Here is a 72,089-nt window from a genome sequence, read left to right as displayed (position 1 = left end):
TGCAACCTTAAAATTTAGAATCGCAGATGCACCTCAAAAATCTATTGAAAATGTTGTTTTAATGTTGAAAAAAACCTGCTAATTGATCATCTCGACATTGAAATGTATGAATATAAAAAAAAAAAAATTTGAGTCCCGAAAATGGTGCATCTTGCAACACATTATCTAGACCGTCCATTTTCAAGATTTTCATATATTTATAGATCTACTTAATTTTAACTATTTTTGAAATTTAAAAATTTCTAATTAGGTATGAAAATAGATTTTAAGATAATACTAAGTATTTTTTACATCATGAATAATTTGGGAAACATACAACAGAGTTACTTACTACAAAATGCTAATAATGGAGCTTCTAATATATAGTAAAAATATAGAAAAGAAGCACCATGTAGCAATTGTCCTGTTTTCGAAATACCAAGATATAAGTGGAATCAACAAATAAATTTTAAAAATTGTAATGAAACACACCGCCTTTGGAATTAAATATAGCACAATTCCAATGAAAAGTGTTACATCTACGTAAAAAAATCATAGATCTAAGGAAAGGAAATTAAGAACATTAATAAAACTTAATACCAAAGGGAGCAAAGAGAATAAGAGAGTGGATAGTGTACAATACAGGCCTCAAATTGCATAGAGCATGAGAGGGCGGTGAGTACCCATTTATTGTCTAACGTAAATCCAGGCCGACAATTACATGTTTGTAAATTGAAGAGGTCATCATAAAACAAACACTAAAGAAATACGACAACAACAATAACTAGTGTAGGATTACGTCTAATGACCATATACCCAACTAGTACCGGTATACCTAGGAGCGAAGCTCCTCAAGGCCATCTTCAACCACTTCAAAGTCATGAACAATATGCTGGATAGTATCTTCAATTTTCGTAAGTCTGGCATTTACAACTTCAAGAGTGGAGCAGACTAGGTCAAGACGAACCTTAAGGCGCTCATAATCAAACCAAACTCTATATTTCATAAGACGATCAAACCTTAGACAGAAGACCCCCGTCTTCGACAAAACTTCATCAGCCTTGGAAACAAAGGGCACTTCCCCATAGGGAGTTGGAATGGGGATAATAGGGATATAGGTTGAGCCATTAGATGTGAAGCCATCTTCTATGTCATATGAGATAAGCGTTATAAGTCAAGCCATATGTCGGAACTTGGAATATACATGGTACTTTTCAATTTTAATTTTTAACCTGACACTTTAATTAATGAATTTGTGAATGATGCAAAAAATTAGTACAAGTTCCAATATAACAATTCTTAGATTGAGAGGGAGGAGTTCAAATCCAAAGACTCCAAACTCCAAAGGATGCAATGCATGCAATTTTGAATTGGAAATGAACGAAGTCTAGAATTATCTGTAATATCTTGTAATCTCCTCCAAGCATAAAAGTGAATAACATTGTATTTTCATCCAAAGTCGAAACATATATGGCGTATGTTATGAGAGGGAAAACCTCACTAGAATGGTGTAGAAAGAGTCTAGATTCTAGAAAGCTCCCAAGTAGTTACTAACTTTATATATACGTGTACTATGTTTTAGTACAACTACAAGTAGGGTAATGAAATTGAGTTCATATGGTCTTTTTGTGTGAATAGTACAAATTCTATAAGTAAGCCTTCTTGATCCTTATTATCTAGCAGCTTGAGCTTCTTTGGGTTTATTAGAGAGAGAAAATGAAAACACTCTATTTTTTCAAATAGAGAGAGAGAGTACATATGGAGTTTCTAAGCTTTGGTTTTTTTAATGAAAATAGATGGGGCTAGAGCTTCTTCGGTTGGGACTTGGGAACAATAGGGATATTGGTTGAGCCAATAGAGTATATACTTTGAAGTCATCCTCTAGGGAATACTAAATAGGACTTAAAAGTCAACCTATATGTAGGAACTTGGACTATACATGGGGCTCTTTTTCTTTGGATTATGATTCCTCACACAGTATGGTAGTAAAATTAAGAGCACAACTATGCAATGGTATAGTACAAGTGTGTTCGCAAGATAACCCTAATGATTAATCGGACATGGGTCCAAAATCGGTTTAATTCAAGAATAGATGCATATAGAAGAAGGAATCTATGAAATTTCACAAAGAACATGCAAATGAATAACCAATTAAAACATAAAAAGAAATGAAGGACTACACTGCTATTACTGTTTGACAACACATAATAAGGGATCGTATTACTAAGGAGTGAGGACAAATTTGCACCTAGATATATGCTTTTAGAGAGAGATACTTATCCCACACTGACCATGGATATCGCATTCTTAGATAATTGATAACCAGTTAGAGAAGTAATAGTAGACTTCTGACTTTCTAGCATGCATAGCAAATAAAAACTCATTCTTTATCAGTAGCATTTGAATGGTTACACATAAGCCATAACCCACTTCATGTATCAACTATCAAACAACAAGCGAAGTGACTAGTGCAACAAGCGAAGTGACTAGTGGAAGGAAGGAAGAAGACAATTTCTATGCACATAAATGTAATAATGGAGCAAAAATATTATGCCACAACATATAATATGTAACATGCTAATATGTAGATGGTAATATTAATGATTGTGTTTCTTCTTCTAGATGGGTCAATGATTTGTAGGGATGATAAGTATGATTTAGAGTACTTTTAGGGCTTAGCCCATTGCGAAAACAAGAACACAAGTAATACTCAATTTTAGATTGTGATAAGAACTTGGAACTCACACTTTCATAGCAAAAAATCGACACCAAAGTTTCAATAATATCACTGAAATGAAAGGTTAAGCTGCCGTACCAAAAATCTAGTTATGCTTTAAATTCTGGGTACACAAATTCAGGTATTTAGTGGCTTCTGAAAGAGAGAGAGAGAGAGAGAGAGAGAGAGAGAGAAAGATAGAGACAGAGAGAGAGAAAGATAGAAAGATTGAAAAGGATAGATAACAAAACACACAAACCCCTATGACAAATCCCTATTATCTCACTAACCCCTGAAAGAATACACGGTTTTAGAAGATATCTTTAAGGAAATGCACGAACCTAGAAAGAAAAAGAGTACCAAAAGGTTGGTTAGTCTTACTGTTTGACAACACAATGTAGGAACGTATTATTGAAGACACATTTGCACATAGGTATAAGTTTTTAGAGAGAGATACTTATCCCACACTAACCAAGGATATCACATTATTAGATAATTAATAACCAATTAGAAAAGTAACAGTAGACTTCTGACTTTCCAGCATGCATAGCAAATAAAAACTCATTCCTATAAGTAGCATTTGAATGGTTACACATAAGCCATAACACACTTCACATATCAATTATCAAACAGCAAGCGAAGTGACTAGTGGAAGGAAGAAGACAATCTCAATGCACATAAATATAATAATGGAGCAAGAAAAATTAGAAGACATTGTTATGAAATAGAGAGAGAGAGAGAGAGAGAGAGAGATAGAAAAAGAAAGAGTACGAAATACACAAACCCCTGTAACAAATACCTAATATCTCACTAATCCCTGAAATAACACATGATTTTAGAAGACATTTTTCATGAAATGCACAAACCTATAGAGAAAAATAGTAGAAAAAGTATATATGAATTGAGGAAACTGCTAAAAAAGGGGAAAAAAAGATTTGGAAGGAATTGAAGTGAACAACAGTAATATGATTGCAAAATAATATATTGTTAAACTTAAACTGCTAAGTTTACAACTTTACATTACAAAAAGGAGTTTGAACAACAAGATATTGGAATAGGGCTTGCTTTGAGATCACAAGAACAAGATCGTGGAATAATGCCTATTGAGTCTACTCCTCCTACAAGAAATTGCAAAAAGTTTATAAAACCATGTTTTGCAAAAGATTAAACTGTTGAAGTCTTTGAGCTCACCAAGAAAGGAACACTATAAAGTCTAACTACAAAGTACAAGGTATAACTATAAACCCTAAAGCTAAGGGCTTATACTCCACAGATGAAAATCGAAAGCTTAGGTCTCCATTAGAGGACTGAAAGAGGAAGAAGTGATTGTGAATTGGAGCAGTAATACCGTATAGAAAAAATACAAAAAAAAGAAACGAAAAATAGCGAAGGAAAATACCTTGCGGTTGTGGTGGTGAATGAGGTCGTGAGGGTCGTGCTGGTGTGCTGGACCTAGACTCCTGGTTTGTCTTTGTCTCAGTCGGTTCACTGTTGAGAGAGAGAGGTGAAATGAGATTATGAGAATATGAGAGAGATGTGAGGGAACAATAAAGATCGGATATTTTGATTCGGTGGGGTCCTCCTTGTGCAAAGCATTGAGAGATGAGGTGTTAGAGATTTCAAAATGGAGGATGTGAGAGATGATGATATTATATAACATTTTGGGTCAATATTAGCCCACCATACATATTGGACGGTAAGTTAAGTGAAAGTATATATGTGGTATGGAAAGCATTAATATAATATTTTACTATTCTAGACATAAATATAATATTTTAATAATAGATGAGCATTTATATGCATGAAATACTCATGAGTAAAAAAATCTATTTGGTACTCTCCTTCCAAAACTACATGCCACCTTTAAGAAAAATCGTGGAACCGCACGACTATATTATATAGCATTGTCTTCAATATAACATATCTTATTAATCTCTTTTCACTTCATATCTTGTTAAATAAAAGCTTAATTTTTATATTTTTCAATATAAAAATGATATATGGGTTTTCCCTTGTGCATGCGAAAAAGCATCGAACTCCTTCGAGATCACAAAATTATCTCGTTTCTTACCACTATGCAAGACATGAATATAATATTTTAAAATTAGAGGTGCATTAATATGCATGAAATACTCATGAGTGAAAATCTATTTGGTCTAAAAAAAAATCTATTTGTCCTCTAAAAATACGCATTAGGTTCTCTCTCTCCCAGCATGCCCCCCTCTCTCTCTCTATCTATTGGTATGGTTTTATACATATTATTTGCCATCTATAAGCATCGGAAGCCATTGTGGTGGAACGGCGGTTTTAAATTTGAATTGGAAACTGTATTACATGTGGTGCTTACAGGTTGTAAGTACATATGCAAGAAAAGTTTGAAAACACAATTCAGAAAGTATTTTTTTAGCCCAATTAACATAGGCCATTCATTTTGTTGAGATGATCAGATCTAGGCAAAAATTACAAAAAAAAACAAATGATTTTGGAGTTTATAAAGGCTAGATCTTTAAATTCACAAAATGAAAGGTCTAGATTCGTTTTTGGAGCGGACTCATTTTGACCATATCTAGGGTTATTATTTTCTTTATTTTGGGAGAGGGATTGATTATTGAGGTGAAGAGAGTGTGTGTGTAATATTTAGGGTCATAGTAATACAAATATCACAAACATAATTTTCTAGAAGTGTCGTTACATTATACTATAATACAACCGTTGCATTAGATCATTGCTATATTAAAACTTTTAGGGATTAAAGGGAAAGCTCTCTATGAAATAATTTTGGGTCTCTGAAGTACACCAAACATGGTTTTTTAGAAGTGTAGTTGCATTATACTAGGATAGAATCGTTGCATTAGATCAATGCCCGTGATTAATTATCATAGTTATGATAAACTGGGAAAATTAAACACATGTGGTCACCACTTGTGCTGACCATAACTAGAAACCCTAAAACAATATATGCCCTAAAGACCACATCTTCTAAGGGAAATGATTTCATGCAACGGTTGCCCTAAAACAATATATGCCTTAAAACAAGATATGCCCTAAAAAGTATTGTTTTTATCCCAGTTAACACATGCCGTCCATTTTGATATTAATCTCAAGATAAATGACACTATGAGACCTCCTACACCTATGTGAGTAGGACCACAAATGATGACTATCAAATTTGGCATAAAACTCTAGAAACATTATCACATGGGTGTGGGATTTGACTTTTCTAGAGATCTGTGCCAAGTTTGATGGAGATCATTTGGAGTCCTACTCAAATGAGTGTGGGAGGGTCTCATAGGATCATTAGTATAATCATCTCAAAAATCAATCTCAAAAGAATAAGATTTTCAATTGGAACCACCCTAGATATGGTAAAAAATTATTGAGATTAAGAGAGTATGTATGCAGAATTTTGGGTCGCTTAAGTACACCAAACATGGTTTTTTAGAAGTGTGGTTGCATTAGACTATGATACAACCGTTGCATTAGATCAATGGTCGTGATTAATTATCACAGTTATGGTAAATTGGGAAAATTAAACACATGTACTCACCACTTGTGTTGATCATAACTAGAAACCCTAAAACAAGATATGCCCTAAAGACCACATCTTCTCAAAGAAATGATTTCATGCAACGGTTGCTCTGAAACAATATATGCCCTAAAACAAGATATGCCCTAGAAAGTATTGCTTTTAGCCCAATTAACACATGCTCTCCATTTTGATATTAATCTCAAGATAAATGACAGAATGAGACCCTCCCACACCCATGTGAGTAAGACCCCAAAGGATCACCATCAAATTTAGCATAGAACTCTAGAAACATTATCCCATGGGTGTGGGACTTGACTGGTCTAGGTATATGTGCCAAATTTGATGTGATCATTTGAGGTCCTGCTCACATGGGTGTGGGAGGCTCTCATAGGATCATTACTCAGTAGATGATTATAGTAATGATACTATGAGACCCTCCCACACTCATGTGAATAGGACCCCTACTGATCACCATCAAACTTGTCACATATCTCTAGAAAAGTCAAGTCTACACCCATGTGATAACGTTTCTAGAGTTATATGCTAAATTTGACGGAGATCCTTTGGGGTCCTACTCACATGGGTATGGGAGGGTCTCATGGTGTCATTTCTTATGAGATTAATATCAAAATGGATGGCATGTGTTAATTCGGCTAAACACAATTCTTTCTAGGGCATCTCTTGTTTTAGGGCATATATTGTTTTAGGGCAACCATTGCATGAAATCATTTCCCTGAGAAGACTTGGTCTTTAGGCGTATCTTGTTTTAGGGTTTCTATTGATGGTCAGCACAAGTGGTGACCACATGTGTTTAATTTTCCCAGTTAATCATAATTGTGATAATTAATCATGGGTATTGATCTAATGCAACAGTTGTATCATAGTATAATGCAAACACACTTCTAAAATACCATGTTTAGTGTACTATAGGCTGTTTATTTTAATAAGATGCTTAGATCTAGGCTTTAGGGGTAATTTTTCTAGGGTTCCAATTGAAATATTTCTTTCTCCCCACATTGCTTCCCTCCCTTTATTTTACTATCTTGATCCTCATACCCGTTATAGTACACATCACTTTAATTTTTTCTCTCTCCTACATTTTCCTTCACAGTAAACACGTACACATTGATCTATTGAATTTCATGTGACCACATCTCCTGTATACTCTTAACTAATTTTATATCTATTTTTAAGAGTAACGTATGCACCGTTCATCTAATTCCAATGATTGACATTTATGTACTTTTACTCACTCTATCATGTCAGCACCATTTGTTACTTTCAGTTTACAATTGCATACGATGCCAAAAGAGAGAGAGAGAGAGAGAGAGAGGGAAGGGGGGGTGGGGGGGGGAAATGCTGAGAGAGAGAGAACCCCAAAATTGAGATTACTCTTTTTGGGGTATTTTAAGACCGAAAATATTTTTCACTCAATAAATATTTTATGCATATTAATGCACATCTATTATTAAAATAGGATATTCATGTCTTGAATAGTGGTAAGATAAGAATGAAATACTATTGCAAAAACCTCTAATTGATCATCTCACATTTAGATGTATGAGTACGAAAAAAAAGAAAAATTGAGTCATAAAAATAGTGTACATTGCAATACATTATCTAGACCGTTCATTTTTCAAGATTTTCATGTATTTATAGATGTACTTGATTTTAGCCATTTTTGGAGATCATACTTTTATAATTAAATTTGATACTAGATTTTGAGATAATCCTAATAATTTTTTGACATAAATTACATGGTATGATAAATTTGGAGGTGCGCCTTAGTTGGATTGTTTAAGGTCACAACGTTATAGAAACCACAACCCTTTTTCAATCGGGCTTCAAAGGCTATGAATGGTAGGCCTAATTCTGAAGAATACAATTCAAAAAATTTCGAATGTTAAAAAAACAAAAACAAAAAAAAACAACAATCTGATCCTGTCGGTGTATGTACGTTCATTAAGTACAATGATTGACATTTGTGTACTTACATCCTATCTTGTCAACTCCACCTGAAATACATTTTTGTAATTTTCCCTTAAGATTTAAGATATTCAAAGTTTCAAACTAATGTTCCAGTGATACAATTTCAATATAAAACTAATTTATATAACCTGAAGGGCAAAAAAATTTTATAACCAAATGAATTGTAATCAAGTGATATCATTTCGATGAATATTTCATTCACCTGGAATTTCATGCACAATTTATTGGTAAAGGGAGTATAGTATAGATTTTTTATAGATCAAAGGTCACATTATAATCACTGCACCACCTTGGCCCATCTCTCACATACAAATATTGCCATTTTTAAAATACTATGTCATGCGCTACCTAGTATGCATTACAATTGAGGATAAATTTGTTTCTTAACTTGCATTCTGTCATCGTGGCGCCACCATGCAAAGCCATAAGTTACAAATAAGGGATAATTTATTTTCCTTAAAATTTCGAAAGTAGTGTAAATTTTATCACAAAGATATGTAATCATTATTTTCTATATATATAAAAAAAGAGATATGTAATAATTATCACGAAAAAACATTTATATAATATTGTCATGCTGTCAATTTCAAACATCTAATGTAACTATAGAGCAAGTAATCTCATATATCATCTATCACGCATGTAATGTAAAGGTGAATACAGGTCATCGCATTTAATGCACAATAGTTAATATATATTGTAAAATTTTATTTATATAATATTGTCATGTTACTTTTTATTATTAAAATATTATATTTCTTTCTGAATTTATATAGCATGGGGGGGGGAGTCATAATCATGCCGGCTATTTGTATTTTTGGGGAACACGATATATTTTTTGGGAAATATATTAATAGAAATCAGGATATGCATGATTTTGAAATCCCGATGGAAAAACAAGTTTATGTGCATGAAGGAAAACAGTGCATTAAAAAAATTACTAGGGAAAACAATATTTATTTGTCGATATATAAAAAGAACAGTAATATAAAAATGCATTTTTCTTTAATTATTTACAAAAAAAAAAAAAAGTAGTACTAAGAATTGGATTGAAGATATTGTTATATAATAGGGTATTGCAGTTACATGCTTTTTATTATCTTTAGCAGCATCTTATGGTGGCGTGTATTTGCATTAAAAGTAGTTTGAGAAATTTAAACTCATGAACATTTAAATCTACAGGCGCCGACGTGCATAAAATTTTTGAAAGATTTTTTTCAGAAATATGATCATTATGTCCTTTCATATTTTTTTGGGAAAGAGATATAATTTTGGAAAGATCCATATGCATGGTTTTTTAATGACTCACATGGTTTTTTAATGACTCATGTGTTAAGGAAAAACATATTTGTGCTCCCGAATTAGTACAGTGCTCTTTAAAATTCTCAAATGAAAATCAATTTTTTCCTCAATATATAAAAATAATAATAATAATTTGTTGAAGTATTAGATATGAAGCGAAATATAAACTTAAGAGTTAGTTTTTGAAGGTTTTACTGAACATTTTTTTATATAATATAGTCTTGCAGATCTTTAACAAAATTTTTTTTGAACCTATTTGATATTTGGCCTTAGCCGCATTTAATGCTGGCTGGCATGTATTAGTTATCTAATGATTTTATTTTTTGAAAATTTCAAATTTTATTAAAATATTGTCTTATGTGATTTGATATGTTTGCATTTAACAAACGGTCCTAATTCATTTTGAGATATGATTATTGAGATATGTTTTTTGACTTCATTTTTCAGAAGATGTATTCTCCATCATGGAGACCATGAATATGAAACAATAAGTAAATTTTAAATAATAAAATTAATAATTTTAGTAGGAAAACATTTGGACCCTTAATATAATTTGTTTTTAGATAGAAGTAACATCTACTTGCATCCATCTTTGAGATGGATGATTTACACTTTTTTGGATCGTATAGCTATGCAGTCCAGGCTCCAGCTCGTATTAGTTAATTTTCCTTCATGGAACATAGGTGTAGCTTTTCTTATTTTTAGGATAAAATATTAATGGGTTTCTATAAAGTTGCAACTTTAAACAATCCAATTAAGGCGCACCTCTAAACTTTATCTAATTTTGATGTAAAAAATTGAGGATTATCTTAAAATATCTTTTAAGATCTACTTATAAAAGTTTAAACTCCAAAAATGGTTATAATCAAGTATATCTATAACCATATGAAAGATTTTGAAAATGGACAGTCTAGATAATGTATTGCAATATACACGGTTTCGGGTATTGAAAATATTTTTTTTCTCATAGTTATACCTATAGTTGTAGAGATCATCAATTAAAGTGTTTTTGAAAATTTAAAAATTATTTTCCCATGGATTTTTGTGGTGCATATGTAATTATACATTTTAAGGTTGCAACATTATATAAACTTCTTCCAATATTAATTAAATTGTGAAATCTACATGGGTTACTTTTATTATACTCCCAATATTTATTTCCTTAATAGGTAAATGTCGTGACTATTTTTGCTAAATAAAAAATATAGTCATCATTGCCATTGTATCAAAATTACATTTATGATAAACTCAGTGGTTTGCCTTAATTGAATTGTTTAAAGTTGCAACCTTATGAAAACCACACCCTAACTAATTATATATCTATTTTTTAGGAGCAAAGTATGTACGTTTATCTAGTTCCAATGATTGATATTTGTGTACTGGAATCCTATCCTGTCCACCTAGAATACATTAAGATTTCAAACATTCAAATTGTTGTTCCAAGAGAGTCTAGATTTGTTGAATATTTAATTCAGTCGGTTTTAATGTACAATTTTTTTGCCAATGAGAGTATAGATTTTATGTAGACGAAATGTCAAAGTACATATGTACTGGCATCCAGAATGTGCCACGTGGATTTATTTTAGAAATTCAAACTGTTGTTCGGGTATAATGGCTTACTATGCCTTTTTGGGAGGGCAAAATAGAAGGAAAATAAGGAATACGTTTATATAAGGTATCGACCATGCTATTTCCATCTATGAATTATATCATCATCAAAGGTACCATGCTACTATATCTAATCTTCTGGGAAAGGTAACCGGCATGTATTAAATTTGGGAAATATGTTTTTGCGTTTTTTGGGAAGAGTCACGATTATGCTGTCCTTTGGAGAAAGCGAAATATTTTTTGGGAAGAGAATATATGCATGATTTCGGAATTTCTAATGTGTTATGGAAAAACAAGTTTGTGCTCCCGAAGGAGCACATTGGTCTTTAAGATTTTCAAAGGACAACCGAAGGCCTTTCTGAATATATAAAACTAATAATATTATTTTTTGTGAATAACTTATATGAAGTGAAATATAAATTTTAAAAAGAAGGTTCTATTGCATATATTTTTATATAATGTGGTCTTCCGGTTCTTCAGACCTATTTGATACTAGGTCTTAGTTCTTAGCCGCCTATAGTGTTGGCTACATATGTAATCATTTCTCTTTTGGAAATTAGAATTTATTCATTAAATGTGATTTGATTATGGTAAGTTTCAAACTTGTGATTTACCCGGTTACTAGGTAAAGGCTCACATGTGTAGAAATGCAAGCCTTTAAATAAAATTTATTGGGCTAATCTGTGAGGTTTGTATAAGGTGACAACCTTATACAATTGAAGTAAAGTGCAGCCCAATAATGTAGTTTGGGTGCTTCAAAGCCTTGCGCTTGGTATGAAAATCTAATTTGCAAATTTCGAAGTTCTATAAATGTAGTTTGGCAGCTTTGGCTGCTTCAATGACTTGATTTTTTAGATTCTCTCTCTACCGACCCAACCTAGCTTTCACTCGGTAGTCTCGTTTTTTTTTTGGAAAAGATTTTTTTAGTCCTATCCAGTATTCCCAAGTTCACAACCGGTAGAGAGAATTTCGGAGAGATTTTTTTTGTTTTTTGGGAAGACTCATTTGGAAAAAAAAAGGTTTGTGCACCCGAATGAGCACATTTGGAAAAAAAACATTTGTGCTCTAGAGAGAGAATTAGTCACTTAAGCAGATGGGCATTATGTCTAGTCACTAATGCGAAAAATAAGGGTTAATGAGAGAGAGAGACGTGGGTTTCTCAGTTCAGAGTGGGAGAGGAGGGGTTGGATATTTAGTTAGTGTGTGTGGAGATTGGAGAGAGAAAGAGAGAGTAGAGAGAAACTGTAGAGAGAGAAAGGGGTATATCATTTTAAAAAATGCGTTGAAATTCAATAAAATCAATGTAATTAGTGTAGAAATGTGGGCCTATAAATAAAGAGTGACGATTGTATAAAGTTGCCTTTTTATACTGTAGAAGTAAGGCGTACCTATAAAATTTATTTCGAGATGTTGTTATGGTGTCGAGAACTTTAGGATGGCTTCAAAATCTCTTTTTATCCTCAGTTATAAAATTTATATATAAAATGGTACAGATCAAGCTCATCAAGAAATACTTGAAAATTTTTTAAATTTTTTAAAAATATGAAAAAATATAAAAGTGAGTATCAATGACTAAATAAATATCTAATCTTTACCGTAAAAAGCATTAAAATAGTAAAAATAATGAAGATAAAATTAAGTTATATATAATATAATAGTAAATAGCATATCGGTTAAAATTAAGTTATATATAATATAATAGTAAATAGCATATCGGTTAGTGGGTCTAGCCGTCACCTAGGTAGTAAATAAATAGCATGTTTAGGAAAAAAAGCATAAATGGTAAATAAATGGCATGTTTAAGAAAAAACGCATAAATTTGGAAATAAATGGCAAGTTCCCTTATGTATTTGGCATCATCAAATTCAAAGCATGCGTGTGTTATGGCAGTTGCACAAGAATTATGATCCATTAATACATGACGGTGTGTATTAAAATGGACTATAATTGGTCTCGTACTCTTATTGCCCTGACACAGGTTTTCTAACTATCCCTTTCGTTTTCCATCTCTCTTTCGTATTCTGGTTTATTAATTATTTCTTCTCCCATTACTGTATCTGTCCCCTTCTCTCGCCTCCACCACACACTCTTTCCCCTTGTCTGGCCTCGACTACGCACTCTCTCTTTCACCATGCACTGTCTCCCTTTATCTCGCCTCTACCGCAAACTCTCTCCCCTTCTCTCGCCTCAACCACACACTCTCTCTTTCACGCACTGTCGCCTTCCTCCTTCAAAGTTCGAAGTTCAATCGTCTAAGTGATACTCAGGTACTTCTTTTTGTTCACAATGTACTTATTGTGTTATTCTTTGATTTTTGTGATTTCCTTTTAATAATTTATAATATATTATTTGGATTGTAGAGAGTACAATGTTATTTTTTAATGTAAACTTTTTTGTGGCCAGATATTTTTTTTCCTATTTTGTGTACTGCTATTTCATACTTTAAAAAAAAACATGCTTTCTTCAGAGTTGATTCCTGTTTTCATTACATGTTTTTTGTAGGGAAGGTTTTGGTTAGAATCTTATTCTAATGTTGTATGTCAGTTGTTCATGAAATACAAACATGTGATTGAAATAATGTCACCTCAAGAAAAATTGTGTTTTGGGTTCATGGTCTTGTTGTGATTACTCAGAACTCCCACATTTGTTGAATTCTTAAGTATGCATGTGATTTCCATTTTTTCTATCTAAGATTTGAACTTGTTAAGACAACACTATACACTTAGTTAGGAAGATTCATTTGTGACTAAGAAATTATGACAACTTCTTTGTTTTGTTTTTTGAAGAAATGGTTAACAAATGAGTTGTTTTTTTTATCGGTGAGAAAGAAGCAGTTGCCACATAATTTGCTCCATCTATAATATATTATCTAGATTGTAGAGACTAATATGCTATTCTTTAATGTAAACTTTTTTTTGCCGAGATATTTTTTTTCCTATTTTGTGTACTGTTATTTTCAAACTTAAAAAAAAAACATGTTTTCTTCAGAGTTGATTCCTGTTTTCATTTCATGTTTTCTGGAGGGAAGGATTTGGTTAGAATCTTCTTCTAATGTTGTATGTCAGTTGCTCATGAACTACAAACTTGTGATTGAAATAATGTCACCTCACGAAAAATTGTCTTTTGGGTTCATGGTCTTGCTGTGATTATTCAGAAGTCATAACTCCCACATTTTGTTGAATCCATAAGTTTGCATGTGATTTCCATTTTTTATGTCTAAGATTTAAACTTGTTAAGACAACACTATAAATGTAGTTAGGAAGATTCATTTGCGACTAAGAAATTATGACAACTTCTTTGTTTGGTTTTTTGAAAAAATGGTTAACAAAGAAGTTGTTCTTTTTTATCGGTGAGAAATAAGCAGTTGCCACAAAATTTGCTGCATCTATAATATACTATCTAGATTGTAGAGACTAATACGTGATTATTTATTCTAAACGTCTTTTTGGCGAGATATATTTTTTTTCTATTTTGTGTATTGTTATTTCCATACTTAAAAAAAAAAAAAAAAAAAAAATGCTTTCTTCAGAGTTGATTCCTGTTTTCATTACATGATTTCTGGAGGGAACATTTTGGTTAGAATTTTATTATAATGTTGTATGTCAGTGGCTCATGAACTACAAACTTGTGATTGAAATAATGTCACCTCAAGAGAAATTGGGTTTTGGGTTCATGGTCTTACTGTGATTACTCAGAAGTCAGAACTCCCACATTTTGTTTAAGCTATAAGTTTGCATGTGATTTCCATTTTTTCTGTCTAAGATTTGAACTTGTTAAAACAACACTATAAATGTAGTTAGGAAGATCCATTTGTGACTAAGAAATTATGACAACTTCTTTGTTTTGTTTTTTGAAGAAATGGTTAACAAAGAAGTTGTTCTTTTTTATCAGTGAGAAAGAAGCAGTTGCCACAGAATTTGCTTCATCTATAATATATTATCTGGATTGTAGAGACTAATAAGTTATTATTTATTGTAATCCTTTTTTTGGCGAGATATTTTTTTTCCTATTTTGTGTACTGTTATTTCCATACGTAAAAAAAAAAACATGCTTTCTTCAAAGTTGATTCCTGTTTTCATTACATGTTTTCTGGAGGGAAGGTTTTCGTTAGAATCTTATTCTAATGTTGTATGTCAGTTGCTCATAAACTACAGGCTTGTGATTGAAATAATGCCACCTCAAGAGAAATTGTGTTTTGGGTTCATGGTCTTACTGTGATTACTCAGAAGTCAGAACTTCCACATTTTGTTAAATCTATAACTTTGCATGTGATTTCCATTTTTTGTCTAAGATTTGAACTTGTTAAGACAGCACTATAAATGTAGTTAGGAAGATTCATTTGTGACTATGAAATTATGACAACTTCTTTGTTTTGGTTTTTAAATAAATGGTTAACAAAAAAGTTTTTCTTTTTTATCGGTGAGAAAGAAGCAGTTACCACAGAATTTACTCCATTTATAATAATATTATCTGGATTGTAGAGACTAATATGTTATTATTTATTGTAAACTTTTTTTTGGCGAGATATTTTTTTTTTCTATTTTGTGTATTGTTATTTCCATACTTACAAAAAAAAGACATGTTTCTTCAGAGTTGATTCCTATTTCATTACATGCTTTCTAGAGGGAAGGTTTTGGTTAGAATCTTATTCTAATGTTGTATGTCAGTTGCTCATGAACTACAAACTTGTGATTGAAATAATGTCACCTCAAGAGAAATTGTGTTTTGGGTTTTATTCTTCTGGGTTAGAAGCTAAAGTTGAGCAGAAGCTTGGATAGATAAATAACTTAAGGTTTTATTGTTCTTGCCTTGGCAAGTTACAGAGTAAAGTTCAGACCACCTTGCTTTTAGTGAAACTATACTGGTCTTCACATTTAGCCATTTCTTTCTTTTTACTTTCAATTAAAATAAGTTTTATAGGGCTAACTATAGTCATGGAGCTTTCAGATGAATCAGATCTCACTCATGAGTCCTTTGAAATCTTTACTTCTGAGTTCTAACTTCTGGCTTCGTTGCATGTCCAAAGAATGGTTTATGTTATGTCTTTAAGTTCCATTTAGGTTGTATCCACTTCATTGATATTGTGAGGGGGTTCTTAGACTTGAGATTTTAAATTATTTGCTTCAAGCTTACCTTTACTGCTACATATTCATTTATATGCCAACCACACCCTTATTGTAATAGGGAAAAGTTTATAAAAGGTTGCCAGTAGAATTAGATGCCCTTCAAAAATCCATCAAAAAAATCGTTTTAACATTGGCAAACCCTTTATTTGATCATCTAGGCATCACGATGGATGAATAGGAAAAAAAAATATATATATATTTTGAGTCCTAGATATGGTGGATATTGCAACACATTATCTAGTATGTTCATTTCCAAGAGTTTCATATGTTTATAGATCCACTTGATTTTAACCATTTTTGGAATTTAAAATTTTATTATTAGATTTCAAAATAGAATTCCAAATGGTCCTTAGAGTTTTTTCAACCAAAATTAGATTATATAACTTTAATTTGGAGCTGCACCTTATTTTGATTGTTTAAGGTTGCAGGCTTATAGAAACCACACCCATTTTTTGATAGAAAATGCGATTTGGGTCTTGAGAACACCAGAGAGCAACTCCTGCCATTGCTTCCTCCCAAATAGAGTTTATTCTTCTGCAGTTATTTTATCTTGGCTATCCTACAAAGATACCACTGCTATGTTGGCTATTTTATTTATTAACCACTGCCAACGTGGAAACGGCATGCAACACTGCCAAACCAAATCCACTCATGTGTGCATATTGTATATTTAGTTATTTAGGTGTTTTTGAGAAATCAAATTTTAATATTTTCATTAATTTCAAGGTATGAATTTTTAAATGGACATAAGTGAAATAGTATGGTAGATACTCCCTTTTTAGCAGTTACATGTTTATGCAACACCTGACTTTTTAATAGTTACATGCGACCTGCCTTCTTTGCTAACTTATGTCTTCTTACTTGCCTGTTCAAATACTATTGTAGATTTGGAAAAGCATGAAATTATTTTTGAAGATGCAAGTGATTTGCATGAATTGCATCGAGGTACATTGGCGAAGACTATCTTTGAATGGGAGACCCAGCTTAATTGGGGTCACTTATCCTTGAAGACCCGTTCCCAAGTTGCCACCCAACAACATCTTCAGAGAGGTCTCGTTCTGGCCTCCTCCGTCGGCCTCCCTCAAGTATTACTCACAGAGTCTTCTTCTGAAGAAGAAGACCTCTCCCCTCGATCTCGTAATTGGTCGCGATGACCATATAGGAAGTTGGAGGCCAAGGAGAAGAAAGAGAAACTGCTGAAATTCATGAAAGTGGATTTCACTGGGGAAGTAGTCGTTGTTGAGGAAGCTCTTCCAATTTCTGAGCTGAACTGGAGCCCGGTACTTAGAAGGAAGAGGCTTCGAAAGAGAGATGTTCAGAGACTACTCGCCGAAGTCCCCAATGAGCAGTTGTCTCCTGGCCCTTCAAGGGTCACCAGGGGTGGGAAGGAATTCTACATTCACTGATGTGATTGATATGTGGAGTTCTTTTTCTAGCTGCCTTCTTCTGCTGATTCATTCTGCTTCCTCATTCACTGTTGTATTTGTTAGTTTATCAGTAGCTCTATATTAATATTCTAAATAACTTTATGTTAATATTTTGAACAAGTAGGGTGCTCCCTTCTTTTGCTTGGGACCTCTTATGTCAATTAATTTACTGAATGGTTATTGCTTATTTGACGTTCATAATCGGCCAACATAGGAAATTTAGGTATTTTGAAATATATTCTTTAAGAGATTGAACCATCAAAACTTGTCTGATGGAAGACCCGTAGAGTTGATGGATCAATCTCTTGGTGATCCATGGCCTTCAAACCAAGGTTTGACATGCACATTGGGCGTTTTTGTGTTCATGCAGATGCGACAAATAGTCCCTATATTTATTCAGTTCTACCCATGTTGAGAACCCATATTTCTTTTGTTGTTTCCATGCTGTTAAATGTTTATTTGAGTCTCAGTATGCCCATGTCTCCGCATATGATTTATGGGGATAGAACCGTTACAAGGTCGGGTATATCTTCAAATTACACATAAGGAAACTCCATAAATGGGTACTATTCATTATAATATTGGGTATACTATACCCTGTATTATAATGAATAGTACACATTTCTTGATAGACTACGTAATGAACTATTGCCCAATTTTATTGCTACCCAATTCGCCTAGTTTGAAGAGTGTATTCCACTCAAATTGTGGGTAGCGACTGTTGATCCAATTCGCTTAGTTTGATGAGTTGACCCCACTCAAAGTCCTGGGTTGCAACTGTTGGGTAAGAGAACCTCATACAAAATTTATTATCATGTTATTGACCACTTATATATATAAAGACATTTATATACGGTTGCGGTGTGTATAGAGCCTAGGCTCTAAACAATCGAATTAGAGCTAGTTTTCAAATAGTGTCGAGAAATATGGTTTCAATACCGGAAATCATTTTGATAGCTTTAAACTATATTTTCATCTTCATTTATAAAGATTAAACGTCAAAAATAATGTAAATCGAGAGATCTATGAGAACTTGAAAATCTTGAAATTTGACGGTCCAAAGGTGCGTTACAAAATACACTATTTCTAAAACCTGAAATCCATTTTTTTATCATGCCCCTTCATCTGGATATCGAGATGATGAATTTGAGGATATGTGTGCATGAAAACAATATCTTCTAGTGAAATTTTTGAGGTAGGCTCGAATTTGATTGTTTAGAGCTTCGACTCTAAATAAACTTTTCCCTTTATATACGACTCATTTCGTTTGTATTTTGAAGAAAGTCATGCATACTTTAAGGCACATAATTTGTGATCTAGTGACCGATAGTGAATATGATCACTTTGTATCAAAAAACAATGGTCTTATGAGATTTTTCACCTTATTGCAATTTTTTGAATCCTAATTATTGGGTTCAATCTCTCCCTCTCTCTCTCTCTCTCTTGAAAAAGGGTTGGTAGTAATCACCCGGTTAACACATGAGGGACTGACACCTTACGTTATAGTATAAGGTTGACACCTTATACAAACCTCACCCCTTTTTTAATGGACTACAAAACTTTATGTAGTTATCCTTCCAAACGGTTCTTACTATCTTTTTATATTGGCATCTAAGAATATTACAATTTTGGGTACATCCAAACTGATACTTAGTCTTTCTACATCTTGTCTTCTTCACTCTCTATGTTTGAGCCTTTTGGACTTTGTCTTTTTCACTCTATATTTGAGTGTTTCTATCTCCAAGGAAAACCTCTAATTGTTGTGTGTGCAGTGCACTAGCTTATGTACCGCAAATTGTTTTGGTAGAAAAGTCTATTGCTAGACCCCATTAATCTTTAGCGAGATATTTGATGAATGTAGTGACATCTTCAATTGTACTATAAATTTTGAATCTTGCAACACATTATCTAGAGGGAAAGCTTCCTATGTTCCCCTTACAACATAGAAGTTCTATCCTCCCCCTACCATCCAGCCGTCCATTTTTATCAAAAGAGCCACTCACTGTTTGATCTAAGATCCAACGTCTCAAAGTATTTTATTTTTAGTTTTTTCAATACAATTTTTCTGAATATGAAATTTGGTACCATCTTCTCATTGGGGCGCACCTATAAAAAATATTAACAATAATTTTTTGATAAAATAAAATGACCAAAATACCCCTTGAAAATTTAAAGGGTATTTTGGTCATTTTATTTCATTGAAAATATTTTTTTTATAGATTTTTTTCGTTCGTGATAGTTTAAAAGAGGAATGGAAGTCCAAAATTTGGTGTCAAAACAGTTTATAGAAAAAACATTAAAAATAAAACAGTGTAGAGCCGTGACATTGTGATTGGGGCAATCTTAGACCTCCATTAAAAAATGGACGATTGGATAAGGGGGAGGATAGAACTTCTATGTTGTAGGGGGAACATAGAAAGCTTTACCTTATCTAGACCGTCCATTTTCAAGATTTACATAGGCTTTTGGATCTATTTGATTTAAACCATTTTTGGAGATTAAAATTTTATAATTGAAAATGAAAATAGAGAACCTCATACTTTCGGGATCGGGATCCGCTTTCCTCGTTAGCGAGCTCCATAGATTATAGGATTGGGGTCATATCCTTATTAGGTTAGCATTTAGTTCCGAGAACATCGGGATCGTGTTCTTCAAATTCTTGGAGCGGAGATCTAATTTGTTCAGGAGCCACATCTACAATGTTACGGAACGAGATCCATGAAGTAGAGGGAGCGAAATCTGTTGTGTATGGGATCGAGATCTGTGCTTTAGCGGGAACGATATCTGTTGTGAATGGAATCGAGATCCATGAAGTAGAGGGGAGCGAGATCCATGTTTAATGGAAGCAAGATCTCTAAAGTAGGAGGAGTGAGCTCCGTTGTCAACGGGAGAGAAAATCCTAAATATTGGAGTGAAATCCCAAAAAAATGGGAATCCGAGCGAGATCCCGGCTGTGGAGCGTTGAAGCTGGGTTCGAGAGCAAGAGCGCCACTCTAGTTGGGCGCTCCAGGTAACTATGGTCCATTTTGCTCCCTCAATTATTTGGAAACTGACATAAACGCTCATAACCCTATTACAAAAACAAAAACTCGTTCAAAAGGTTTATGGTTTGAATCATAGTTTGCTTTTTGAAACATTAAAAGAGCTGCAACTTATAATTTCAGTTGTCCTCTGGCACCTAAATCATTTCACAGAGAGATATAGAGTAGTAGTGGAATAAGGAGTAGAACAAATTCTCAACCTCATGGATACCAACCATTTACAGGCTCCCCTATCCGCCGCTCAAGAGTTTGTGCAACCATTGACTCTTATCATTTGTGATCAACTGTGGAAAAAAGAAGATAATGAATCATAAATAAATTTGTCTACCATGAATAGTTCTTACTTCTAGTGGGGACAACATTGTTGTGCGCAGAAGCTCTAAACCTGATGGGTTGATTTTTGGCAAATATAGTACGAGAAAAAGAATCGACAAAAACAAATAACAAAAATAAAGCAAGAAATAAATAACAGAAAAAGAACGTCAGGATTTATGTGGTTCGTCGTAGATGTGACTATATCCACAGACGAAGACAATCGATGTTTTTTTACTAAATCAAAGAAAAAAAATTATAAGCAATTTACTTGAGAGAACCAAATACTCAATCTCCCACAAAGCCTTATTCTCTACAATTTTTTGCCTCCACAAAATCCTCCAAAAGTTTCCCTCTATTTTTCTGAGATCTTTTTCACTCTCAATTTTATGTTTATGTAAAAACCCCCAATAATGTCCCCCTATTTTTCTGGATCTTTTTCGCTCTCTAAATAACCTAAATATATAAAGCAACCCACACAATGTGGTACACAAGGCTCTATCTTTTCCCATAAATTTTGGGTACATAAGTTTATCTTTATTTAGTGTGGACTCTCATTTCCATCATAACATAACTAGAACTAATCAAAAAAGATAATCATCCTAAATAATAGGAACTACCCAAAGATAGGAAACCCAAATAGAGGTCATGTGATGCCCCTATCTCTTTGCAAATTAGAGATATTCAAATAGTTGTTTCCTACAATTGTTGAATCAAGCTCCCACTAAATATGGAAACCTAGAGATATCACGTATCTTGCTTGGAATGCTAGACATATCAACAGATCTCCACCTTGACTTAGATTCCAAAAGAGATTCCCATCGGTTCTTCTCCACACGGATCTCCACAGGCGCTTACTTGAGCAACATATTAGTCAAGTCCAAGCATAGCTTGAACTTCTGTAACTGAACCGACTTTATCAACATATTTGCAACATTCTTCTTAGTATCAATCTTTAGTAACAAGATCTTCAGCTATGATTTCATGAATAAAATAGTATATGAATCGTCCTTGCATGATATACCTGGTTCTTCTCTAAATGTATTGCACTCTGACTGTCACAACAAATAACAGTCCCTTCTTGTTGTAAGCCCAAATCTCTTACAAGCCCTCTAAGCTAAATGGATTTTTTCACTGCCTCAGTATCAACCATGTATTCTGCTTCAGTCGTAGACAAGGCAACCATGATTTGTAGCATCAACATCCAACTGATTGGAGCTCTTGCAAGTGTAAATAAATAACCTGTAGCAGATCTTCTATAGTCCAAATCACCTGCAAAGTCAGAATCAACATAACTAATAACCTTGTCACCAAACTTGCTATCTCTATCAAACACCAGACCTATATCTGATGTACCCTTTAGGTAATGCAGAATTCATTTTACTGCATGTCAATGCTCCTTTCCTAGAATAGCCATACACTTGCTAACAACACTAACGACATGATAAATATTTGGTCGAGTGCAAACCACTGCATACATGAGGCTTCCAACTGCACTCACAAAGGGAACATGTGATATGTATTCATTTTGAACATCTAAACTTGGAGATAATGCTGCCAACAATCTGAAAAGTGCAGCAAGATGAGTACATACAGGCTTTGAATTTTCCATCTCGAATCTAACGAGGAGCTTTTAATGTACTCATTCTGAGATAACTACAATTTACCAAACTTTCAATCTCTACGAATCTTCATGCTCAAAATTTTCTTTGAACCTAAATCTTTCGTCTCAAATTCTCTGGCAAGCTGAGTCATCAATTTACTGATTTCTAAATAATTCTTTGTAGCAATAAGTATATAATCTACATAGAGCAATAAATAGATGAATGAACTATCAGTAAATCTCTTAAAATAGACATAATTGTCATACTAACTTCTGACATACATATGTCCAATCATGAATGTACCAAAACTTGTACCACTGCCTAAGAGACTGCGAGGCCTTACAATGACTTCTTTAACTTGCAAACATGGTCCTCATTTTCTTTAACAACAAACCCTTCTGGCTGAGTCATATAAATATGTTCTTCTAACTCTCCATGAAAGAATGCAGTCTTGACATGAAGCTCCACTAACTCCAAATCAAACAATACAATTATAGATAGTAAAACCCGAATAGAAGTGTATCTCACAACTGGAGAGAAAATCTCATTATAGTCAACACCTTCTTTCTGCACATAGCCTTTTACAACCAAACGTGTCTATGATTTGTCACAGATATGACTACATCCATGGGCGAAGACAATCGATGTTTTTTACTAAATAAAAAAAAAAATACAAGACAACTTATTTGAGAGAACTAGATACTCAATCTCCCACAAAGTTTTCTTCACTACAATTTTCTCTCTCTACAAAAATTCCCAAAAGTTTCCCGCTATTTTTTGAATCTTTTCTCTCTCTAAATTACCCAATATATAGAGGAAAGCAACCCACACATAATGGTATGTGCAGCTCTATCTTTTCCCATAACTTTTGGATAAATAAGTTTATATTTATCTAGTGTTGACTCTCGTATCCATCTTAACACAACTGGAACCAACCCAAAAAGATAATCATCCTAAATAATAGGAACTACCCAAAAATAAGAACCATCCTAAATAATAGGAACTACCCAAAAATAGGAATCATCCTAACACAGCTGGAACTAATCCAAAAAAATAATCATCTTAAATAATAGGAACTAACCAAAAATAGGAATCCAAATATAGGTCACGTCACGCCCTATCTCTATACACATTAGAGATATTCAAATATAGTTGTTTCCTAAAATTGTAGGATCAAGGTCCCACTAAATATAGAAACTCAAAGATATCATGTATCTTGCTTGGAATGCAAGACTTATAAAAAAATAGTGGAAACCAGCGTTTTAAAAATCGTCGAGTCGAACCGGACTCGCCCGGTTCGACTCGGAATTCACGAAAAAGGTACCGGATCGGTTCAAAAACCGGGAATCGTCCGGTTCTAGAGAGAACCGGACGATTCCGCACAGTGACTCGCCAATTCACTGTGCGGAATCGGCGAGTCCGTGAAGAACACGGGTTGCACAGTGTTCTTCACGGATTTTTTCAAATTTGTCATTTTTTGATCATTTTTTTTGTTTTCTTCGGCATGTGATCTGTTTTGCAGGCTGTAAACAGCTTTATTCAACTTTTTTAAGGATTAAATGGTGGAAAAATTGGTTGTTTTTGGATCAAGAAAAATTCGGGGTTTAGGGTTTCCGCCATTTCTGAAATTTCATGCCAAATAGGGCATGAATCTTTCAAAATTTATAGGCATATTGATCTTAAAGCTGTGAATCAAAAGCTTTTGTTACTAATTTGTGATAATCGTTGAGAAAAACAGAGTTTTTTGGAGATTGAAGGCTTCGGTTCACAAAAACAGGTAAGAACTTTGGGTTTTTTTTTTTTTTCCGCCATTTGATTTATTTCACGGCATATTTTGAACAAAATGAGTTCAATAATTAGGGTTTTTAATCTTTATTGTGTCTAATATGATTTAAAATTTTCAATTTTACGTAATCTGGTCAATTACAGCAAGAAATTTGATATGAACAGTTAGATGTCTGCGAAACCAAATTCTGCTGTTTTTTTTTGTTTTTCCGCCTTTTGATTTTGTTTTCATGATATATTAGAAATAATGTGTTAAAAATTTAGGTTTTTGATTCCTTATGTTGTTGTTTATCAGAAAATATAGTCAATTGGATGTAATTTATTCACTTGGAGGTGAATTTTTGAGTTAAAATCGCTTATGTAAAACGACTCTGTGAAGAACAAATTTTTTTTTTTTTTTTGTGTAGCCCATGATAGAATTTTTTGTAATCTATGATCGAATTTTTTGTAATCCATGATCAAAATGTTTGTTTTTTTTTCTTGTAATCCATGATCGAATTTTATTTTTTATTTTTTATTTTTGTAACCCATGATAGAATTTTTTGTAATCCATGATCGAATGTTTTGTAATCCATGATCGAAATGTTTGTTTTTTTTTGTAATCCATGATCGAATTTTTTGTTTTTTGTTTTTTATGTAACCCATGATAGAGTTTTTTGTAATCTATGATTGAATTTTTTGTTATCCATGATGTAATTGTTTTTTTCTTTTTTTGTAATCCACGATCGATTTTTTTGTTTTTTTTTGTTTTTTTTTTTTGTAATGCATGATCGAATTTTATGTAATCCATGAACGAATTTTTTGTAATCCATGATAGAATTTTCTGTAATCCATGATCGACTTTTTTGTAATCCATGATCGAATTTTATGTAATCCATGATCGAATTTTTTGTAATCCATGATAGAATTTTCTGTAATCCATGATCGACTTTTTTGTAATCCATGATCGAAATGTTTGTTTTTTTTTACTTGTAATCCATGATCGAATTTTTTGTGTTTTTTTTTTTTTTGTAACCCATGATTGAATTTTTTGTAATCCATGATCGAATTGTTTTTTTCTGTTCTTGTAATCCACGATCGAATTTTTTGTTTTTTTATGTTTTTTTTTTTTTTTGTAATCCATGATCGAATTTTTAGAAAATTTATGATTTTTTTTTTTTAATCCATGATCGAACTTTTTGAAAATTTGTTAATTTTTTTTTTTAATCCATGATCGAATTTTTTGAAAATTTGCTGTACTTTTTTTTTTTATTTCTTTTTATCCATGATCGAATTTTTTGAAAAATGATGATTTTTCGAAAAGATGTGAAAATCGTGATAAAGTTTTGATTATCATGATGTATTAAACATTTAAACCCAATTTTTAATTTTTATTGTTTGAGTTTGCTGTAATTTTTTTTTTTTTTTTTTCAAGATCAAATTTTTTGAAAATTGATGATTTTCCGAAAAGATGTGATAATCGTGACAAGGTTTTAATTATCATGAGGTATTAAACCATATTTTAAATTTTTATTGTTAAAGTTTTTGTTGAAAAAATTGTATGTTGATGGATTATTTATGCAAAAAAATGCATGTTATTATATTTTCAATACAAAACTGTATTTTTTTTATCTGTTGTTCATAGATTTTTTAGTTGGAATGACTGATGTTAGCCGGCTCTTTGAAGAATTGTTTTTATTATTAATTTTTTAATGCAAAAAATGTATGTTCTTGATAATTGAGTTGTAGCCATGTTTGGAGCTTGCATTTTGTATTATTCTAAATGTTTGTAATTGATATGTACGAAAATATTATTGTCAAAAAAGGTATTTTGCAATAACAAATAACAACGAATATGACTACATGAACTACCGCAACATATTATCACTACATATGGTGATTATTTTTCTTTTTGAACTGTCAGGTTAATTTAAACTTTTTACATCTTAAAACAATTGAATCATGTCAAGATCTACAGAAGACCCTGCATGGCAACATGGGGTCAGACTTGATCCCAACAAGAAAGACAAAATTATTTGTAATTACTGTCAAAGAGTGATAAGTAGTGGGGTACATAGGTTCAAGCAACACTTGGCAGGGGTTAAGGGAGAAGTTTCTGCATGCACTAGTGTCCCTAGTAATGTAAAAAAACAGATGGTGGCAATTCTTAATGCTAGCAAAGGTAAAAAAATTGCCAAACATAGGATGAATGAGGAGATAGATAGTTTATATACACCATCAAGCAGGAATGATACAGAAGAGCAATATAATTATGACCTAGAAGAGCAATATAATAATGAGCTGGACATGGCCACAAGATTGAGTTTACATGAACAATATCAGAGGGAATGTGGGTTTAGAATGCCTAGTGGGTCTAGCTCAGACATGCATGGTGGGCCTAGCTCCGATATGCATGGTGGGCCTAGTTCAGATATGCATGGCGGGTCCAGCTCGAGCATGTATGGCGGGCCCAGCTCAAATATGTATGGAGGGGTTGGTGGCAATATGTATCAAGAAGAATCAGTTGTTGAAGAAATTGTTTCTAAGTTACCTAGGAGTGCCAGTATTGCAGGTCATGGTCGTAAAGACCCATTTCTCTCAAAGCCTAAGTCACAACAGATGACCCTAAAAGGCATGGTTAAAGGTACAAGAAACATGTTAGGGAGATATGTTGGTAAATGGTTCTACGATAAAGGGATTCCCTTTGATGCAGCCAATAGCCCATATTTTCCACCTATGGTTAGTGCAATCCAGAGAGCCGAGCCCGGGGTAAAACCCCAGACGACATATGAGCTCAGTGGGCCAATATTAGACGAAGAGGTAGAGGAAGTTAAAAAGTGGATTGAAGAATATAAACAGAGTTGGCCAAGGACAGGAATTACTCTCATGAGTGATGGTTGGTTGAATAAAGTTAGCAAAAAGGAGTTTTTAAACTTCTTGGCCTATTCCCCAAAAGGTACAGCTTTTTTGTCTAGCAAAGACGTATCAGGGACGAAGAAGGATGCAAACTTCTACGTACGACTATATGATCAGATAGTGGAGGAGGTGGGGGATAAGCATGTAGTCCAGTTTATTACGGACAATGCGCGTGCATGTGTTTCTGCGGGCAGCAAGTTGATGGATAAGAGGAAGCATCTAGTATGGACCCCGTGTACTGCACACAGCATCGATCTTATGTTAGAGGAAATCGGTGAGATCAAAATTGTGAAGGAGACTCTAGATGAAGCAAGGTTGGTGTCGAGATTTATATACAACCACTCGAAAATATTATTTCTGTTTAGAGAACACTCTAAGAAAAAAGAGATAATCAGGCTTGCCATAACCCGCTTTGCGACCGATTACTTAGCTGTGGACTCCATTCGACAATCTGAAGGTGCATTAAAGAGATTGTTTACTTGTGAAGAGTGGTTAAATGACCGCCTCTCGAAGTCCAGTACCGGTATAAAAGTGGACAACATAATCTCAAATAGGCTGTTCTGGTCTCGATGTTCCAGTGTTGTAGAGGCCACTGCCCCTTTGGTCACGGTGTTAAGAATGGTGGATGCTGATAAGAAAGCTACCATGGGTATCCTTTATGAAGGTATTGAGAGGGCGAAATCAGCTATTGGGGAGAAGTGTAATTTTGCTAGCAAAGTGATCGAGATTATAGAAAAGAGGTGGAACATCAAATTCGGACGTCCAATTCATTATGCTGGTAAATATATATTTATATCATTACAATGTTTCAGTTTAAATCATTTTTTTATGAAATTGTAAATGACATTTTTCTACCTATATATTTTTTAGGTTACTACTTCAACCCAAAATTTTTCTATTTGACACCTGAACAACCCCACAAGATTATGGAAGGGGTCAGATACATTATTGCAAGGTTGGAGAGAAGCCATCGAAACTAAGTAGCAGCAATACAAGAGGTATTATTTAATGTTTGGGTAAGAACTTCATTGAGTTGTTATATTTGTGAGGAATAATGCACTAAAACGTAATATATTTGTTTTAGCTTGCTATGTATAGGGATGCTATAGGATCCTTCGGAACTAGACTTGCCAGAAATTCTCGAACTATGATGGATCCAGGTTATCCCCTCGCTAATATTTTGTTTATTCATATATTTAATCTTATGAATTGTTCTTGCCCTTACAATGCTTTTTACATTTTAATCCAGCTGAATGGTGGGAGATATATGGTACTGATGCACCTCACCTAAAGAGGATAGCAATCAAGGTGCTCTCCCAGACATGTTCTGCTACTGGCTGTGAGCGCAACTGGAGTACGTTCCAATGGTTGCACACTACTAGGAGGAATCGACTCGCTTCTGAGAAACTTCATAAACTAGTCTACGTTCATTATAATTTAAACCTTAGAGAGCGACAAATAAGAAGGAAGCTTGAAGACTATGGGCCGATAGACTTAGACACAATATTTGTCACAGACACAGCAGACCGATGGGTAGTAGAAGAGGATGAGCCAGTGTTGCACAAGAGAGCGTTCCTTGAGGCTATCGGTGATGAAGATATTGAAGAAAGTGATGAGTGGCATGAAAGAGGAAGCAGCCAGCCAATGTATCCACAATATGTCGGTGATATTGCACCTAATGAGGGAGAGTGGGAAGGGGGTCTAAGAGAAAATGAGAGAGATGATGATTCTGAGGCCACCCTATCCCAGCCATATTATTCACATATCGAGTCCCAACAGCAACAGTGTAGGAATGAGCACGACAGTGCAGGTGAGCATGAAGGATGGACAAGCTTCGGGGATTTTGGATTGGGAACACAACAAAACACTAACACTCAGGGATTTGAAAATAGTCAGACGCCCGCTAATATCGATGATTCGTTTTTAGATCGAATCAATGAATTATCAAACGAATTCAATCAATGGCACCAGCGTGACCAAGAAGAACAACAACGTCGTCTACCATTTTATTTTTAGATCGTATGTTACTAATTGTATGCTTTATTGTAGTCCATGTATGTTGATATACTTATTCCATGATAATTCTATGTTTATCCTTTTGTGTGATGTAAATTAAATGTTGAATGGCGGTTCATGCAGGGGAAGAACATATCAATATTCGCATATTCATTCAAAAACATGAAAATTCTTAATGGAGTACCCTCATTTTTTATTGAATTCCTAAAAAACAATATTTATAATGAATTTTAATAATTTTTTCGGATTTTTTTGAAACTTTATTCTGACCGATTCACCCGATTCCGATCCAGATCGGTTTTTGGAAAGCCCGATCCGGGTCACCGATCCGGTTTTTAAACCATTGGTGGAAACCAAAAAGTGGTGACTAGGGTACGGTGTACTACCATCACGACCAAGCTCAATTCACGAAAAGTACATACATCTTTCACAAGTGGCGTCGCTAGAAGATAAGGCGATATGCTATTGCACGGGATATTGCCTTTTGCCCACTCGCAAGCTAAGTTCTTGGTAATTTGATTCATTGCACCTAAAAAGAAAAGAGAATACACATACATGCTCAGTTAAGGCCAATTTTGGTGCAAATAATTTTGTAAGCTTGATTTTTTCCAAAACGCCACCGAAATGACTAAGGCTTAAAAAAGAACATGTTCTTTATCTGTCCCATTAAAAAGGGTTTCTTTGACATGGGTATGACTGCATAAGACGACAGTTTTCTAGAATACACATACACATATGAAAGAGAGAGGGAAAGAGGAACAATTTAGAAACAATGGCAAAATATCAAAAGGATTGAAGTTTAAAGTGGTGTAGCTCGGAGCTAGAGTTTAGCAAAAAAGAAGATAGAGAAGATCTAAAATCAGATAAGAATTAAAAAATTAGAGATAAAAAAAAAGGAGTGCTAGCTGCCTATGATCTTTAATAAAGTACATGCTTCACTATGTTTAAGTACATCTTTTATATAAAAAAAACCCTAAGCAAGACTTAATCCTGACCATCCATCTAATCTATTCATGATAATTTATTATAAAAGAATTTAAGTGAATACAATTCACTTAAAAAGACTTTAGAAATTACTACTTGTGTTGCTAAGTAAATCAACCAAGAAATAAATAAAATATATAAAGAGATAGTTTTAATAAATATTTTGCCCTTCGGCTTCTTCTTGCAAACTTTAAGCTTATCTCTCCTTTTGGATATTTGAGAGGGGTACTCTAGGCTGCATCATAGAGTTACCTTTAGCACCGAATATAGTGTACCAGTGTTTACACCTATTACCCCAGCAAATTATGATATGAATAAAATGCTTCCTGCTCGTGATGCTTTTAGAAGAGGATGTGAGAGTTGACACATATGGTAAGCAGATTCAAAGTTGGTTGCCATTATAAAGGAAAATTCGTCTGCTGTATAATCCACAGTGGGTTTCGTATATTTGTCCCAACATTATTCATCTGAAGGAAACACTTGACTTTGTTTGCATTAGAATGCGATCGACATTATTGGTTACGTCCAGAAGTATTTGCAGAAGCTATTGATCCACGAATTATGTGCCCATTTATGTAAATATTTAGGTGTTCTCCATGTGACCCAAGAGAAAATGTGGAAGGCTACTTGCAGATTTAACTTTCCAAAGTTAATTCCAGTTATGGTTGGTTAAAATGTAGCTATTGAAGCAAACAACTATGATAGTCACGACACCATGGATAAGCAATAATCAATTACATGTACTAATCAAGAACCATATCCATTCTAGTTGTATTAAAAGAACTTTGATGTGTTATGATCATTTTCAGGAAGATTAGCATATTATAACGGTTACTCACAGACCAGGGGAGAAATCCATAAGTAGTTCACACGAGGGAAATGGGTTACGAAGAGGTATCGTTGTCAAAAAGACTAAAGAGCGATAGATTGTGCATGATGCGGACTTTTAAGTAACATTGGCCATGGTACTATTGGATTTATGTAAAATATATAGCTAGAGTATTTCTTCAATTAGTGAACGAGTCTATGGCCGCATTCGAATGAACCAGAGTTTGGAACAAGACGAAGTTTTTGGGTTCATGTGGCCTTTAAAGGCCTTATGAGTGCATGTAAAATGAAATAATATAGTGGAACATGAACTCGGTGGGAGTGTGGTCCCTCGCGGACCATACTAAGCAAACAATAGTTTACTGATACCGATCTGTTCTTAACAATCTAGGTCAGTCGGTTGGGAAAAACTCATGTTACCTGGGCATGAAGAACAAACCGATGAGGGTTTATGGGTTAGCCCTTAATGAGATCGGAGAACATGCCCGGATGAGTGAACTGAAGGACTGTGTGACCCTTGTGTGTGATGATGGTCTATTAAGACGGAGGCTAAAACCTCATCCATGTTCCATCACATGGCATGCATATTGAAAGATCTTTCAAGACAGCCAGATATCCACCTTTGGGTGAAGCGTATGTATGTGCAAGAGATAAGGTTAGTTTGATTTGTGACATATGGTTAAATCTTGGAAGGGATATATTGACCATAGCATTATCTATTTTGTAGCAAGTTTGTTTTAAAGAGATATGGTCAATTTGAATTGATATGGATCTCATCTTATTTATATTTGATAGTATTTATCTACTTGATATTATGTGATATATCCTTATGGAATATGTGACATGAATTGTGCAATTTTATAGAATGCATGATATTTATTTTATTTAAATATATTGATAGGAAAATGGTTTAGGAAAAAGGGATAATGCTTCATGCACCTTCCACAATGTTGATGGTCCATCTATAGAATGGATGGCTCAGATCTCTCTCTCCCACATTGTAAAAGAACCTAATGGTTTTGGTTACGGAGTTCTTCTCTCTTATCTCTCAAATATGAATTTATGGCTAAGGGTTTTAGGGTTTAGCAAAAAGAGAATCCATCTCTTTCAAACTAAGTTGCTAAGAGAATTCACCTAGGGTATGAGTTTGTGATCAAAGGGGTTCATGTTCCAATGGTATGGCTTGGCCGGAATTTACTTTTTCGGTTCGAGATTGAAGCTAGACCATTGATCCCGCTTTATCGGATGATGGTGACTCGGTGTTGGGTCTAATAAGCCCGGTTGAGGTAATCTCCGACACTCTTCCTTTTGTTTCTTGCAATCTTATCTTTTATTCTCAAGCACAGTGCATAGTTGTTTCAATGACATCAAATTGTTAAAATCTTGGTTTTATTGTTATGTTGATTTTATTTTGAAATTTATTTTATTATAATAAAAACTACATGTAAGTGATCTTTTGCCAGAAGAAAAGGGTGAAGAAAAAAAAAAAAAAAAAAGTATTCCCCGGTAAAATATCATATAGGTCTTTCTTTCATGGGTATCAAAGCTATTGATACTTGATGTCATTAGTTATCTTTTCTCCTTATTGAGTTTAGATCAAGCTTGGGAGTGAGATATAATGACCTTTGTTCTCGCGAAATACACCCACGGTTAAAGAATTATTGAAATATTCCAACATCGAAAATGCACTCTGCATAATGAGTATTCCGAGTTATTTTGGAGTAGAGATATGAAGAATATAATGAGGTCATTTTCTGTTACATACTTCAGTGATATTTTGTGTATTTAAGAGTAGGATTTACGTGAAAAATTTCAGTATGAGATCTGATAGGAATTGAGAATTATGGACTCAACAATGAACGGTGTCAGTTTTGTCCATGCAAAATTCAGAGACTGTTTATTGAGTTCCGTGATTTTTTCTACCAACCATATGATTTTATTTATTATTAAAATTTTACTATAACTAATAAAATTGAGTCTACTTTCAAGAAAAAAATATTTGATAAAGAAATTCCTCGTGGTTTGAAAGATATGATCAATTTATTAAAGGGTGTGTAAGTGTTATTTTCTGCAACAAAAACTATTTCTATGACTTAAAAGTCATGATTTTATTTCTATACTTAAAAGAATGTTTTATGGTTCACAATAAATTTTTACACTTCCATTCTGAGTCTATTTTCTAATAAAATTTATTTGAAAGAGAAAAATCAAAGGGAAGAGAGAAATAAAAATTTTGAATTGAAGAGAGGTTTGGTATGTCCTTTATTAAAGACATGAATATCAATATTTATCAAGCCTACTTAACAGAATAATATAAGGCTTATAAAAATATATGTGTTACTATTATGTGTATAATTTCAAACAAAATTGGTTTGAAAGTGAAACTCCGTGATGGTAGAGAGAAAAGATAATTTTACTAGATAGTGTTTATCCTGAAATTCTGCAGTATGATTTATTTTGTGACATGAATGTCATTTATTTATTTCTCTAAAGAAAAGTATTATTCGGGATTCAAACTATAATGTTATGATTTAGTTTTGAGTCTAGTTTTAAGCACAAAATATTTCAAGAAGAAATTCTTTAAGGGTTGAGAGAAAGAAATTTTTCATTGAGAGGTGCTCAACCTGATTTTCATCTGAACAATTTGCATTGTGATGTAAATATCACTAAAATGAATATTCACTAAATGGTATGATTTAGGGTTGAAACTGCGCATTATTTTATATTTGAGTCTATTTCAATACTCAAAAGGATTCGAAGATAAACTTTTTATGAGTTGACAAATGTCATATTTTTATCATAGGATGCTCATGTTCTATGCTGCAGTAAATTAAAAGATGTGGCATGTTAAGGCACATCCTTGAATTCCCAATTATGAAGACTTTTAAGACTCAATTTAAAAGGTTTTATAGTGTGCTATTTATATGGTTTATTATAATAAAACTTACAAGAGAGGTAATACATCATGGACAAGATATGATACTCTATGTGAAGAGTATTCAATCTGGGAATAGCAAAAAGAAGAAGAAACACAATACCTATAAAAACATCTTGGTTTCTTCGAAACGAAGGGATATGTAGAGAGACCTGGTGGTAGCATAGAAACGCTAAATATCAATGGGAGAATTGAAATTGTGATATTTGAAATAATGGAATGAAGAAAATATTTTTTTCACGATGTAAGACAAGAGAATCCAAGTGTCGAAGAGATTGACACTTCGTGACATGTGAAACCAATGACCAATACATTCTCCATCAGTTGCGTGCACTTCCAATATCACAAAAGCTTGTCAAACAAGTAAAAACAATAAATCAAGAAAGCCGAGGTACCATACTATATGGTTTTGAGGTTTGAAATACATCCCACATTATATTGTAAGGTCGTATATGGAATGAAGATTCAATAAGTTTGTTTAATGTGCTTTGGTTATATTTTGGCTAATTGTTTTATGAATATGAATGGAGTGTATGGACATTAAGTGATAAGTGCTAACAAATTTTTGAAAGTGCCGATTTTGAATACATTGTGTTTTTTGTGCCTCTTTGTGCTTGAGTATGAACTACTTAAGGTAGTGATACACATGGAGATGTGATTTGATCAATGGCTTTGAGCCCTAAGGATGAAACACTAGAGATGGGTGTGACTCATTCAAATATATAAGCACAAAGGGAGAGTTCTAGTGAAACTCGGTCTTGGTGACTATTCTCTCAATAATGTCTATAATATGATGTTTTGCATGTGATGATGATCGCTTGATAAATTCTCCATAATTGCCAAAAAAGAAGCATTTTGTCAAGGCTTTAATATACATTATTTAGTAGTGCTTTATTTTGGATAAAGTTATAAGATGGTATATATGATTTGTTTTTGTGGTCACGAACTTGACTTGGTAGGAAATTAAAGGTGAATGTTGTAAAATGATTTATGAAGGCTAAGCATGTATTTTATAATTAAATTTGATGATTTGATAAAAGCCTAAGTCTATGAATATGGTTTTGACAAGACCACATAGTCTTGCAAGGTCCATTAAGTCTTTATGAAAATCATTTTAAATTGTCATACTGTTATATTGCTTGTGAATGCATATATATATATATATATACCAAGTCAATTTTTTTTTTATTAAAAAGAAAAACATTGTGTCTTGAAGGTATTTATAAAAGTGGGAAAAAAGCTATCATGCATTATTATTATTTTTAAATACCTATATGTTTTGACTCATGTTTCTAGTTATTTAGAATCCTCGATTACTTAAGACTTTGAACCATATGAAATCTTGTAGAAATACCATCATGTTAGGCTTCTCTGACACATATTGTGTTTGATTAGATAACTTGGTTTATATGTATTTACTACCAAGATATCTAGTGTGGTTGAACATTTATGGTTCATGAAGGTTTTTGCATATTGTGAAACCAACGAGTATTGAATTACATATTGCGTGACACTTGATATGCTACCTCATGATATATGCATAAGATTGTTGAGAATGATTATGTTATATGTGCAATAATTGAGTGGGAGCTACTACAGTCTTACGGTTTTTTTAGCTGCTTAGATATTCAGATATACAGGTGCAAGCTATTTCACAGATCCAAATTATGCGAAGTCTACATCTGGATATGTGTTCATGCTTGAAAAAGGTGCAATTTTTTGGAAATTAAAGAAACATGATGTGACGAAATTGTCCACCATGAAGGTAGAGTAAGTGGCGTGCTGTTTGGTGATCGAGGAGGCCACATGGATTAAGAAATTTCTTAATCGACTTGACTTTCACCTCGTGCGTTGTGAGGCAGTAAGAATTTTTTGCGACAGCACGGTAACAATATGTACGTCAAAAGAGCCATAATTCCATAAGAACTCCAAGTATATAAAACTATGTTTTTATCACCTGATAAATGATGTGAGATTGAGAAAGATCGAGATACATATAAACTAAATATTCTAGTGGGAGCACCTGCTAGTATTTGACATGCCAAATGAAACAACAGACTATAATGTTGTTCACCCATGGAATCCAAATGTTTGGTGCTAGTTGTATGGCTACAAAAGGGAGCAGCTTATTTGAAGAACTTTTTTAAACTCATGAACATACGACCCCTTGCGATGAGGGAACGTGATGGTCTTTTGCGACAACAGGTATATGATTCACTATGTGATGTGAAAAGTGAGCTACGACCATTTTTTTTATGAGATCTGAGCAGCAAAGAGAAATTGCCTCTATAAATCCTTTTGTGAAAGGATTGATGGCGAAAATCATGATTAATGTATTGAGAGAATAAGTAAATATGTTTGAGAGAGATTGTAATTAGGAGACAGAGATGAGAATGAGAGAAAGTGAGAAATAAAGAATGTAAGGCCTTCAAAGGCTAAGTAGGAGATGTTGGGTTCATGTGGCCTTTAAATGCTTTATGAGTGCTTGTAAAATGAAATGATATAGTGGAACATGAACTTAGTGGGAGTGTGGTCCCACGTGGACCATACTAAACAAACGATGATTTGTTGATACCGATCTGTGCTTAACGATCTAGGCCAGTCAGTTGGGAAAAACCCATGTTACCTAAGTATGAAGAACAAACCTATGAGGGTTTATGGGTTAGCCCTTGATGGGGTCGAAAAAATTGCCCGGATGTGTGAGAACTTGCCCGGATGTGTGAGCCGAGGGATTGTGTGACCCTTGTGTGTGATTGTGGCCTATTGAGACGAGGGTCAAAACCCCATCCATATTTCATCACACGGCATGTATATTGATAGATCGTTCGGAAAAGCCAGATATCTACATTTGGGCGAAGCGTATCCATGTGCGAGAGATACCCCTATCCGCCATAGAGCTGTGGTCGCATCAGTCATGGTGACCTTGACTCGTCTCTAGGGGAGGACCTGTAATCCGCAGACTGAGATTGCGACCCCTTGATTCATCGACCTGACTTTGCTGACCTTCTAATGAGCCCCTGCTTAGATTGTGGGTCATGAGAAATATTGAGACGGTTTGATAAAGCTAATGTGGTCTGTAGTCTACAGTTGAAGGTAGAGTACACCGTTATTACAGATTGGATTCCTAAAACCATATGGATATTTTTTTTCCCATCATATTAATTTAATTGTGTTCATTTTATTATTGAAATGATTTTAGTTTTGTTATTAGAATTTTATGAATCTCTCAATATTTTATTTGTGATTTTTTGACTTATAAAAATACAGTTATTGCTCTTACAAAGTAATAAAAATTCAAATATATATTTTAAATTGTTTTATTTAATTTTAAAAATAATATATTTTTTTTATGAGGGCCTATAGTGCACATGGGCCCAGCATGTGGCATGTGGGTGGCAGCCCACATGTGGAACAAACGGGTGGCACACCCCACCCTCTTTGGATTTTTTTGTTTGCTTTTAAGATAAGGTTAGTTTGATTTATGACATGTGGTCAAATCTTGGAAGGGATATATTAACCATGCCTTTATCTATCTTGTAGCAAGTTTGTTTTAAAGAGATATGGTCAATTTAAATTGATATGGATCTCATCTTATTTATATTTGGTAGTATTTATCTACTTGATATTATTTGATATATTCTTATGGAATATGTGACATGGATCGTGTAATTTTATAAAATGCATGTTATTTATTTTATTTAAATATATTGATGAAAAAATGGTTTAGGAAAAGGCGATAATGGTTCATGCACTTTCCATAATGTTGATGGCCCATCTATGGAATAGATAGCTCAAATCTCTCTCTCACATTGTGAAAGAAACTAAAGGTTTAGGTTATGGAGTTCTTCTCTTTTATCTCTCAAATATAGATTTATGGCTAAGGGTTTTAGGGTTTAGCAAAAAGAGATCAAACTAGGTTGCTAAGAGAATTCACCTAGGGTTTGAGTTTATGATCAAAGGGGTTCATGTTCCATTGGTGTGGCTTGGCCGAAATTTGCTTTGTCGGTTCGAAATTGAAGCTAGACCATTGATTCCACATCATCGGAGGGTGGTGACTCGGTGTGGGGTGTCATAAGCCTGGTTGAGGTAATCTCCGGTACTCTTCCTTTTGTTTTTGGCAATCTTATCTTTTATTCTCAAGCATAGTGCATAGTTGTTTCAATGGCATCAAGTTGTTAAGATCTTTTGTTTTATTGTTATGTTGATTTTATTTTGAAATTTATCTTATTAGAGAAATTTATCTTATTAGAATAAAGACCACATGTATGTGATCTTTTGCCAAAAGAAAGGGGTGAAGGAAAAAAAAAAATTTATATTCCCCGGTAAAAGATCGCATAGGTATTTCTTTTACAAGTTTTCCTTCCAAATTTAGGTTTGAAAAGGGCCAGTTTGTTTTGCTCTATTATTCATGGGCAAGTTTTTGTAGTATCCGTTATGTACAATTCACCTCCTAGAACAATTAAGACCCTGCAACATAGAGTACTTGCTTCTCCCTATTTATGAACAACTCCATTTTGTAGAATTGTTTTTCCGGGCTCATCCTTTTCGCTACAACATTCATCAATTTTGTAAATTATAGTATCCATCCAATTTCAAAGTTGTTGAAGGAATCATACATGCATGCTATAGAGATTATCATATGGTATATGTCCCTATTAAAAATTAATCTTCTAGTGAACCAAGAAATGCCATTGAATTTTGAAAAGAAAAACTTATGCAACTTTGTTGTAGGAAGTGCAACATAGGACGAGAATATATGATACTTACAAGGAAATTGAGCTTCCCCTTAAAATGTGCAGAAACAGTTTCAACCAATTTCTCCCAATTCGGACGCAAGGATATATCACAAACTAAACCATGAATAGCTGATCCCATTGCCTTCCATTCATGCAAACATTGGTTAAGCTCGCCTTCATCAAGGTTGCAGGTATAAACTGATGCTCCAGACCCAGCTTTTTCTTCTACAATAGCACGTCTGTGCAAAGATTGATGTGGGCATGTTACACAAATGCACAAGTTTGGGCTGGGACGGCCCCAAATGGCCCAAAAAAACCTTCAAAAACTTCTACGGGGCTGGATTGGCCTGGTAAGCCCGAATACTCTGACCCGGACCAAAAAAGCCTGCCCCGGCTATTTTTAAAAGCTTTTGTTTTGCCCTTTTTCTTTCAACTCTTCACTCTTCAAACTTTTTTTTTTGTAATAAGTCAAAAACTTAAAATAAATAAATTGATGCTAAGATATTTTTTAAAAAATTTAGAACTCATTCTCTCTCTAGAAACTCATACTTTCGTTTGCTCTCTAAAAACTCATTCTCTCTAAAAACGCAATCTCTCTTTCTATTTAAAAACTTATTATCTCTCTTTAGAAACTCAATCTCTCTTTCTCTTTCTAAAAACCCAATCTCTTTTTCTATATCTAAAACCCATTCTCTCTCTAAATCCAATCGCTTTTCTCTCTAAAATTCATTCTCTCTCTAGAAACTCAAGCTCTCTCTCTCTAAAAGCCCATTCTCTCTTTCTCTAAAACCCAATTTCTTTCTCTCTAGAAACCCAATATCTCTTGCTCTCACTAAAAACCCATTCCCTCTCTATAAAAAACTAATCGCTCTTTCTCTCTCTCCAAAATCTCAATATTTCTTTCTCTCTAAATACTCATTCTCTCTCTAGAAATCAAATATCTTTTTCTCTCTATAAAAACCTAATCGCTCTTTCTCTCTCCAAAATCCTAATCTTTCTCTCTCTAAAAACCCATTCTCTCTAGAAACCCAATAGCTTTTTCTCTTTATAAACCCAATCTTTCTTTCTATCTCTAAAACTTCATTCTCTCAATCTCTAGAAATCCAATCTCTTTTTAGAAACCCAATATTTTTTTCTCTATATAAATCTAATATTTTTCTCTCTCTCTAAAAATCCATTATCCCCGTTTAGAAACCCAATATCTCTTGCCCTCTCTAAAACCCCATTCTCTCTTAAGAAACCCCCTATCTCTCTCTCTCTCTGAATCTCATTATCTCTTTAGAGACCCAATATTTCTCTATCTAAAAACTAACTCTCTCTTTCGAAACCTAATATCTATTTCTCTCTCTAAAAGCTCCGATCTCTTTTTATATCTAAAAACCAATTCTCTCTCTAGAAACACAATTTCCTTTTCTCTTTAAAGACCTATTCTTTCTCTAGAAACATTAAAATTTGAATACTCACATAAAAAAGGCTTATTAATGCCAATAGATTTCTTTCGCTCCGGACCGGTCTTTTCAATAAGGGTTTTGAGTAAGGCCAAATGTTACGGGGCTCGGGCTGGCCTAGCTTGGGCCTTGCCCATGGTAAAATATAAGAAAAATATCTCCTTGTAATGTATTCTGAATATAATTTCTTGGTAAACCTTGACATATGAATTGTATCTTGCGGCATAATTCTTAAGAACATTTTACATCAAAATTATATACCATGATAAAATTTGAAGGTGCACCTTACCTCTATAGCTACGTATGCATCCGTTTGCCAACAGCATCCTTTAAGGAAAAAAGTTTATATAAGGATACAACTTTATAACGTAGAACTACGGATGCCCCTCAAAAATCCATCGGAAAAGGTAGTTTTAATGTTGAAAAACCTTTTGATTGATCATCTCGACATCGAGATGTATGACTATGAAAATAAAAAGATTTTTAACCTCATAAATAGTGCGTCTTATAACATATTATCTACACCGTCCATTTTCAAGATTTTCATATGGTTATAAATCTACTTGATTTTAGCCATTTTTTATTGGCATATAGATGCATCCGTAGTTGCAGAGGTACGGTGAACCTTAAAATTTTATCATGGTATATAATTTTGATATAAAATGTTCTGAGGATTATCTCAAAATCTATTTTTATATCCAATTATAAAATTTAAAATTTCAAAAATGGCTAAAATCAAGTAGATCTATAAACATATGACAATCTTTAATAGATAATATGTTGTAAAACGCACTATTTTTTAGACTTAAAATCTTTTTATTTTTATAGTCAGACATCTCGATGTCGAGATGATCAATCAAAGGGTTTTTCAACATTAAAACTATATTTTCAAATGGATTTTTTAGGGGCATCCGTAGTTCTACATTATAAGGTTGCATCCTTATATAAACTTTTGCATTAAAAGGGTGTAGTTGGCATACGGATGCATCCGTAGCTATAGAGGTAAAAGGGTACTTTTAAATTTTATCACGGTATATAATTTTGATGAAAATGTTCATAAGATTGTCTCAAAATTTATTTTTATATCTAATTATAAAATTTTAAATTTAAAAAAAAAAAAAAGTTAGCTTGAGATAAAGTACCTAGAAAGTTCATTTTTGAGATTTTAAGTAATTTTTTTTTGTTTTAAAAGACCTTTCTTCAAACCCCATGCCCCGTTTAACGATTACAAACACCACAACCCTGCTGCCCTGGTATTTGCCACTCGTCACATTTCCCTTCCTCCCCCTTCCCTCTCCTTATATCGCTCTCTAGAAATAAGAATAGATAAAGATCATGAAGACAAGAACAACGGAGGAAACAAAATGTGAATCAAATCAAGAACCAAAATGTAAATCAAATCAAAAGTAAGAAGCGAGAAGATCTAAGAATAAAAAAAGCTACAACATGCATGCAGCAGTAATAGAGAGAGAGCGAGAGCATTCAAGAGAGAGGGACCCAATTCCTTTCGTACCGCCAGTAACCAAAGCCGTCGTGTGACGCAGAGACCACCTCTCCTCTCTTTCCTTGCTCACTACTCCCTCCATTTCCTCACATTTTTCTCTCTCTTAAGTTTTGATTTTATTTTTGTGGTAGCTGATGCTTTTGTCTAAAGTTTTGATACCTCATGGCAAATGAAATATGTGGCCAAAAAAAGAAAACAAAAAAAAGTTTTATATATAAATTCAGTGTCCTATCACATCGTACACGCGTTTTTCTTTTGGTTACGCCAATAAAGCTGGTTCCTCGTCCAAATCAACTTTAAGAGATAAACGTCGCGTACGGCTATCCAAGGGAGTACATACAAGTATCCAGTTATTAAACAATTCGTGGATTTTGATAAGGGTGCGGTTTTTATAAAGATGCAACTTTAAACAATCCATTCAAGGAGCGCTCTAAAATTTTATAATGTAGTTTTGTTATAAAAAAATTTTAGTATTATATATTTAATAATAAAATTTTAAATTTTAAAAATAATTAAAATTAAATAAATTTATAAATATATGAAAATATTGAAAATAGACGATCTAGATAATATATTACAAGATATATTATTTACGGGACTCAATTTTTTTTTATTTTTTATATTAATACATCTCAATGTAAAAATATGGAAACGATCTATTTGAAAGTTTTTTTAACATTAAAAAAATATTTTCAATAGATTTTTAAAATGTATTTATGATTCTACATTTTAAAATTACAACTTTTCTCTTTTGATAATATCCAAGTTATTAAAAATCCATGTATTGAAATCAATGCATCCAAATAGGCCATACAAACTTTTGGCTCCGGGAAAATATAGGGCAAAAAGAGTGACTCCCGACTTGTCACATCATAATAAAGTGATTCACGATGCCATGTATACAAAGCCTTATTAAATTTCATTCATAATACCGCGGTAGCTTTTGTCAGGAGAGAGTACATTTTATAATTCGGAATGATCTGAAATTTAGAGTGTGTATTCATAAAAAATAAGAAAATTTTTGAAAAATATAAAAAAAAATATTTTATATTAAAATAATTGACCAAAATACCCCCGAAAAGATTTGGAGGTATTTTGGTCCTTTTTTTCTGGATAATTTTTTTTATATTTTAATTAGATGCACTTCAGTAAGATGTATACATCCTCCAAATTTCAAGTCATTCCAATTTGTAGAAAAAAAAATGAAAAATAAAACACTACCGGACAATCATGATTCCGCGATGAAATTTGGATGGTAACGAGAGTAGGTAAAATCACTATTTATTTTTGCCTATAAACATTGAAAAGTTTTTTCCATATATATATATATATATATATATATATATATATATATATATATATATAAAAGAAAATATTGAGATTAGCCAACTAACTTATATGAACATATGAGCTAAGCGACCAGGTTGAATCTAGGCCGATTTGACGGTCACGACTTCATTTCGTATTTTAATTTTAATTTTTTTAAAATAACTTGAATTTTAGACGTGTATTCTTCAAAAATACGTGAATCTAATAAAACTATAAAAACATAATTTATAAGAAAAAAATAGATCATAATACCCCTAAAACGTTTTGGGGGTATTTTGGTCAATTTAATTTTTATAAATTATTTTTTAAATATTTTTATTATGTACGCCTTCATGAGAAAAATAAACCCATAAAATTTCAAGTTATTTGAATTTATAAAAAAAATTAAAATTCAAATATAAAATGAGATCTTGAACGTCAAATTGATCTAAATTATTGGGCACGTTCATATATGAACCAGTGGGTTAATCTCATTATTTTCTCAATATATATATATATATACGGTTTCCATGGAACCGCAGCTCTGAATGTTGAACTTGAGCTGCAGCTACTGTCACCGTTCATTAACTCCGACGGTAGTGATTTTGCATGCCGCCAAAAAAGAAAACCGGGGCATCCGGATTACCCATCACGCCTTGAAAACGCTGAAAAAAAAAATACAGCTTGTCGCACTTCTCTCTCTCCTTTCCCTCAAAATTCTCTCTCTACCCTCTCCTAACCTTCTTCCCTCGATCTTCTCTCTCTCTACCAACTCTCAACCTTGTCTCTCTTTTATCACGCTATCCCTAATGCTCCTCACTGAAACTTCTCTCTTTCAGCTTTCTCTCTCTAAATTTATGGGTTTTTACCTGTGTCTCTATTCTTCATAGGAGAGAGCCAGCTTCTGAAGAGGTACATAATTGGAAGATGAGCAGCGAAAGCTCGCCCTAACTGGTTCCATTTTCTCTATTATTCTCTTATTTTTCCTTTTTACCCCTCCCAACCTTCTTCCCTCAATCTTCTCTCTCTCTCTCTACTCACTCTCATCCTTCTCCCTCTTTTCTCTCGCTATCCCTAATGCTCCTCCCTCAATCTTCTCTCTTTCAGCTTTCTCTCTCTAAATTTCTGGGTTTTTACCTGTGTCTCTATTCTTCATATGAGAGAGCCAGCTTCTAGAGGGGTGCATAAATAGAAGATGAGCAGCGAAAGCTCGCCCTAATTGGTTCCCTTTTCTCTTTTATTCTCTTCTTTTTCCTTTTAACCTTTTATGCTATCTAATTTGGTACTTTTTTAATGTGAATTTTGGTGTTTTTAAGCATCTAGGATATTTATAATGGGATTTATGGTTGGTCAACTTTTTTCATGATTATGGGAATTGGATGAAATGAGAGTTTGGTGATTATTGAGTTTGTTGTTCTTGTATTGGGGTTTATGATTTGTAATTATTTATTTGAGGCTTATTGAAGTGTTGTTCTTGTGACTATTCATTGGGGATGGATGAATTAGGGCTTTTATTTTATTTTCTTAATTTTTTTGTTAATTTTTTATGATTTGGAGTAGCTGATTCAAATTTAGTTAATTGTTTGTCGGATAGGATCTTTTTGTGTTGGGTTTCATAGAATTGATGTGATTCATGAGTGCATTCATGAATTTGAGGTGATCTATGTTGTCTTTCCAATTTTTGTTGCATACCAATTAATTTGAACTTTTAGTCCGTGGGATATAGGATCCTTTTATGGTGGGTCATATGAATTGTTCTGATTTATAGGTGGTTGAATGAATTGGAGTGGGGTGAATATGTTGATGCCATGATTAATGGTTGTTTATTTCGTAGGTTAGTTGATTTGGGTTATTAGTGTCCCCTTTATTCCCTTATTTTTCTATTATTGTTGCAGCTGAATCAATTTGAGTTTTGCTCTCAGAAGTTGGGCCTTATTGTATCAGGCCACAATTTTTTTGTAACTGTTGTAGTTGAACCAATGCGAGTTACGGTGATACAATTTTCCTGTAACTTTTGTAGCTAAACCAATGCGAGTTTTACTATGATTGGTCAGTGGATACCATTAAAATTTATTCTTCTTTGGATCAGAAATGCTTGAATTCCCTAAAAAGTATGTGGGCCGTATGGTTTTCAAAATGTCAGAATGCTCGATGCTTTGTTTATATTTCATATAGCAAGAAAAAGAGAGTGATGTGTTGTTGGGCTGGTGTTTTCTTTCACTTGCAAAATTTCCATGATTTCTTCCTATAATTGGGTGCTCTTCCTCTTTCTCAAGTTTCTTCTATTTTTTTATACAAGATGGTGGATTGCATAGTCCTCTCTCTCTCTCTCTCTCTCTTTCTATTGTGCTGAATTGGTTCACCGCTTGATTGCTCATTGAAGATGTTATGGCATGCAGCAGCAGATGATGATGCTTTATCGGGGATAAGTGGACTTCAAATTGATGGTGATGAATTCCCAGGACGGGAAATTAAAGCATGTGGATTCTCCATAGAGCCTGATTGTAATTTTGTACAAAAAATATGGAATATTTGTGTCTTGTTTTCCATATTTGTTATTGCTAGTGTAAGCACGTTGATCGTGTTCTGAGTGGATTTTTCGCCTTGTTATTGCTAATTCAAATGGTTTTTTTGTCGATGTTCCCTATATTGTGGGTGATGTGTGGATTGATATTGGATGGCTCTCTCTCTCTCTCCATATTCTTGGTATCCGAGTCAAATATATGATACAACCATATTTGTTCTATTAACAAGCTTCCAAAGGAGCACCAAATTTTTTCAATGGCAATATTAGTTTTCCCTTACTTTGTCTGAGTACACGGGAAATGGAAACACCATAGGCTTATTCTTTAGCATTAATAAGAAGCTTCATAAGGAAGACGAGAGAATAAATAGATTGAAACAAAGAAGGTTTGCTAGCAAGACTCAAATAGTGGAAATTAAAGATGAATTATGGATTTTGGAAGGTCTATACAAAGAACAAAAGGTTCATGCAAGTTGGAAAATGTTTAAATGATGTTTACAATATAGAGACCTTTGGTTGAAAACCCCACCATCTCTCTTGTGCAAGTTAAGAAAATATTTAGAAGACGCTTACAACATAGAGACGTTTGGTTGAAAACCCCCACCATCTCTCTCTCTCTCTCTCTCAAACACATACACAAATTTAGAACTTATGTAGGTAAGATTGTCTCTCTTTCTCTCTCTTGAGGATTAGAAACTTCTAGAGCTAAGATTCTCTCTCTACTTGCTAATTACCATCGCAAATTTGAACAAAACAAATCCCCATCATCCAACCAATTGAAGATCAACAAGATAGTTAAGATTTTGCTGGCATAACTTGCCTTGCTATATTAATACTGTCCTTTCAATCCATTTACTCAAATCAAACATTAAACCCCTGCTGAAATATATACATGACCAAGAAAAATAAGCAATAATTATAAACAATTGTTTGAGCATCTCAACATCACAACAATGAGCACAACTCAAATTCAATGAACATAAAAATCCTGGAACAAATACGTGCATCAATCAAAATAACACATTCTTTAACAAACTGAAATCGTCTATAAATTTACACATTTATCAATTGATAGCATAGCATTTTACAAGCACTTGTCATCATGAAAAGGTTATTACATTCCCATATCAATAAAGTGGAGACCCTCAAAATAGTTGCCAAACTTTTTGCCATAGAATATCAAACAATTGCGATGCTGCAACATTTAAGGCCAATCTATGCCGATCCAAATTCCTGTTGCCTTAGTTGTACTTTCTACAGACCAATCTATGCCGCTCTACATTTAAGCCCAATCTCCTTCTTCAAATGCAAGCAATAGCTCTAGACCTCATTGTGAGGCCCTAATCCAACAAGACCAAATGTTGTAATAACCAATCGTAGTATGTATGACCTGCAACTCATCCTAGACTTGTATTAATCAACATATATTCTAGTTAAACAACACAAACTCTAAATAAAGCCTACAAGTCAAGCTATTAATCAAAATAAGAAGCTCATATGATATACACATTATCAACAACATACAAGCATTGAAATCAACATATGCACATTGTTAAAAGTGTGTACACGCTGCCAGAAGTATATAAATAATTGTTAATAGTGTGTTCACTAATGCCAAAAAAAATATGAAGAGCTAATTGCATGGCAATTTGTTGCATAATGGACTGACTGAACCTAGCACAAGTTGGTAGCAAATATTGTGATGAAGTCTTCTCAAACTAGGGGCTGCATTAACCATTGACATAGAAGCCAAGTACAAAACATCAACAGTCTGCCAACGATCAAAACTATGTTGAATTTGAAAGAGATTCTAGCTCCTACACAACTTTATTCAATTTACATACTTGATCTATTTCAATATGTGAGTATGTACAAAGTATGATAAAAAAGGGAAAAAATTTTGTAACAGTTACACAACAAGAAGCTAGACATGAAATAACAGAGACTTCCACCATAAGGTTGCATATAGCTCATATGACTTGCAACACATGTTACTAACATCCTATATATGCTAACCCTGAGATCAACATATACATATTATGAACACATTATGAAGTAAAGTAGCAGCATTTGGTCAAAAATCAAAAAGACCCATAGTTGCAATAACAATCATATTATGTATGACCTGCAACTTATCCAAACATAGTCCAAATCACACATGAAACACATGTTGAAACAGATGGATGAACGTCTTAACATCACAATAATGGGCTCATCACAAATTCAATGAACATAAAAATCCTACAACCAGTACTTGCATGAATCAAAACGATAGCACACTATTTACCACATTCAAATCGTCTTAAAATTTACACAAAGAAGCTATGTAGTTATACACCCCCAAGAGATCTAATTAGCATCCAAAACTCTATTCGCAAAAAAGATATGTATTTTTTTCAAAAAATTGTTAATATAAGTATAAACAGAAAGTATGCAGAGTACATAAAAAATAGGCAGCCCACAACCTGGGTGCTCTGTCCAAAAAGGTGAGGTAACTCAAAAAATACCATACATCCAAAAAACTAACTGAACAATAGATACAAAAAGGATACAATGAACCATAAGCTCAAAAAGGTAAAAAAAGGTTCCGTGGTGTCAATTATGATCCATTGAGGATTACTTGTGCTCCCTTGGAAGGTTACCTGTGCCCTCAATACTGGCCCTCCTGTACCAAAATATGCATAAAATAACAACTTAGTAATATTTGAGTGTTTGAACAATAAATTTTCAAGTAACAATTTTCCATATACTAGGTTCCAATACTAGACAATATTAAGTAAATGACATCCATAACATCCAAGTAGCAAAGTAAGCTCACAAGAAAGAAATATGTATAATCATACCATTTGCAATGCATAGAGGGAAACAAGGATTCAAATCAATCAGAAGAAAAAAGAGTAAGAAGTCACACAATCCAGTTTAAACTTCAAAGATAATTTACATCAATATTCCTTTACGAAGATAAGATAAAAAAACAACAATTGAAAATTGAAATGCCTAAATTCAGCAACTATAAGAGCTAGATCTAAGAAACTTGCCAAGCATTTAATATTCAAATTATCTTATTGCAAAAGAAAATGCAAGTTAATCCATTCGTAGGCTAAAATTATATCCATAAAATGCAATTATATAAGAAGGTAAATTGCTGGTCAATCGAGGTACGCAACCAAAAATTACAAGAAAGCCTTAGAGCATGCCATTTTTCTGATAATGCTATCTATGAAAAATCATTTCGCCATTGTTTTAAGGTGACCTTAAATCAAGGCCTAAAGCCAACAGTGAAAAGTTTAGAGAGATAAAAAGCCCAATAATCCTAGAGAGAGAAACATAAAACTTACCACCCTTTTAAGAGATAAAATGGTTGTACTTCAAAGTCCAACCTCTACTGTTGATGATGGAAAATAAAAACTCCAATTCATCCATTCAAATCCACTAGAGAGAGAAAGCCCAAAAGTTTAGAGAGTGAAGATGAAACTTACCACTCTCTTGAGAGAAAGAATGGTTGTACTTCCAAATCCATCCCAAGATTAGAAACAGTGGACAAACCATTTCATTTGCCGTCCCTGAATGTACTGGGTAAGGAGGGGTTGGTAGCCAAGACATAGCCGAAGCTCAAATCTCACAATAAGAGCTTCACTCTAATCTACCATCCAATAAAATAGACCATGGATATGTTGCACTGGATTTTAAATCTGAAACCGGGAAACCGGAGAGAGAATAAAAGATAAAAAGGAAAAACAAAGAGAATAACAGAGAATAGAGGCAGAGGTAAAAACCAAAAAATTTAGAGAGAGAAACTTGAAAGATAGAAGATTGAGGGAGGAGCATTAGGGACAGCGTGAGAAAAGAGATAGAAAGTTGAGAGTGGATAGAGAGAGAAGATTGCACGAAAGAGGTGTAGAGAGAGAAGATTGAGGGAAGGGAGAGAGAGAGAAGTGCGAGAGTGTATTTTTTTTTTTTTTGTCAGGTTCTTCAAGACGTGATGGGTAACCGGAACGCCCCGGTTTCTTTTTAGGCGGCGTGCAAAATCACTACCGTCTGAGTTAATGAACGGTGAAAGTAGCTGCAGCTCAAGTTCAACATTCAGAGTTACGGCTCTATATAAACTTTTTCATATATATATATATATATATGAAAGTATAAGGTTAGCCCACCTCGCGTATCCTAGTAGGTACGCCAAAGATGGAGATTATGGAAAGGCCAAACAAAACAAAGCTCTCTAAAAGCACTTTTTCTCCGAGAATTTTCCATGGTTATTTTCAGCCTTCAATAGAACCGAGAATTTTCCATGGTTATTTTCTGCCTTCAATAGAACCGAGAATTTTCCATGGTTATTTTCAGCCTTCAATAGAACCGAGAATTTTCCATGGTTATTTTCAGCCTTCAATAAAAAGGGAAATCATAATAGATATGATGATCATGGAAAACAAGGTGATGTTGCACCTTCATGGAAAACAAGGTGATGTTGCACCAGATATGGATTTAACCCAGATCTGGATTTAACCCTGGTTTGGCTCCTTCATGGAAAACAAGGTGATGTTGCACCAGATCTGGATTTAACCCTAGTGGGAAATAGCAAATGGCCTATAGGAACCGGGCGAAGACATCTCGATATTCCTTGATAAAGGAGATCAAGTTTTCCCGTTCTTCGGGTGACAGAGAAATTCCAATCCTGATCAATCATGGGTTTCCTTTGGATCCCAGGTTGACGTCGATTGTCTCTTCGATGGTAGCCATTGAGTTACTGTCGAATCGCTTCTTGAATTGTTCGACGTGGGATTCGAGCTCTTCAGGTTGGGGAAATTCTTCCATCTCTTGATCCTCTTGACTTTCATCGAGGTTATGAAGTTCACCGTCTCGAGTCCGTTATCGGGACATTGTGATTGTTAGGCGACACTCGATTTTCTTTTTCTTTGTTATCATGTTTCTCAGTTTTGGATTGCTCACTCATCCTAGAAACACTACACCAGACATCTCTTGCGAGAGAGGGGTTGGGGACTGGATGTGCAAGGCGGTTGAGCGGCCACCCCGCGCCTACCTGTTTTTTGGCACTTGGACTCGAAAGTGCCACTGGTAAGCTTCCAGCGATTCTTGAGACAAATGTGTAATAGACCAGCTTTGAAACCTATAATGTTGGATTCATCCATAGCAAAAAAGACCTACTGAGAATGGGGTTAGAGAGAGAGGGCTCAAAGCTTCAAAGAGAGAGAGACAAAGGGTTATATAGCCCTGTTGCTAATGAAGTTTGTTAGCGTATGAATATCTTGTTAGTAGTAGTATACTTCGTTAGAGATACATATACATCTCTTGATAAAGTTAGGTGTCAATAGGTTTCTCAAGATTAGTTAGTGATAATCCATAACAGTTGGTATCTATCCAAAACTGTTATTAGCGGTATAGTCTTGTATATTTTTGATTAATTAATAAAGAGAGTTTCTGAAATATTGTTCTATTCGGGGGCCTAAAGCCCAAATATACAGAAATAACAGTTCTGGATCGGTACCAAAGATTATGGATAATTACTAATTAAACGTGAGATACCTATTGACATCTAACCTTATCAAGAGATATATATGCATCTTTAATGATATATATCAATACTAACAAGGTATCCATATGCTAATATGGTTAGAGAGAGAGAGGGCCCAAGCTTTCAAGAGATACCTATTGACATCTAACCTTATCAAGAGATGTATATTTGCATCTTTAATGATGTATATCAATACTAACAGAGTATCCATATGCCAACAAGGTTAGAGAGAGAGAGAGGGCTCCAAGCTTTCAAGACATGAGAGAGAGATAGAGAGCTGCAAAGCCCGGCTGTGAATGGGTTAGAGAGAGAGGTCCCAAGCTACCAAGACAAGACAGAGGAGCCGTTCAATGAATGAGTTAGCACTAATGTGAATGGGGTCAGAGAGAGAGAGAGAGAGTGCCCACGATTCCAATATAAGAGTAATGCCATGTTGTAAATTGGGTTAGAGAGAGCCTCAAGCTTCCAAGAGGAGAGAGAGAGTGAGATAGAGAGGGTTGCAAAGCCCTGTTATAAATGGGGTTAGAGAGAGAAAGGGCCCCCAAGCTTTTAAGATGAGAGAGAGAGAGTGTTGTAAATCAGGTTCAAGAGAGAGAGGGCCCCAAGCTTCCAAGACGAGAGAAAGATTAAAGGCTTCAAAGCCCTACTGTGAATGCGAATAGAGAGAGGGCCCCAAGCTTTGGGAATAGAGAGAGGGCCCCAAGCTTCCAAGATGAGAGAGAAAGAGAGCTGCAAAGTTTGAATGGGTTAGGAATGAGTTTAGCCCACTAGAACATATGAGAGATATGCACCCAACAGCGGGGATTAACTGTGATGTAATGGACGATTTGCCTACATTTGAAATCGTTTTAAAGCTCCTTCCCTATGCATTAAATGCTTTCCATGCATTTAATGCTCTGACATTTCTTCTCCCACCTTACCCTTCTCTTCTCTCTCTCCCCTCACCATTACCCCTAGTCTGGTGCAGATAGACAAAGAGGCACGTATTTGTGTAATCTTTGATCCAAATAGGGAAGATATAGCTATTGGGCTTTGTATCCATAGACGTAAGACTTTGGCCTGAACCACGTAAATCTTGTGTATCTCTCTTCTTCTCTCTCCATAATCTTGTGTTATCTCTCTTCTTTTCTTCTCTTTACATTCAAGGCTCTCTCGAACTTTAACATGATATCAAAGCAAAAGAAAACCTCCTGCCCCAAGTTCTTTCCCGCGCAAAAGAAAACGTCTTGCCGATATCAAAGCAAAAGAAAACCTCCTGCCCCAAGTTCTTTCCCCCGCAAAAGAAAACCTCCGGCCTCAAATTATTTGCGGCAGCGCAAAAGAAATCCTCCAGCCCCCAAGGGTTTTGCTGCTCAAAAGCAAAGAAAACTTCCGACGAAAACCTCCTGGCACAGAACCCAAACCCAAAAGTAGAGAAAACCTCCGGCGAAAACCTCCAGCCACAGAACCCGAACCCTGCCCCAAGTTCTGTGCTGCAAGAAAACCCCCCAAGTTCTGTGCCGCGTAAAAGAAAACCTCCTCCTGGCACAAAACCTGAACCCTGCCCCAAGTTCTATGCAGCAAAAGAAACCCTGCAAGAAAAGCCCCCAAGTTCTGTGCCGCGCAAAAGAAAACCTCCTCCTCCCACAAAACATGAACCCTACCCCCAGTTCTGTGCCGCAAAAGAAACCCCCAATTTCTCTGTGCCGCACAAAAGAAAACCCCAATTTCTCTGTGCCATGCAAAAGAAAACCTCCGGCCCCCACCCCAAGTGCCGTGCTGCACAAAAGCAAAGAAAACCTCCGGCGAAAACTTCCTGGCACAGAAGCAAAAGCAAAGAAAACCTCCGGCGAAACCCTCCTGGCATAGAACCCGAACCCTCCTGCCCCAAGTTCTTTGTCGTGCAAAAGAAAACCTCCGTTCTTTGCCGTGCAGTTCTTTGCCGCTCAAAAGAAAACCTCCGTTCTTTGCCGCGCAAAAGAAAACCTCCGTTCTTTGCCGCGCAAAAGAAAACTTATGTTCTTTACCGCGCAAAAGAAAACCTCCGTTCTTTGCCGCGCAAAAGAAAACCTCCGTTCTTTTTTGTGCAAAAGAAAACCTCCATTCTTTGCTGCGCAAAAAAAAACCTCCGTTCTTTGCCACGCATAAGAATACCTCTGTTCTTTACCGCGCATAAGAAAGCCTCCGTTCTTTGCGGGGCAAAAGAAAACCTTCGTTCTTTGCCGCGCAAAAGAAAACCTTCGTTCTGTGCAGCGCAAAAGAAAACATCCGTTCTTTGCCGTGCAAAAGAAAACCTCTGTTCTTTGCCGCGCAAAAGAAAACCTCTGTTCTTTGCCGCGCAAAAGAAAACCTCTGTTCTTTGTCGCGAAAAGAAAACCTCATTTCTTTGCCGTGCAAAAGAAAACCACCTACCTCCTTTCTTTGCCGCGCAATAGAAAACCACTTACCTCCTTTCTTTGTCAAGCAATAGAAAACCTCCTACCTCCTTTCTTTGCCGTGCAATGGAAAACCTCCTACCTCATTTCTTTGCCGCGCAATAGAAAACCTCCTTTCATTGCTGCACAATAGAAAACCTTCTTTCTTCATTGCGCAATAGAAAACCTCCTTTAGAAAACCTCCTTTCTTTGTCGCGCAATAGAAAACCTCCTTTTTTTGCCGCGCAATAGAAAACCTCCTTTCTTTGCCGCGCAATAGAAAACCTCTGTTCTCTGTCGCACAATAGAAAACCTTCGTTCTTTGCTGCGCAAAAGAAAACCTTCGTTCTTTGTCGCGCAATAAAAAACCTCCGTTCTTTGTCGCGCAATAGAAAACGTTCGTAATTTGCCGCGCAATAGAAAACCTCCGTTCATTGCCGCGCAACAGAAAACCTCCGTTCTTTGCCGCGCAATAGAAAACCTAAAAGAAGAAAACGCAAAGAAAACCCCCGTTCTTTACCGCGTAAAAGAAAACCTCTGTTCTTTGTCGCGCAAAAGAAAACCTCCGTTCTTTGCCGCGCAAAAGAAAACCTAAAAGAAGAAAACCTCCTTTCTTCGCCATGGAAAAGAAAACCTTCATTTTTTGCCGCGCAATAGAAAACCTATGTTCTGTGCCGCGCAATAGAAAACTTCCGTTCTTTGCCGCCCAATAGAAAACCTTTGTTCTTTGCCGCGCAATAGAAAACCTCCATTCTTTGCCGCGCATTAGAAAACCTCTGTTCTTTGCCGCGCAAAAGAAAGCCTCCGTTCTTTGCCGCGCAAAAGAAAATCTAAAAGAAGAAAACCTCTGTTCTTTGCCGCGGAAAAGAAAACCTCCATTCTTTATCGCGCAAAAGAAAACCTCCGTTCTTTGCCGCTCAAAAGAGAACCTCCGTTCTTTGCCGCGCAAAAGAAAACCTCTGTTCTTTGCCTAGCAAAAGAAAACCTCTGTTCTTTGCCGCGCAAAAGAAAACCTCCGTTCTTTGCCTAGCAGAAAAAAACCTCTGTTTTTGCCGCGCAAAAGAAAACCTTCGTTCTTTGCCGCGCAAAAGAAAACCTCCGTTCTTTATCGCGCAAAAGAAAACCTCCATTATTTGCCGCGCAATAGAAAACCTCCTTTCTTTGCCGTGCATTAGAACAAAGAAAACCTCATTTCTTTGCCACGCAATAGAACAAAGAAAACCTCCTTTCTTTCGCGCAATAGAAAACCTCCTTTCTTTGCCGCGCAATAGAAAACCTCATTTCTTTTCCGCGCAATAGAAAACCTCCTTTCTTTGCCGCGCAATAGAAAACCTCGTTTCTTTGTCGCGCAATAGAAAACCTCCTTTCTTTGCCGCGCAATAGAAAACCGCCTTTCTTTGCTGCACAAAAGAAAACCTCCTTTCTTTGTCGCGCAAAAGAAAACCTCCTTTCTTTGCCGCGCTAAAGAAAACTTCCTTTCTTTGTTGCGCAATAGAAAACCTTCTTTCTTTGCTGCGCAATAGAAAACCTCCTTTCTTTACCGTGCAAAAGAAAACCTCTTTGCAAAGAAAACCTACCCCAAGTTCTTTGTCGTGCAAAAGAAAACCTCCGTTCTGTGCTGCGCAAAAGAAAACGTGGCAAAGAAAACCTCATTTCTTTGCTGCGCAATAGAAAACATCATTTCTTTGCCGCGCAATAGAAAACCTCATTTCTTTGCCACACACTAGAAAACCTCCTTTCTTTGCCGCGCAATAGAAAACCTCCTTTCTTTGCCGCACAATAGAAAACCTCCTTTCTTTGCCATGCAAAAGAAAACCTCCTTTCTTTGCCGCGCAAAAGAAAACCTCATTTCTTTGCCTCGCAAAAGAAAACCTCTTTGCAAAGAAAACCTACCCCAAGTTCTTTGCCATGCAAAAGAAAACCTTTGTTCTGTGCCGCACAAAAGAAAACCTCCAACCCCAAGTGTCATGACCCCAAGTGCACCCTCAAGTGTCGTGACCCCTAGTGCCGTGCTGCCCAAAAGCAAAGAAAACCTACCCCAAGTTCTTTGCCATGCAAAAGAAAACCTCCGTTCTGTGCCACGCAAAAGAAAACCTCCGACCCCAAGTGTCGTGCTACGCAAAAGTAGAGAAAACCTCCGGCCCCAACTTCCGGGCCCAAGTGCAGCTGCGCAATAGCAAAGAAAACCTCCGACCCCAAGTGTCGTGCTGCGTAAACACAAAGAAAACCTCCGGCCCTCCCAAGTGTCGTGCTGAGCAAAAGCAGAGAAAACCTCCGGTCCCAAGTGTCGTGCTGCGCAAAAGAAAAGAAAACCTCTGGCCCCAAGTGTCGTGCTGCGCAAAAGCAAAGAAAACCTCCGGCCCCAAGTGTCATGCTGCGCAAAAGCAAAGAAAACCTCTAGCCCTACCAAGTGTCGTGCTGCGCTAAACAAGAGAAAACCACTGACCCCAACCTCCCCCCACAAGTGTCGTGCTGCGCAAAAGCAAATAAAACCTCTGGCCCCAAGTGTTGTACTGCGCAAAAGTCAAGAAAACCTCCGGCCCCAAGTGCCGTGCTGTGCAAAAGTTAAGAAAACCTCTGGTCCAAAGTGTCGTGTTGCGCAAAAGCAAAGAAAACCTTCGACGCAAAAGCAAAGAAAACCTTCGGCGCAAAAGCAAAGAAAACCTCCAGCGCAAAAGCAATGAAAACCTCCAGCGCAAAAGCAATGAAAACCTCAAGCGCAAAAGCAAAGAAAACTTCCGGCGCAAAAGCAAAGAAAACCTCCGGTGCAAATGCAAAGAAAACCTCCGGCGCAAAAGCAAAGAAAACCTCCTGTACAAAAGCAAAGAAAACCTCCGACGCAAAAAGCAAAGAAAACCTCCGACGCAAAAGCAAAGAAAACCTCCGGCGCAAAAGCAAAGAAAACCTCCGGCGCAAAAGCAAAGAAAACCTCCGGTGCAAAAGCAAAGAAATCCTCCAGCGCAAAAGCAAAGAAAACCACCAGCGCTAAAGCAAAGAAAATTTCCGGCGCAAAAGCAAAGAAAACTTCCTACGCAAAAGCAACGAAAACTTTCGGCGAAAAAGCAAAGAAAACCTCCGGCGCAAAAGCAAAGAAAACCTCTGGCGCGAAAGCAAAGAAAACCTACGGCGCCAAAGCAAAGAAAACCACCGGCGCCAAAGCAAAGAAAACCTTCGGCGCCAAAGCAAAAAAAACTTCCGGCGTCAGAGCAAAAGTAAACCTCCGGCGCCAGAGTAAAGAACACCTCCGACGCCAAAGCAAAGAAAACCTTCGGCGCTAAAGCAAAGCAAACCTCCGGTGCCAAAGCAAAGCAAAGAAAACCGCCGACCCCAAGTGCCCCAAGTGTCGTGCTGCGCAAAAGCAATCCGGCACTTGGTGCCGTCCTGCGCAAAAGCATAGAAAATCTCCTGCGCCAAAGAAAAGAAAACCTCGAGCGCCAAAGCAAAGAAAACCTTCGGCGCCAAAGCAAAGAAAACCTCTGGCGCCAAAGCAAAGAAAACCTCCGGCGCCAAAGCAAAGCAAACCTCTGGGGCCAAAGCAAAGCAAAGAAAACCTCCGGCCCAAGTGCCATGTTGCGCAAAAGCAATTCGAGACTTGGTACCGTCCTGCGCAAAAGCAAAGAAAACCTCCTACGCAAAAGCAAAGAAAACCTCTGGCGTAAAAGCAAAGAAAACCTCCGGTGCAAAAGCAAAGAAAACCTCCTGCACCAAAGCAAAGATAACCTTCGGCGTCAAAGCATAGAAAACCTCCGGTGCCAAAGCAAAGAAAACCTACGGTGCCAAAGCAAATCAAAGAAAACCTCCGGTGCCAAAGCAAAGCAAAAGAAAACCTCCGGCCCCAAGTGTCGTGTTGTGCAAAAGCAATTCGGCACTTGGTGCCGTGCTACGCAAAAGCAAAGAAAACCTCCGGTGCAAAAGCAAAGAAAACCTCCTGCGCAAAAGTAAAGAAAGCCTCCAGCGCAAAAGCAAAGAAACCCTCATGTGCAAAAGCAAAGAAACCCTCCTGTGCAAAAGCAAAGAAACCCTCCTATGCAAAAAGCAAAGAAACCCTCCTGGGCAAAAGCAAAGAAACCCTCCTGCGCAAGAGCAAAGAAACCCTCCGGCGCAAAATCAAAGAAACCCTCCTGCGCAAAAGCAAAGAAACCCTCCGGCGCAAAAGCAAAGAAAACCTCCGGCGCAAAAGCAAAGAAAACCTCCTGCGCAAAAGCAAAGAAAACCTCCTGCGCAAAAGCAAAGAAAACCTCCGGCGCAAAAGCAAATAAAACCTCCTACGCAAAACAAAGAAAACTTCCGGCTCAAATGCAAAGAAAACCTTCGGTGCAAAACCAAAGAAAACCTTTGGCCCCAAGTGCCGTGCTGTGCAAAAGCAAAGAAAACCTCCTGCACAAAAGCAAAGAAACCCTTCTGCGCTAAAGCAGTGGAAACCTCCTGCACAAAAGCAAAGAAAACCTGCCGTGCTGCTCAAAAGCAAAGAAAACTTGCTGGGTTGCGCAAAAGCAAAGAAACCTCTGGTGCAAAAGCAAAGAAACCTCCGGCGCAAAAGCAAAGAAAACCTCCTGCGCAAAAGCAAAGAAAACCTCCGGCGCAAACGCAAAGAAAACCTCCGGCCCAAAAGCAAAGAAGACCTCCGGCACAAAAGCAAAGAAAACCTCCTGCCCCAAGTGCCGTGCTGCGCAAAAGCAAAGAAAACCTCCGACGCAAAAGCAAAAAAGACCTCCGACGTAAAAGCAAAGAAATCCTCCGGCGCAAAAGTAAAGAAAACCTTCGGCACAACAGCAAAGAAAACCTCTAGTGCAAAAGCAAAGAAAACCTCCGAGACAAAAGCAAAGAAAACCTCCAGCCCAAAAGCAAAGAAAACCTCCGGCCCAAAAGCAAAGAAAATCTCCGGCCTAAAAGCAAAGAAAATCTTCGGCCCAAAAGCAAAGAAAACCTCCTGTGCAAAAGTAAAGAAAACCTCCGGCGCAAAAGAAAAGAAAACCTCAGGCGCAAAACCAAGAAAGCCTCCGGCGCAAAAGCAAAGAAATCCTCCGACGCAAAAGCAAAGAAAACCTTCGACCCAAAAGCAAAGAAAACCTTCGGCCCAAAAGTAAAGAAACCCTCCGGCCCAAATGCAAAGAAAACCTCCGGCCCCAAGTGCCGTGCTGCTCGAAAACAAGGAAAACCTTTGGCGCAAAAGCAAAGAAAACCTCCGTTGCAAAAGCAATGAAAACCGCCGGCGCAAAAGCAAAGAAACCTCCTGCCCAAAAGCAAAGAAAACCTCTGGCCCCAAGTGCCGCGCAAAAGAAACCGTGCCTCGCAAAAGCAAAGAAAACCGTGTCGCGCAAAAGCAAAGAAAACCTCCGGTGCAAAAGCAAAGAAAACCTCCGGTGAAAAAGCAAAGAAAACCTCCGGCGCAAGTGTCGTGCCCCAAATGTCGTGCCGCGCACAAAAGAAAACCTCCGGCCCCAAGTGTCGTGCCGTCCAAAAAAAAACCGTGCCGCTCAAAAGAAAATCTCCACCGCAAAAGCAAAAGAAAACCTCCGGTGCAAAAGCAAAAGAAAACCTTCGGCGCAAAGGCAAAAGAAAACCTCCGACGCAAAAGCAAAAGAAAACCTCCGGCACAAATACAAAAGAAAACCTCCGACGCAAAAGCAAAGAAAACCTCCGGCGCAAATGCAAAGAAAACCTCCGGCGCAAAAGCAAAGAAAACCTCCGGCGCAAAAGCAAAGAAAAGCTTCGACGCAAAAGCAAAGAAAAAGTGTCGTGCCGCACAAAAGAAACCGTGCCGCGCAAAAGAAAACCTCCGGCCCCAAGTGTCGTTCCGCACAAAAAGAAAAAACCTCATTTTAGTTTGGCAAGTTAGGCAAGTTAGGCACTTCGCTTCACTTTGTGCACCAACTTGAGGGTATTGTAGTTTGGCAAGTTAGGTGCACCAACTTGAGGGGGAGTGTTGAAGATAGACCAAGTCAAATTGCTTAGTCAAGTTAGTTATTGGTGATAAGCATCATATAATTTTCCTATCTCCAAGATTCATTGTGATTGTCCTCTATATATAGAGACACGTATTTGTGTAATCTTTGATCCAAATAGGGAAGATGTAGCGATTGGGCTTTGGATCCGTGAACGTAAGACTTTGGTCTGAACCATGAAATGTTTTGGATCCGTGAACGTAAGGATTTGGCCTGAACCACGTAAATCTTATGTTACCTCTCTTCTTCTTTCTCCATAATCTTGTGTTCTTCTTCTTTCTCCATAATCTTGTGTTCTTCTTCTTTCTCCATAATCTTGTGTTATCTTTCTTCTTCGCTTTACATTCAATCTCTATGATCATGCTCTCTCGAACTTTAACATAGTCTTTTTCTCTCTCTTACTTGCCAAAAAAACTCAGAACGTCTCTCTCCACATTACTGTAAATACAAGCTCTCCATTTCTCTATCTAACTCAGAACCTCTCTTTCACCATTACCGTAAACGTAAGTTCTTCCTTTCTCTTTCTCAAACTCAGAACACCTCTCTCTCTATCTATTACAGTAAATATCCAAAACCATTTACGTCTCTCTAACTCTCTCTCTCCGTTGCTCATAACCATTTATGTCCACCAAAACTAGAGCACCACAACACACAAGCTCTCCCTTTTTCTCTCTCTAGCTCATAACATCTCTCTCTCCATTATTGTAAATGTAAGTTCTTCCTTTTTCTCTCTAACTCAAAACCTCTCTCTTTATACATTACAATAAACACAAGCTCTCCCTTTCTCTCGCTCTCTACTCATAACCCCTTTCTCCATTACAGTAAATACCCAAAATAATTCACATCTCTCTCTCTCTCTATTGATGTGGCTACCACTCCCTCTGTCTCTAGCATAGAACCCCCCCCCCCCCTCCTCTCGCCATTGGTACTTCAATTTTTAAAAATAGAAAACAAGCAATAATTTATTTTTAGTTATTTGAAAATTGTCATACATAATGGACTTTACCACATATAATTGGGCGCACCTCAAAAAATTTACTAGAAGTAGTTGTTTTGATGCTCAAATATTCTCAAATTGATTATCTCGACCTCAAGATGTACGACCATGAGAGAAAAATGGACTTTAGGTTTGAGAAAAAAATAGATTTAAGTTTTGAAAATAGTGTATCTTGTAATGAATATTTTGACTGTCAATTTTCAATATTTTCAAGTTTCTATAGATCTGCTCAATCTACACTATTTTTTAACCTTTAAATTTTATAATTAGAGATGAAAATATATTTTAAGGCTATCACAAAGATTTCCAGTATTAAAACCACATTTCTCGATACTATTTGAAGGTGCTTTGCTTTGATTATTTAGAGCCTCAACTTTATACAATCCGCACCCTTGATATATTACCGCAGCCATTGTTTTGAAGATCAAATACAACTTGGTTCATATAGCATGATCTTTTCAAATTTCAATTAGACAATATACAAGGCCTCACCAATACATAACAACTGTTATAAACCTCAAGATTGCCAATATTTGACCAAATCGAATGATCGGTACATTGTCCCAATCACATAGAGCAGGCAAGATCCTATCCGTTTAAAATGCTGCTACATGCTATATCTTAACGTCCATGAAATTAAGGATCCAAAAGACAAATCTAAAGTTTGAATCCTAATTTCCTACCTGAGAAAAGACAAGGTGATTTTTACTAATAAATATGGCTTCATGCTTACTGAGGTATTGGGTGAGTGAATGGAGTATTTAAGTTGCATGTTCAACCTCCATTGTGACTCATATGAGGTAGTCTACTAAGATCTATATGATCATTGCAACATTAAGGTCATTAGGGTTATCACCGTCTAATCAATGGGTTGTATAGTGATAAAGGATAGTGACATATACTATTGAATTTATAACTAAGACCTACTCTTAGAAAAAGAAAAAAAAGACTAAGACCCACTCTTGCCCCAATTCAATCTGATGAACTGATGGTGATGACCCTTATGATCAAAGCATCACCATGGTCATCTGATCATAAAATACTTCCTATAGTAAGTTCTCTACAATTCTATGCTCCTAGTGGGTACAATTCAAATAGTTCAATAAATTTCTTAACCTTGAATTTGCATGCAGCTTATGTTGTGATCAATGCGCCGTTAGCGTTTCTACAAATGCAACATTTAAGTGGGAAGAAATTGGTATTTTTATAATGACTCATTCAACAAGCACTTGTGCTCTTTTAGTTTGTGCACTTCTACTTGGGTTTCTAAAGTGGCACCCCAAGGGACCACTGTAGCACAAATGGACCCTCACCCCATTTGCTACGACGCCTGGTTCTGGGCGACAACTAGAGCACCATAATTATTCCTCTAACACTGATGCATGAAATTGGCATTTGTCATAATTAGGTTTAACTTGGGTACAAACCCAATTTTCAAGTTCCTATAGGGGCACAAATTTAACTCTTCATTACACAACCTCTTGGATTTTTATACCATGACACATGTAGCTAACAAAAACTATATACTACAAGCATCTTTGAACTGTTTATTGTCAACAACTGAGAGTTTAACGAACCATTTATTGGCTTTGATGAAGGAATGATACATCTCAGTGCATGCTGCATGTATTAGAACACATTTTTCTTCATTTTTTGACTATTTGATTATTAAGGGTATGGGGTTATGTAATTGTGAGGCAAATTACATCTAATCATTCTACATTAATCTGGTTTCATCTTTATTATGGTCAAGAAATTCCTCTTCAAAGTGAAATATGAAAATCTTTAAACTTAGTTCACTTCATAGAGCAAAACCCATAGGCATACATAATTGGACCAATACACATGGCCCTGTTTTATGGATCACTGAATCAAAAGCAAAACAACTTTCACCGCTGTCTGCTGCTGAATAGTTTTAGGAAGTGTTGGTTCTACTCCAGCTACTCACTAGAGAGGCCCGTTTACTCCCTCAATTATTTGGAAACCGACATAAACGCCCCCAACCTTACTACAGAACTAAAATCATTTCCAGTTATCCCTTGGAACCTAAATCATTTCACAGACAGAGAGAGAGTACCAGTAAAAGTACTAGAATGAATTGTCCATCTCATGGATACCAGCCATTTACAGTTAGTGCACCATCAACACAAATGACTTGCCCTGTGATATAAGATGCAGCTGGCATGCAAAGGAATGCAACAAGAGATGCAACTTCTTCAGGCTTCCCTATCCGCCGCATAGGAGTTCGTTCAATGATTGACCCTAAAATCTCCTCATTCTCGATTACCTGTGGAAAAAAGACAATAAATGAATCACAAAGAGATTTATTTGCCACAAATAATCTTTAATTCCATGATTACTTCTGTTGAAAAGTGCATACATCTTCCACAAACGGCGTATTTATAAACCATGGTGTCACACTGTTGGTCCGAATATTATCCTTTGCCCACTCGCAAGCTAGGTTCTTTGTTATTTGATTCATTGCAGCTAAGAGAAAACAAATGATTATGATTGTCAAGAGGACAAATCTCACAAGATATGACTGCTGAATAAAGATTTAAACATTCTACACACAAGAGAATATCAAAGTTTCTCTTTTGTTGTTATTTGTGAGAGGAAGTATGTCAAGGTTACAGTTTTAGTTTACCTTTAGTTGCTGGATATATGCTACCAACATTGACAGCAACCACTGCAGCAACAGAGGAGATGAAGACAATGCTTCCTGCTTCTGAGGCTTTGAGGAGACGATGTGAGAGTTGGCACATGTGGTAAGCAGACTCTAAGTTGGTTGACACTAAAAATGAGAAGTCATCGGCTGTATACTCAACCGTTGGTTTGCGAAAGTTTGTCCCAACATTATTCACCTAAAGCAAGCAAAACGAACCGATTAACCAACTGTTAATATGGGAACAACATAAAGACTAGCATAGCCCAAAATATCTTAAAAAAATTATTTTCTTCTGGTTATTGATTACCTACTACAACTAAGCTGAATTTAATGCCTGGGAGATGCGGTGATTAGCTTCATAAATGTTAAAAGGAAAAGGCAATCGTTATTGTTATTCCTGAAAGATACTACCATGTTTGATGCTTATAGAACAAAATAACAGATTACAAACTCGAAAAAAAAAAAATGAAAATTTGAATAACAAAATAACCAAAGGGAACTGAGCATGAAAAGAATAGATCTAATAGAGGAAGGAAAAGAGCCAAAAGGTCATAAAAATGTTGAAAAGTGGATGCGCAATTTTGCACAAGCTAAGAGTTGCTCTCTATTGGGGCAGAGTAATAAAATTCAAAAATAATTTGACATCCCCTGGTGGAATCTTTGTTCGACCAATGTCACTCCAAAACGAGACTTGGGAGGTGAAAGAGTTACATTTATTCAAGGATGAGAGAGAGGTTACATTTAGAGCATTTATTACTCAGGTGCTCTGAATTTCTTGTGGAAGAAATCAGGAAAGATAAACTAAATAAACCAGCACTAGATAGTAACAAATGCTGAGCTTTCAAACAACTTTGCCTAATTGTACAATGGAATATATACCTAAAGACTAGAACACAATACTACCACGGAATAAATTTTAGAAACAAGCCATAGCTGATATTTACATATATTATACCAAAGCTGAGAGCATTAATGAAAGGAAATTAAACCAGGCATTAGTAGTAGACATGGGTGTGTTGCAGGGACATTCACCATCGAGTCGTAATGATGGATGTTGGAGATTAACAGTAGTTCACAAAGTCAACAAACCGAAATCTACAAATCAACAGCACCTGCTGCCTTTATCATGCCATAATTGTGGAGTTAAGGTTTCATGTTGAAAACTATGCAGTGTCCTGGGAATTTTTACACATATACTTTGGTTAACATAATCATCCATCAATTTGTCAACCATTAAAAGGTAAACACAATTCGACTTTAGAATATGAAATAACAAATGTGCGGCTTTTCATCAACTTGTAGACATTAAAGATGGATAAGGAGTTCTTTCTCCTTTGCAGGAAGATAGGTCAAGGGATAATAATTATATGGAATCTACCCATTTTCAAGATTATTCAATACTATTCAAGTAACGGTTACTGCTTTAGGAGAAAATGAACATGGAACTCAATTACAAAGCATGCTGCAAAGGAATAAATAATATAAGCTTACAAGGATATTCAGCTTCCCATTAAAATGTGCAGAAACAGCTTCCATCAAATTCTCCCGATTGGGACGGGATGACAAATCACAAACGGAACCATGTACATTGAATCCCCTCCGTTTCCACTCATCTAAGCATTTGTTGAGATCGACTTCAGTGCGAGCACAAGTATATATTGATGCTCCTAGTCCAGCTAATTCTTCTACAATAGCATATCTGCAGAAAGATTTTGGGCACTCTAGGCAAGTTCTTAAGTAATCAAAGATTGAAATTCAAATTGAACTATAGAGTTAATTTTAGACTTTTAGTATTAAGAAGTATGTAACATGTATACAGTACCATTTGATTTATATATACCACAGTTCCCAACTATGTTAGCAAACTTAACAACAAATAAACAACAGCAGAACAGAAAAAATTTGTACAACACAATTTCCAATAATACAATTTCCAATAATTTTTCCTAAGCATTTCCTTTAAGTGTTCTGTATCATCAACACATAATAGCCTTTTGTGTTGGGTATTCACCCTTTCAAAGAGAAACCACTCATCCCCACTAGATTTCAAATCATGCACTTGATGAATTCCATGACTTCCACCGAAAGAGATGCTTAACCATGTCAAAGGCTCAGTTTCCTTGAGTGTCAATAAGCAAAAGGTCCTCCTCAATACAAGAGTCTATTTACTCCATCACTTCCATATATATTTTCTTGCATCATCATCATCATCTTCGTTCATCATCATCATCATCCATATAAATTTTATGCATAATGAAAACAAAGATCTCATCATGCAATGCTGCATCTCAGGTTGGATTCCTACCACTGAACTACCCCAAAAAAGAAGAAGATAAATACCTTGTAAGAAAAAAAGTTGTCAGGAAAGATTGATCAAAACTAGGTATATCCCCTGTGTATATCCCCACAGCACATGAATAATTTCGGTCTTAATCATCTCATTAAGAAAAAAAGGTAAATCAAAGGAAAAGAAAATGCAGATAAAACCAACAGTAATGGGGTGAAATACAAAAAAAAGCAGAGTCAGAAATACACAAAACCAACATAAAGGTTTTTTTTTAATCTTTTGGTAGGGTCATATATATGTATATTAAAGGAGTATGCATAAATGAAATTAACACATTGCAGCTAGAAAATTAGGGGGGAGAGAGAGAGAGACCCAATTCCCTTGGTGCCTCCAGTGACCAGAGCAGACATCCCATGAAGAGACCATCTCTCTCTTCTTTTTCTGCTCTTCTCTGCTTCACCCATTTCCCTTCCTGCGGATTCCTGCGGAATGCCTGAACCACACTCGCACTTCCACCAGACCCTTGGCTATACATATGAATGAATGAAATGCTCAATAAACCCAACATTTCCATCTTAAAGTAAATCCCAAGCTCTTTCTACCATTAGTCTGGTACTAATCGCAATCAGTCAAAAACATGTGGCTAAGGGAGACAGAGGCCTGGGTCAATACTCTTGCGTCATCAGTGACATATGCGAAGATCTACGGAGCAGGTCGTTCGCACTTTTTAAGTCTCATGACGGTATGAAGTTTCTATAAGGCTAGGTTTTATGGAATCAAAATAAAGGCCCACCTCGAATCCTCATCCCAATGGGCATAAGAAATTTGATGATAGTTCTAAAATCATTTTTCAACATCCAATATAACAATAAAATTTGAAATTAAAAAAATGATACATATTTTACGCTTCTATTATCACAAATTTTTAGAGTGAATGGATAGTCTATACGATCTGGTGCAATATAAAGTATTTATAGAAGGGAAAAGTCTATATAGGGCCGAGGTTCTAAACCATCAAATTTGAACTTACCTCAAAACGTTCATGAGAAGAGGTTGTCTTGATGGCCAAATATCTTCAAATTGATCATCTCGACATCAAGACGTATGGACATGAGAAAAAAATGAATTTCAAGTTTTGAAAATAGTATATTTTGTAACGCATTTTTAGACCATTAATTTTCAAGGTTTTCATAGATATGTCCATCGATACTATTTTTGAAACTTTAAACTTTATAAATAAATATAAAAATATCTTTTAAAGCTATCACGAAGATTTTCAAATAGTAAAACCACATTTTTTGATACTATTTGTAAGTAGGCTCTGATTTGATTGTTTAGAGCCTAGGCTCTATACAAACCGCACCCTTTATAGAACTTTGAAATTCAATTTTTTTTAACAAGCATAGTATTCGATAATTGATTCAAAGGTTTTTCAACATTTCAATTGCAATTTTTTTCGGAGGTATGAGGTAAAGCTTTTCAACACTTCAATTGCAATTTCTTTCGGAGGTATGAGGTAAAGCGTTACTTATTTTGATGGGGTTGCAACCCTATCAAACCATTTTTTCTCTTGGAATCGGAACAATGGTTGGCGTTCTCGTTAATCTTGCACGACGTTTGAAAATATGTTTCTCAAACTTTGTAAAAAGAGCTTTAACACTCACTTATTATCAATGTAGGAAATGTAGGAAATCACGAATGGGCCCCGAGTTGGGTCCTAGGACAAAAAGTGTTACTACAAAAAAAATTTAAAATATGAAAAATATGTTTGAAGTAAAATTAAACTTAACACAACCAAACGATGTTAAAAAGTAGCCAAAAAATAGATTTCAAAAATTCAATTTTGTAACTGGGGTATTTTAGAAATACTTTAGAAAGAAGGGAAAAATGCAAAAATAGGAATTTGTGGCCAAAACACTTCCCAATCCTTGCTAAAATGATAGAAAACATAAAAAATAATTAAAATAAATATCTTATTTTTGGGTTTTTTTATAATTTTATTTTTTTAAGATCTTGAGCTTGGCCATAAAACTCGGGACACCCTGACGAGCTAGAGATACTCAAGTGAGTCCGTTTTGGCTCACCCCTGTTGTCGAACACTGCTTATGATAAAAATAAGAAGTTAATAGACTCAATTTTATAAAGACAATTGATACACTCTCTTAGTATAAAAACAAGAAAATAGATTCTTGACCACATGATGATTGCAACCTAGTTGTACCAAAGGGAATAGTCTTATAGCATATTGGATTGTACGGGACTTTATTTTTGACGCAAGAAGATCACAATACTTATATGGAATCAAATGTAAGATCTAATAGTTCGGGGGAGTGTTACCGAGTTCAAAAACATTTAAGGGGCTTTGAGCCCAATCAAAGTCACAACCTAGCCGATCAGAATAATCTAATAGTTAAAAGTGATTATGAGCTTATATCAAAGTAAAGTGTGATTTTTTATAATTTTTAATAATTAAAATATTTAAACTTCTTACATGATCATTTCATTCGTCCATTGAATTTGTGTGTCATACGATAATCAAGCCATTTACCTTTGTTATAACTCCTTTAATAGATATCAGTATTTAAAAAATCACCAAGCTAACTTAGAATCCCCGAGTTTGCTCGGTACTAGCAATGGGTAGGTCTGAGCGACCTATGGAATGAGGTGATTCAGAAAAGGTCAAAAGAAAAAATTATATTTTTGCTCCTAAAACCTCTAGCCCCCCATTTACAATCTTTGCCCCTCATTTTTTTTTACCAAAACCATGAAACTAATTTCAAAATTTTAGTTTTTGAGCCATATTCGCTTTATATGCATCAATTTTGGATAAAAAACAGAAAAATAAGAAATCAAAACTCCAATATTTGGGAATTTTTTTGAAACCGAGATAAAAAAATCTTTGATTTCTCTCTCACTATTTCACCAAATTTTGTCAAATTTCTCACAAATTGTTCCTCTTGTATTATCTACAATAGTATTAAGAAAAGTTTTTGAATCAAAACAAAACATCTTGAAGATTGATTTGGGATTTTCTCCTTTTTTTTCGTCATTTTATTCAATTCCCTTTTTTCTTTTTCTATTTTCTCTTCGAAAAACATGAGTTTGATCTTTTTTTAACTACTCTAGAAGAGGTAAATCATTTTTTTGAATCAATTATCCTATTAGATGAAATTTAAAGATGAAAATTTGAATTTTGTTTCATTTTGAATTAAAATTTTTATCGGTATTGTTTCAACTAAAAAAAACTTGCTTCTTGGTTGATCTTGTGATCATAAATTTTATTAGTGGGTCTAATTCTTTCACTCATGGATGCAACCTAAAAAAGTGAACCATGTAAAATCTCGTGTTAGTATTTATTTATTTACTATTTTCACACATTCACACACGCAAAGATTTTTGGTGTATTTTATCTCGCATTTGAGTTCTACTGAGTGCATCCACAGTTTTGCAAGAAGGCTCAACTGGATGATCTCAACGAGTGGTAACAGAGGACTCATTTTTTCTTTTATTTTCCGCTACCCCTCATGGGTAGGCTGGATTCTTTTTGACCACCCGATGGAGGAAGCGTTTTTGGGACACACTCTCAGTTAAAAGACATCGTGAGTAAGTGACCACTTTGCAAAGAAAGTAAACACCATGACCAACAGTGAATCAGTTTAACCGCTGGTGAAACTTAATTGATGGTGACACCTTGATAGCCGATGAAACAGTAAGGTGATATTTTTTGAGAAAAAGAGATCGGATTTTAAAGAAAAAAAATATTAGGTTTTTAAAGAGAAGAATGAGTTTTTAGACAGAGAGAGAAAACGAGATTAGGTTTTTAGAGGGAGTAAGGGTTTTTAGAGAGAGAAAATAGGTTTTTAAAGAGAAAGAGATATTGGATTTCTAGAGAGAGAGTACATTTTTAGAGAGAGAAAGAAAGATTGGGTTTATAGATAGAGAAAATGAGTTTTTAGAGAGAGATTGAGTTTCTAGATAGAGAATGAATATTTAGAGAGAGAAAAAAAGATAAATTGGGTTTCTAGAGAGAGATTAGGTTTTTAAATAGAGAAAGATTGTGTTTTTAGAGAGAGACTTAGTTTTTAGAGATAGAAAGAGAGATTGGATTTTTAAATAGAGATAGAGATATTCGATTTTTAGAGAGAGATACTGATTTTTTAAAGAGAGATTGGGTTTTTAGAGAGAGAGGGATTTAAATAGAGAATCATTTTTAAAGATAGAAAGAGAGGAGTTTTTAGTGAGGGAAACAGAAATTTAATTTATAGAGAGAGGATATTTTTAGTGAGAGAAGGAGAGTGGATTTCTAGAGAGAAAATGGATTGTTAGAAAAAAAAAAAAAAAGAAGAAATTGAGTTTTAGAGAGAGAAAATAGTTTTAAATTTTCCAAAAAAATATTTTAACATCTATTTATTTTTATTTTTTTGGATTACTACAAACAAAAAAAGTTTCAAGAGTGAAAATTAAAATAAAAATAAAAATGGGCTTCTACATGGGCCGGGCTTATTGGTCCGGGGCAAATAGTTTCAATCTTACCGGGCCAGCCCATCCTGCATGGCAATTTTTATGTGCTATTCTGGGCCGGCCCGACAAAAGCCCAAATCGAAGCCCCAAGATAGGCCCAATAGCAGCCTAGAAACCGTCCTGGAAGCCCAAGACCCGCCCTAAACTATTGGCAGCACTAGTTCTGGGTGACAACTAGAGCCCCATAATTATTCTTCTAATGCTGATGCATGAGATTGGCATTTGTCATATTTAGATTTGACTTTGGTGCAAACCCAATTTTCAAGTTCCTATAGGGGCAGAAATTTAATTCTTCATGACACAATCTTTTGTATATTTTTTTCTATGGCACATGTTGCTAACAAAAACTATTCCACAAGCATCCTTTAACTGTTTGTTGTTGACAACTGAGAGTTTGATGAACCATTTCTTGGCTTTGATGAAAGAATGATACATCTCAGTGCATGCAGCATGTATTAGAACAAATTTTTCTTCATTTTTTGACTATTTGAATATTAAGGGTATGGGGTTATGTAATTATGAGGCAAAGTACATCTAATCTTTCTATATTAATCTGGTTTCATATTTATTATAATCAAGAAATTCCTCTTCAAAGTGAAATAAGAAAAATCTTCAAACTTAGTTCACTTCATAGAGGAAAACCCATAGGCATACATAATTGGAACAATACAAATGACCCTGTTTTGATGGATCACTAAATCAAAAGCAAAACTACTTTCACCGCCGTCTATTACTAAATAGTTTTAGGAAATGTTTGTTCCACTCGAGCTACTCACTAGAGAGGTCCGTTCTGGTCCCTCAGTCATTCACTTGTTTGGGAACCGATATAAATGCCCTCAACCTCACTACATAAACAAAATCATTTCCAGTTATCCCTTGGAACCTAAATCATTTGAGAGAAAGAGAGAGTACTAGTAAAAGTACTCGAATATCATGGAAACCAGCCATTTACAGTGAATGCACCATCAACACAAATGACTTGGCCTGTGATATAAGATGCAGCTGGCATGCAAAGGAATGCAACAAGAGATGCAACTTCTTCACGCTCCCCTGTCCGCCGCATAGGAGTTCGTGCAATGACTGACTCTAATATCTCCTTATTCGCGAGTAACTGTGGAAAAAAGACAATAAATGAATCACAAAGAGATGTATTTGGCCCGAATAAATTTTACTTCCATGGCTACTTCTGTTGAAAAGTGCATACATCTTCCACAAGGGGTGTTTTTATAGCCCATGGTGTCACACTGTTGGTCCGAATATTGTCCTTTGCCCACTCGCAAGCGAGGTTCTTTGTTATTTGATTTATTGCAGCTAAGAGAAAACAAATGATTATGACTGTCAAGAGGACAAATTTCATAAAGATATGACTGCTGAATAAAGATTTAGACATTCTATACAGGAGAGAATATCGAAGTTTTCTCTTTTGTTGTTATTAGTAAGAGGAAGTATGAAGGCTACATTTTTAGTTACCTTTAGTTGCTGGATATATGCTACCAACATCGAGAGCAACCACTGCAGCAACAGAGGAGATGAAGACGATGCTTCCTGCTTCTGATGCTTTGAGAAGAGGATGTGAGAGTTGGCACATGTGGTAAGCAGACTCTAAGTTGGTTGACACTAAAAATGAGAAGTCCTTGGCGGTATACTCAACCGATGGTTTGCGAAAGCCTGTCCCAACATTATTCACCTAAAGCAAGCAAATCAAACCGATTAACCGACTGTTAAGAGTTAATATGGGAACAACATAAAGGCTAGCATAGCCCAAAGTATCTTAAAAAACATATTTTCTTCTGGTTATTGATTACCTACTACACCTAAGCTGAATTTAATGCCAGGGAGATGTGGTGATTAGTTTCATAAATGTAAAAAGGAAAAGGTGACCATTAATGTTATTCCTCAAAGATACTATGAGAACAAAATAACAGATTAAGAACTAGAAAAAAAAAAAAGAACAAACAAAAAAGAAAATTTGAACAATAATGTAACGAAAGGGAACTGAGCATGAAAAGAATAGATCTAATGGAGGAAAGAAAAGAGCCAAAAGCTCTTAAAATGTTAAAAAGTAAATGCGTAAGTTAGCACAAGCTAAGAGTTGCTCTGTGTTGGGGCAGAGTAATAAAATACAAAAATGATTTGACAACCCCTGCTCATT

The 72,089-nt window shown here is 35.3% G+C and overlaps 3 protein-coding genes and 3 long non-coding RNA genes across 10 annotated transcripts in view; 2 read left to right on the top strand and 4 right to left on the bottom strand.

The window, feature by feature from the left end:
* Nucleotides 1-20,796: 20,796 nt before the first annotated feature.
* On the bottom strand, nt 20,797-41,909 carry LOC105420791 (noroxomaritidine/norcraugsodine reductase-like). The gene is made up of 3 exons (XM_020668468.2): nt 41,758-41,909; nt 38,844-39,051; nt 20,797-21,001 (listed from the first exon to the last, which is right to left on the bottom strand). Exons 1-3 carry the CDS (start codon nt 41,844-41,846, stop codon nt 20,948-20,950), a joined length of 351 nt encoding a protein of 116 aa, XP_020524127.2. The 5' UTR covers nt 41,847-41,909; the 3' UTR covers nt 20,797-20,947.
* On the top strand, nt 28,160-28,854 carry LOC148780731 (uncharacterized). The gene is made up of 3 exons (XR_016060566.1): nt 28,160-28,311; nt 28,398-28,473; nt 28,563-28,854. It is a non-coding gene; the product is annotated as an uncharacterized LOC148780731 (long non-coding RNA).
* A 1,849-nt stretch (nt 41,910-43,758) lies between the features above and the next one.
* LOC110007408 (uncharacterized) lies at nt 43,759-45,719 on the top strand. 2 transcript variants are annotated; one of them, XR_002281202.2, is made up of 3 exons: nt 43,759-43,984; nt 44,180-44,294; nt 45,472-45,719. It is a non-coding gene; the product is annotated as an uncharacterized LOC110007408 (long non-coding RNA). The 2 variants fall into 2 exon arrangements; XR_016060459.1 differs by lacking the exon at nt 43,759-43,984 and having other exon boundaries at nt 44,153-44,294.
* Nucleotides 45,720-46,541: 822 nt separating this feature from the next.
* On the bottom strand, nt 46,542-49,256 carry LOC110007409 (uncharacterized). Of its 2 annotated transcripts, none has more exons than XR_016060457.1 (3): nt 49,076-49,256; nt 48,239-48,261; nt 46,542-46,986 (listed from the first exon to the last, which is right to left on the bottom strand). It is a non-coding gene; the product is annotated as an uncharacterized LOC110007409 (long non-coding RNA). The 2 variants fall into 2 exon arrangements; XR_016060458.1 differs by having other exon boundaries at nt 46,542-46,998; nt 49,076-49,214.
* Nucleotides 49,257-62,237: 12,981 nt separating this feature from the next.
* Nucleotides 62,238-65,929, bottom strand: LOC18436266 (tropinone reductase homolog At2g29290). Of its 2 annotated transcripts, none has more exons than XM_020668415.2 (5): nt 65,789-65,929; nt 64,621-64,848; nt 63,109-63,325; nt 62,842-62,948; nt 62,238-62,748 (listed from the first exon to the last, which is right to left on the bottom strand). In XM_020668415.2, exons 1-5 carry the CDS (start codon nt 65,840-65,842, stop codon nt 62,569-62,571), a joined length of 786 nt encoding a protein of 261 aa, XP_020524074.2. In that variant the 5' UTR covers nt 65,843-65,929; the 3' UTR covers nt 62,238-62,568. The 2 variants fall into 2 exon arrangements, with proteins under 2 accessions (XP_020524074.2, XP_011624141.2); XM_011625839.3 differs by having other exon boundaries at nt 64,621-64,828.
* A 4,548-nt stretch (nt 65,930-70,477) lies between these two features.
* Nucleotides 70,478-72,089, bottom strand: part of LOC18436267 (tropinone reductase homolog At5g06060-like) — a 4,280-nt gene continuing 2,668 nt past the window's right edge. The window contains exons 3-5 of one of the 2 annotated variants that reach the window (XM_011625840.2): nt 71,408-71,624; nt 71,142-71,248; nt 70,478-71,048 (exon numbers count right to left, since the gene is read on the bottom strand). In XM_011625840.2, coding sequence (XP_011624142.2) covers nt 70,869-71,048; nt 71,142-71,248; nt 71,408-71,624 — 504 coding nt within the window. In that variant the 3' untranslated portion in view covers nt 70,478-70,868. The remainder of the gene's footprint in view (nt 71,049-71,141; nt 71,249-71,407; nt 71,625-72,089) is intronic. The other variant, XM_088873490.1, reaches the window with a different exon arrangement.

The sequence above is a fragment of the Amborella trichopoda genome, chromosome 8, assembly GCF_054954075.1.
Source record: "Amborella trichopoda isolate Santa Cruz 75 chromosome 8, AtrichopodaSantaCruz75HAP2 v2.0, whole genome shotgun sequence".
NCBI classification, from domain to species: domain Eukaryota; kingdom Viridiplantae; phylum Streptophyta; class Magnoliopsida; order Amborellales; family Amborellaceae; genus Amborella; species Amborella trichopoda.
The sequence above is the reverse complement of the archived record's forward strand: the minus strand, read 5'-3'. Positions and strand labels throughout refer to the sequence as shown.

Bases quoted from the DNA above. Each gene is read 5' to 3' on its own strand.
- LOC105420791 (XM_020668468.2), bottom strand. From the start codon at position 41,846: ATGGAGGGAGTAGTGAGCAAGGAAAGAGAGGAGAGGTGGTCTCTGCGT. The intron at 39,052-41,757 runs GTCCCTCTCTCT...ATCTTTGCACAG, and splicing joins GGCGGTACGAAAGGAATTGG to ACGTGCTATTGTAGAAGAAA. The intron at 21,002-38,843 runs GTAAGTATCATA...TTTTTTCCACAG, and splicing joins AGGGGAAGCTCAATTTCCTT to TTGATCACAAATGATAAGAG.
- LOC18436266 (XM_011625839.3), bottom strand. From the start codon at position 65,880: ATGGGTGAAGCAGAGAAGAGCAGAAAAAGAAGAGAGAGATGGTCTCTT. The intron at 63,326-64,620 runs GTAAGCTTATAT...TGCTTGCTTTAG, and splicing joins ATGGGAAGCTGAATATCCTT to GTGAATAATGTTGGGACAAA. The intron at 62,749-62,841 runs GTATGCACTTTT...TTTTTTCCACAG, and splicing joins ATACGCCGTTTGTGGAAGAT to GTAATCGAGAATGAGGAGAT.